At 35.1% G+C, this 56,792-nt stretch overlaps 4 protein-coding genes across 5 annotated transcripts; 1 reads left to right on the top strand and 3 right to left on the bottom strand.

The window, feature by feature from the left end:
- Positions 1–9,874: 9,874 nt before the first annotated feature.
- LOC112028173 (B3 domain-containing transcription factor ABI3) lies at positions 9,875–13,713 on the top strand. 2 transcript variants are annotated; one of them, XM_024060838.2, is made up of 7 exons: positions 9,875–10,140; positions 10,453–12,422; positions 12,567–12,659; positions 12,935–13,035; positions 13,172–13,224; positions 13,300–13,376; positions 13,501–13,713. In XM_024060838.2, exons 1-7 carry the CDS (start codon positions 10,107–10,109, stop codon positions 13,660–13,662), a joined length of 2,490 nt encoding a protein of 829 aa, XP_023916606.1. In that variant the 5' UTR covers positions 9,875–10,106; the 3' UTR covers positions 13,663–13,713. The 2 variants fall into 2 exon arrangements, with proteins under 2 accessions (XP_023916606.1, XP_023916608.1); XM_024060840.2 differs by having other exon boundaries at positions 9,877–10,140; positions 13,178–13,224.
- Positions 13,714–26,060: 12,347 nt separating this feature from the next.
- LOC112028161 (LRR receptor-like serine/threonine-protein kinase RGI2) lies at positions 26,061–30,244 on the bottom strand. The gene is made up of 2 exons (XM_024060817.2): positions 27,102–30,244; positions 26,061–26,723 (listed from the first exon to the last, which is right to left on the bottom strand). The coding sequence occupies exons 1-2, from the start codon at positions 30,049–30,051 to the stop codon at positions 26,209–26,211; spliced, it is 3,465 nt and encodes a 1,154-aa protein (XP_023916585.1). The 5' UTR covers positions 30,052–30,244; the 3' UTR covers positions 26,061–26,208.
- A 9,740-nt stretch (positions 30,245–39,984) lies between these two features.
- LOC112028166 (uncharacterized) lies at positions 39,985–42,102 on the bottom strand. Its single transcript, XM_024060826.1, has one exon. It carries the CDS (start codon positions 42,100–42,102, stop codon positions 39,985–39,987), a length of 2,118 nt encoding a protein of 705 aa, XP_023916594.1.
- A 5,809-nt stretch (positions 42,103–47,911) lies between these two features.
- Positions 47,912–52,662, bottom strand: LOC112028162 (26S proteasome regulatory subunit 4 homolog A). Its single transcript, XM_024060819.2, has 5 exons — positions 51,835–52,662; positions 50,893–51,062; positions 50,610–50,826; positions 50,348–50,488; positions 47,912–48,152 (listed from the first exon to the last, which is right to left on the bottom strand). Exons 1-5 carry the CDS (start codon positions 52,561–52,563, stop codon positions 48,069–48,071), a joined length of 1,341 nt encoding a protein of 446 aa, XP_023916587.2. The 5' UTR covers positions 52,564–52,662; the 3' UTR covers positions 47,912–48,068.
- Positions 52,663–56,792: the final 4,130 nt, after the last annotated feature.

The raw sequence follows: 56,792 nt of genomic DNA, 5'->3' as shown, positions 1-56,792 counted from the left end.
GTCATGAGAATCTCCTTTTGTATAAGACATCATTGATCAGTACAAACCACGAGGCTTGGACTTTTAGTTTCCTGGCTTTGTCTCTTCCGTCTGGTAACGTGTCCGTCTTCAGGTATGCTATTAATGGCGTAGTCCAATTGTTTTCGGAATTCACCTCCTGTACTTTTGTTCCGTGGTCAATAATTGAGGAATTTTGGACAAATGACAATACCTGATCGGGGACTATCATAAACTCTGCGAAGGCTGCTTTTGCCAGACGGTCAACACATTCGTTCTCTTCCCTTAGGATTTGGACGAATGTGACTTTGAGGCTGCTGATCCGATTCTTGACTTCTTATAGGTACTTCTTCATCCTTTCATTTCTGCACTCGTGGACGCCGCTAATCTGACTGGTTATTACCTGAGAATCACAATGTACGACCATGTTCTCGGCACCTGCTGCCTTTGCGAGGTCTAATCCTGCCACCAACGCTTCATACTCAGCCTCGTTGTTGGTCGTTAGGAAGTCCAGCCGAATCATGCATTCGATTTTATCTCCGTCAGGGGTTTGAATTACCACACCGACACCTCCAGCTTGCCTGTTTGAAGATCCGTCTGTGTGGATGCTCCATTGTCTGAGGGCGTCTACCCCCTTGCCTTCTGATTGAGTGTATTCGGCGATGAAGTCTGCCACTGCTTGTCCCTTTATTGCAGTTCCGGTTGGTACTGTATATCAGACTCACTCAGCTCTATTGCCCATAGAGCCATTCGTTCGGCAGCTTCAGGGATGCTCATTGCTCTTTTCAGGGCTGATCTGTCAAAACTATGATGGTATGGGCTGGAAATATGGTTTGAGTTTTTAGGCTACAGTTACCAGTGCGAAGGCCAACTTCTCCATCTGGGGGTACCTTTCTTCTGCCCCCTGGAAACCCTACTTATGAAATAGACGGGTCGCTGAGTTCCTTCCTCTTCTCTTACTAAGGTCGCGCTTACCGTTGTTTATGAAACTGCTAGGTACAGGTAGAGTTCTTCCCCTGGTTTGGGCGGGCTGAGCAATGGTGGAGAGGCGAGGTATTTTTTCAGGTCTTCAAATGCTTGCTGACATTCATCCATCCACTCGAATGATTTTCTCAAGGTGTGGAAGAATGGTAGACATTTGTCTGTTGCTTTAGAAACAAACCTGTTTAAGGTTGCAATTTTGCCTAAGACTCTGACGGGTTTGGAAAAAGTGACGGGGGCATAAAGTCTAAGAAAATATATATAACACCAAAAAGTAAATGAGAATTAAAAAGAGGACGGATAAAAGATTACTTACCAAAATTACGGAATGAGCAAATGGAATTGCAGACGACAGGCGCAGGAGTGAACGGAGTGGTCTCTGACAGGTGTGACGGACGTGCTCTAACAATATTTTTCAGTAAAAAGTAGAAAAATAAGAGGTAGAGGGGGTGTTATTTATGGAAGAGGTGCACGGAAGACGAAGCGACACCTCGTTCTAAAACAACAGCCATTGAAAGAGTGACATGTGGCACAGGTCATAAATGGGTTACTGCTAAACCTATCAGTGTACGGGGGTAAGCTCGCGGAGTTATGTATCATGGTCACTTAATTGAGACTTTGAACCGTCACCCCATGGGTCCGTTTGCTTATGTATGACGGATCCATCAGGTGAGGGGGCAACTAAAAGAGGAAAAAATGTACGGCTACGAAACCTAGTATAACAGACCGGGCTGTTTATTGTTTATGGGCTGAAAAATAGACGAGCCTATTGTGTGCAAGATCCGTTGAGGACGGATCCAGAGTGAATGGATGAACTATAGACGGACTGATTGGCCATGGGCCGGCTAGAAACTCTTGATAGGAATACTTGCGGCACATTATCATAGAATCTTAAACAGAATCCTAATGCAAGGAGGATTCCAGAGATTATGTATATTGATGAAGATCTTCTCTGTAAGGAAAAGACTTGTCCACCACGTTTTGGACTCTTAAAGATGATTTCTACAAGGAAAGGACTTCGACTCCAAGTAAAAGAGGTCAACTTTCGACTACTATAAAAACCCCAATACCCTCACAAGCCAAGGTATGCATAATCGACCCTCTCTAGCACTCTGGAGTTGTAAAAGATTCTAACTTGACATTCGGAGGGTATTTGGCCAGCACCACACCGGTGCTCTCTGTATGTTTTCTCTTTCTTGCTGTGCAGGTGACTTTTTGAACGTGTAAGCGACGTGTAATTCATTGGTGATTTTTCAGACTTCATCATTGGCAAACTGGGTTTCCTTATATATATGAATTGTATTCGGTTAAATGGTCTTTATATATAGTTCTTAAAATCTCATGATACCTATAAAATTCTGAGTTCAAAATTTTTTGTCAATATTTTGGGGTTATTCTTAAGGAGTTCTTCTTTATAATATAATCTAATATGTGTGGGATAAGAGAACTGCATACGCTTAATAAAATAGTTAAATATTTGAAGAGATCTAAATATTTTTGTTAAAAAAAGAAATACTTAATGAGTTTCTCTGAGATGTTCTCTCTCAACAAAGTGGTATCACAACAAAGATAAATCTAAGGCCTTTGTTTTATGTTTTTTTTTTTTTGTTTGTTTTGTTTTGGTTTTGGTTGCGATCGTAGGTAGTGACGTTTGTTTTGAATTTTTATTTATTTATCTTGGGCATTGTATCATCCATGGCCATGGGCACCCATGTCAGACTCTCACATGGGTGCCCATGTGAGAGCCCGCCAACGAGAAAGTTATATGAAAAGAAAACAAAGGTGACGGCAATGTACGGAAACATAAGCCCCAAGTTGATTCCTTTGTGTTTATTTATTTATTTATTTTTATATTTAAATTCTCTTCTCTTTATTTGTAAAAAGTCAAAACTGAGTGTTTTGTTCAAATACATGAAGACTGTCATAAATTATACTCTATCAAAAAAACTTTGTATTATGTTATTGGGTGTACGGGGTTATCAAGTAGAGAAGTACCAATAAAAGAAAGAAACGTGATTGAGGAGACAAGAAGGTGGCATGGCAGCGTACCAATAAAAGAAAGAAACGTGCTATCAAAAAAAAAAAAGAAAAAGAAATAAAATGATTGAGGAGACAAGGTGGCATGGCAGCGTTGGAGAAGTCTGTCAGACATATCTTAGATGATGTGCATGTGAATCTATCTATCCGCTGCTGAGGTAAGGTTTGAGGAAAAGACGGATTATTGAAACGGAAGAGCTTTGTTATTGGTGGATAGATTTATCCGTGGGAAAGAGAAAGGTTAAAGTTGGTTACGTCAGAAGAAGAAGTGCATGAGACACGTAGCACTGCACTATGAATTCTGCCGCTTCACCGACAAATCCAGACAAACCAACCTAGGCTATTTCTATTTCTATATTATTATTATTAAGGTATGTGAGAATGTGAATGCGAGTACTGTAGTCACCCACACCAATTTTTCTCTATCTAGATTAATTGCCTTGCATTATGGAGTATGGACTTTGAAGTGTTCGTTATTTACTAATTTTAGTCTACGGTGGACTGCGTACAGTTTGTTATATAGACTTTTTAATTAAGTCATTCAACAAAAATATTAACTCTTCTGACTTGCTCAATAATTATGATGGAGTTATGTTGAGATTTATTTGACATCTTAATAATAAAAAAACATATAAATTTACCATAGTAAATTAGTAGTATATTCGTGTGTGATGCACGGATTAATTGAAAATCATATATAAAAAGAAAAGAGATTAAATTTTGTTAGGATATGATGTAAAACTCAAGTTTTACACTCTCTAATACCATAATAAATTAGTAGTATATCTGTATGTGATACACAAGTTAGGTAAAAAAATTGATGTGACAATCTTTTATTGAATGATGTAAAACTTATACATTTTATCCTTACCCAATTTGGACTCAAAAAGAAAAATAGTAAGTTTTAATTAACTTAATTTATAAAGTTTCTTGGTGACGAATAAGATATTTAACTTCAAATCCAGTCTATATAAAAAATTAATTGATGTCTTAGTACACAGTTCCTTAGGTTCAGGTTCCCTAGGTAATATCAGTGCAAAAAATAACTGATCTAGACTTACCCAATTTGATGAAGTTATGTATAGATTCATTTGAAAATTTAATAAAAAAAAAAAATACAAAAGTTATTGTAAATTTTAGAAGAAACTACGTTTTAAACCATATAGTTTAAGAGATATTAGTTTCAAACAACTTAGATATCAAAGTTTCAAAATGTAACAGATTAAATTGTATAGTTTCAAAAATACTAAATTAAAACTTACAGTTTTAAAAAGTAACAAATTCTCTTTTTCAAAAAAAAAAAAAAAAAAGTAACAAATTCTCTATAGAAAAGTCAAAGGTAACAAATTAAAACTTATACAATTTAAGTGCAAGTAATTATGTTTGGTGTTTAATTTGTTATTATTGAAATTATGAGGTGTTACCTTTTGAAATTTGGGGTTTAATTTCTTACTTTTGAAGCTACAATATTTAATTTGTTACACCTCCTAAATTATACAGTTTAAAATATATTTCTTTAAATTTTATTATAAATTTTTTTTTTTTTGAGAATCAGTATAATAAAAAGTTTACAAGCAAATTTATCAATAATATTATTGGTTCGACTTCATAATTATTTTAAGAGTTTTGTAGTTTAATTGACATCTCTAGTTGTATGGACCAAAAAATCTAGCGGCCCAAGCCCACTTAGAATAGTGAGTTATATAGTTCAATCATGGCCCAAAATGATGAATTTTTAAGAGAGGAAAACAAACAACAAAAGGGGGGCTTTGCCCGAGGATTCAAATAAGGAAGAAAAGGAAGATGTTATTAAATGGATGGGCTAATTTCTCAATACAAACTGGCCCGAGGAGGCCACAGTTACATAAGAAATGTACTGTTCACTCTCCTCTCTCAGTGTTCTTGTTTTCTTTTCTGTTTCTTGATAGTTGTGTTTGGATCCCTATCTTTGTGAACCTCATTTTCTTATATACTCCCCCCTTCATTATATCTCAGCCATCCATCTTTACTTAACAAACTTCCTCTCATGACACTTGTTTCTTTTTATAATTGAAGAAGGTGGTGGAAGGACTTTGCTTAGCTGTGACTTACACTGTTAATTTCATTTCCTCATCAATGCAACTGATAAAGCTGTTACCCATCATTTAATGCAGAAGTAATAGACTACTCAAAACTAGAAACTTCCCCTATAATCATTAATTCTCTCTTCAGATCCTTGTTCTTACTTGGAACGCCTCAGAGTCCTTTGACTTATCCCTTCCTCTCCTCGGGTGACTTTCCTCCTCGAGCCCGTGGACCTCGGCATCCCCACCATTATACTATAACTCTTCAACTCCATCCTCAGTCTTCGGATACGCACACTAGTGTTTTTAATAAAAATGATTAAAATTTCTCTTATTGTTGTAGCTATTAAATTATTGTTTATATATATATATATAAAATTATCAAAATTTATATTTAGAAAAAATAAAAGAAAAAAATTATTAAACAATCCCGTGTGTGGGGCCAAGAATTTGGCAACCCCGGCCCATTTTATACTGAGCCCAAGGCCCACGCCGAGGAGGAAGGAACGTCTGAGGACGAACGAAGAAAGTCCAAATTGCCGAGAAACATCGCCAAGGACAATTTTGCTCTCGGTCAACCAAAATCATAGAAGAGAAAAGCAGCACACCATCAAAGGCAGCCCCCAGAGCATTCCAAAAAGAAGGACGAGTGCAATGGGCCTGTCATGGGAGCATGGTGGAGAAGCAATTCAAGGAGAAACTGTCACCTCCGCATTAAATACTCACAACTAAAGTTCTGGCCGCATTAATGAGAAAATGACTCCTGAACAGTCCTACCTCGGTTACCGTAACTCATAGAACACTAGAGAGGGCGTTTGATGGGATTGGCACTTAAGTGTAAGCTTGGATGATGAACAAGTGGAAGGTCAAGATTGTTTAAAGAGGGCTATATAATAGGAGAAACCCACCATAGAGGGGGGGTTGGAAAAGGGAGAGAAAGTGCTATGGAGATCTCAAGAACTCCTGTAACCATTGTCATCCAATATATACCAGAGCAGAGCTCCTCGGATTATGCCGAGGACAAACCTTCTTTAATAAACTTAGTTCATTTCTGTTTGATTAATATAAAAACTCATTTTAACTGTTATCCATGCACTAAAACCTAGCTCTTTGACCCACTCTCTACAAATTTACTGTACTGGGTTCACTGGGCCAAGATCTCATTTATTTTTGGGCTTAGTCCAAAAATTGAGACCCTACAATTGACGCCACCTGTGGGGAGAACTTGTGTGATAGTGAGTGCAACGGGTAATTAAGATAGGATCAGGCCCTCATCAGCCAGAGTCCCTAGGGAAAGCCATTATGGTGGCCAGTTTAATATGCGAGTAAGACACTACATGAGGCACACACAGTTGTTGTCCTAGCTCAGCTTCTGCTCAGGTCTATACTTCGAAGTGCGGATTATATGGGGAGGATTGCGAAATGGGGGACAGTTCTAGGGGCTTCTGACATCAAGTACATGCCCCGTACCTCTATCCAAGATTAGGTCCTCTTGAATCTGGTGGCCAAGTTCGCTGGACCTCCATTAGAGGAAGTAGCAGCAACATAGAGCGATTCAAGGAGGCTCTGTGGCAGGGCTAGTTCTGGAAAATATATATTAATATCTTCTAATCTATTGAAGTGGTTAAATGGAACTTTAGCTATGACGGGTCCTCAAACCTCCTGCTTTGGGGGAATTAACACACACTGGCAATTATCTAAGTGTTAGATAGAACCAAGGTCTTGCATGGCTTCTCGGACCACAAACCTATGGAGAAACTAATAACTTCAGACAATTATCTATGTGTTAGACAGAACCAAGGTTTTGCATGGCTCCTCTGACCATGAACATATGGGGAAACTAATAACTTCAAACAATTATCTAAGTGTTAGATAGAACCAAGGTCTTACATGGCTCTTCAGACCACAAATCTATGGGGGAAACTAATAACTTTCGGCAGCTACCTAAGGGTTAAACAGAATCAGGGTGTTGTACAGATCCTCGGACCACAGCCCTTAAGGAGATTAACTACTTCAAGCATCTATTTGAGTGATGGGCAGAGTCTAAAAGGAGTTCGGCTCCTCAGACCACAAACCTATGAGGAAATTTGCATTATGGGCTTAACATTTTTTGTTACCCATTCAATCAAAGAAGAACCTTAGCTATGTCGGGTCCCTCAGACCTCCTGCTAAGAAGAACCTTGGGTATGTTGGGTCCTTCGGACCTCCTGCTAAGCGTTAAGCAAAGCCTTAGCCATGCCTGAGTTCTCGAACAACATGCTTTGCGAAAATTAACGCTATGACATCTCTTTACAAGTGCTTAAGCAAAACCTAAGGCATGCTTGGACCCTCAGACCAGACGCTTGGGAAAAACCAACACTCTGACGTCATTATAAATGTCGAACAGAGCCTTAATGCATGATGGTCCCCTGGGATCACTTACTTTAAATCCATCATTCTTTAATGGTCGCATAGTTTGTGGTATAGAGCACATGACTATGTTCCTGATTATTCCTACATAGTTAACCTATTTAAAATTAGCAATCGGGTGCTACTGTCAGTTTTGCTAAAGTCAAGGTGACAACTCTTCGTTACTGTCAACAACACCAATTCTAAGCCCCATTGGAGGGAAAAATAACAACACACCCATTAATGAAATAATTACTACAGAGAAAGGAAGGATTCATAAAGTAAAAAATGCAGCCCTTTCTTTTTATTAAATAAAGGAAAGATACATCATATATCAAGTGGCCCAGGCAAGCTTGTTTTAAAGCTAACTATAAGAAGAGAAAGCCCATGGGAATGGTAGATTCACAATCTTGTTTTAGCAGCAATCAAGCCAGTATGGGTGGTACCGACGATGAGAAAGAAGAAGAGGTGAAAGCACTTGATGGACTCCTTTTCTCCTAATTGCAAGATGTTCTGCCATCAAGGTGAGACCCAAACTTTGTCGCACTGAAAGTCTGATGCGATCTACGCCTGCTTTGGTTCTTGGCTGAAGGAGGAAGGTCTTCTTTCTTGCTCGGTTGAAAGGTAGGAACATCTTTGGCCTCTGCTTCCTTTGCCTCAACTGCGTCGTCCAGAATCTGGGCAGCATTCTTGGTTCCTAAAAGGGGCTTAGTTTCCTTGCCCTTGCCTTTATCCAGGGCCATCTCATTCTCTAGGCCTTGATCATGATCTTGGTAAGGTCCTTGGAAATGCCTGAAGGGTTGAGAACTTGAAGTTTCTGCCGAACTCAAGGATTTGTAAATGTGAAAGAATGATTCCCCTAAAGTGCCTTATATAGAAGGCGAAATATAGCGGAAATTAATTCACACGGAATTCAAAGAAAGAATTACAAGCGAAATAACTCTTGCCCAATTTTCGAAGAAATCCTCAACCGTTGGATTTGCGTCATTTTATAAAGATATTAATGAGGGCGCGCTCCATATACCGAAGCGCCAAGAACGTGCTTTGGGTAGGTGAAGAGACTTTAGTGCTGACGGAAGATAAGACTTGACGAGCCATGACAAAAACCCGAAGACATCAAAATCCTCCTCTCCGTCCGAGGATCTGGACAGCAGGATTTTAAAGGGCTATTGTGGGGCCAAAGAATTTGGCAATTCTGGTCCATTTTATACTGAGCCCAAGACCCACGTTGAGAAGGAAGGAACGTCCGAGGATGAACGAAGAAAACCCAAATTGCCGAGGAATATCGCCGAGGACAATCCTGCCCTTAGTCAACCAAGATCCTAGAAGGGAAAAGCGGCACGCCATTAAAGGCAGCCCCCCAGAGCATTCCGAAAAGAAGGACGAGTGCAATGGGCCAGCCATGGGAGTATGGTGGAAGAGTAATTCAAGGATAAACTGTCACCTTCGCATTAAATGCCCACAACTAACGTTCTGGCCACATTAATGAGGAAATGACTCCTGAATAGTTTTACCTTGATTACCGCAACTCACAGAACGCCAGAGAGAGCGACTAATGGGACAAGCTCTCAAGTATAGGTTTGGATGATCAACAAGTGGAATGTCCATATCGTTTAAAGAGGACTATATAATAGGAGAAACCCGCCATAGAGGGGGGTGGAAAAAGGGAGAGAAAGTGCTATGGCGATCTCAAGAACTCTTGTAACCATTGTCATCCAATATATACCAGAGCAGAGCTCCTTGGATTGTGCCGAGGACAAACATTTTTTGATAAACTTAGTTCATTTATGTTTGATCAACATAAAAACCAATTTTAACTGTTGTCTATGCACTAAAGCCTAGCTCTTTAACTCACTCTCTACAAATTTGTTGAACTGGATTTGCTAGGCTAAGATTCCATTCATTTTTGGGCTTAGTCCGAAAATCAAGACCCTACATCGTGTATTGGAGGGTACCACTAATACTAATTTTTTTCTTGATGAATACCAACATTAATAAGGATATATTTGTTCCCTCATTATTTTTAAACTTATTTTGTTTATTGGATTAGGGCTATTTCTCCCCCCACAAGTGAGGGTATTTGGGTGGTGGTTTCATAATGGTTTAAGCTAGTGTGTCAAAAACCTAGAGGTCGATCTCTCAGTCCATTATACTATGGATTCTTAGAATTTTTGAGGTAATTCATGAATAAAAAATAATCTGATAAAAAATAGAGATACCACACTTTTTTTTCTTTAATTTATTCAATTAGACCTTCCATTGAAATAAGCTTTGGATATGTTCACAGAGAATTGGAAGAACCTAACCAATTGCATACATTTTTACCGTATGTAGGATGTGCCAGCTATCTCTCTCTCTCTGAATGCCCATAATTAAAGACTGATGCACCGTTGATTGCACCATTCAGGAAGGAACGCATGGTTGGTGTCACAAAATCCGGAGTGAGGTTGAGGAATTAGCGGCACGAAGTTTCATTTATTTTTTCTCTTTAATCTCTCTCTAAACCTCTCTCTGAAACTGTCTCTCTCTCTCTCTCACACACACACAGTTACTTAAGGCAGAGTGTTAAAAAAAGAAGTTTTGAACTTATCCACAAGAAGGGTGAGACACCGGAACTTCCCGGAACAAACCAGAACACACATGGGGGTTGAGTTTTACAAAGGTTCTAAAGCATGTATGTCCCAAAAATAGTCATGTTCATTGGTTAATTTGTCGGGTTTGACCTCAATCCCTGATATTTCTTGCTTTGTTATATTATTATTCTTTGTAAAAAAAAAATATAGTATCTTAATTTTTTTTATTTTTAGTGTTCTTGATTTTATGTTGGTATAGTAATAGTATAGAATTGTTAGATAGTTTATGTCTCTGATAACTATTATACGATTAAAATAATAATAAAGTTGTTGATTAGAGTAGAGAGGTCGCTTTCTTTTTTGGTAATTGGGTGTCATTATTGTTTATGTTATCTTTGTGTTGTTGTTGATAGATCCAGATGCTTTATGTTGCATCTCTCTTTCTTCTCTCTCTCGCTTCCTTAATCAGATACAACACAATCTCTCTCTCCTATCCATACACAGAAAACCCTATCCTTCGCTTTCTCTCTCTAAAATCTATCTGAGAACTTCAGAACCCAAAAGGGTTTTCAAGCTTCAACCTTTTTTTTGTTTGATCATTTTTGGGTATTTTAGAGAGATGAAGACTATGGAAGATCTGCATGCAGGGCTTAGAAATGAAGCAAACCCTATTAGTATTGTGTTTGATGATGGTGTGGAAGAAGAAGAGGCGTTAGATGTTGATGTTGATGATAGACAGATCTGGCTTTCAGACGAGCAAGATCATCATATTCTTGCAGATGTCCACGATGCTTCTTCAATGTTTTACACTGACTTCCCTCCACTCCCTGATTTCCCTTGCATGTCATCGTCTTCATCATCCTCATGCACTCCATTACCACTTAAGGCCATGTCGTCTTCGTCTTCGGCCTCTTCCTCGACCTCTTCGGCTGCTTCTTGGGCTGTTCTGAAGTCAGACGCAGAGGAAGACGTGGAGAAGAAAAATAATCACTGTCATCAACAATTTCAAGGCCAGCATGATCAAATAGTTGATGATATTGCACCACCTCAAGCAGAGTTAATTTCCACAGCCTCTATGGAGATCCCCATCCCCCAGCAGCCACTTGATAATCAAGGCCTTGAAGGTGTGGACTGTATGGATGTGATGGAGACTTTTGGGTACATGGATCTACTAGAAAGCAACGATTTCTTTGACCCATCATGTATTTACCAAAATGAAAACAACCCATTAGAGGATTTTTGTTCACAGGAGCAAATGTCACAAGAACAACATGCAATACAAGAGCATGACCGGTTGATGATGTTTCAGAGCAACCACAACAACAACAACGAAGAGATCCAGCAGGAAGAGAATCAGGATCCAGATGACATGGCCTCGGTGTTCTTGGATTGGCTTAGAACAAACAAAGAGACTGTCTCTGCTGAAGATTTGAGGAGTGTGAAGATCAAGAAGTCTACCATAGAGTGTGCGGCAAAGCGCTTAGGTGGTGGAAAAGAAGCCATGAAACAGTTGTTGAAACTTGTACTGGAATGGGTTCAGACTAACCATCTTCAGAAAAGGCGCTTCAAAGACTTAACACCAACACATTTTCCCAACCAATACCAAGACCCTTTCCAAAACCCTAATAATTCTGTCACACCTGAATCAAACCCAAACCCAAATCCTTGTTTCACCAACCAGTCCACATGGATCCCAGCTCAGCCGCCTTATGTTCCTGAGCCAACTGCTCCTCCGGCGGCTTTTCCTTCAATTGTTGGGTATATGGGTACTGATCCGTACACAAATGGAGCTAGTTCTAATATCAATGTCAATAATAGTCAAGTTTACACTGCTCCAGCTTCAGCTCCACCAGAGTATCACATGCTGGACTCCTCACAGTCCTGGCCATCCTCACAGTTCACTATGTCAGTGTCTCATTACAGCACATTTCCAGACAATAATAGTATTCACCAACCTCAGCAAACTTTTGCTGGGTATGGAAATCAATACCCATATCATCAATATTTTCAAGGGCACAGCGAGAGTACTCTGGTGAGGTTAGGTTCTTCAGCCACTAAAGAAGCGAGGAAGAAGAGGATGGCGAGGCAAAGGCGGTTCTTGTCACACCATAGACACCATCACAATCAACATAACCAGCAAAATCAATGCAACCAGAACACAGATCTGCATGCAAGTGCAAGGCTTGGGAATGACAATTGCACCACGGCCACTGCAGCTCAGACCAATCCGGCCAACTGGGTGTACTGGGCCTCTGCTGGTGGTGGTGGTGCAGCTTCAGCATCTCTGGTGATGCCGGCAGAGGCACCACCCGGACATCAAGCAGATCGGACTGCCATGCAAGTCCAGAATTTGCAAGGGAGAGTCGCATCAGATAGACGACCAGTGAGTGTTTTTTTAAGCTGGTGAAACATAAATTGTAACACTTAAAATGGGATAAAAGTTTTTTATTGAATATAGTTGAATGATTTTTTAGCTCTCTCAATAATGAATGGTGCATGTGTTGTGGGTTTATTTGATTGATTATAGGGATGGAAACCTGAGAAGAACTTGAGGTTTCTTCTGCAGAAAGTGTTGAAGCAGAGCGATGTTGGTAATCTTGGAAGAATTGTGTTGCCAAAGGTGCGAACGTAATATAAATCTTTCTATCTGATCTATCAATGTTGTGGAACTGTTCCATTAACTAGATAAAAATAGTCGTTTTATTTTCTTTTATCATGTTTGATGTATATGTGATTTAAATATGTGTTGTAATTTAATCTCTCTTTCTTTCTATCTTATCTATCAATGTTGTGAAGCTTTTCCATTAACTAGATAAAAATAATACTTTTATGTTCCTTTATCATGTTTGATGTATCATATATGTGATTTAAATATATGTGTTGGAATTTATTTAGAAGGAAGCGGAGACTCATCTCCCAGAATTGGAGGCAAGAGATGGTATTTCAATTGCCATGGAAGACATAGGGACTTCCCGTGTATGGAACATGCGCTATAGGTATCCAATTACTAGTATTTTTTAACTAATAACAATCTTTTATTATCCGCCTAAAGTTAATTTCATCTTCGTTTTTAGAACAAGCAAAATAATCACTGGTTTGTTTCTTCCCTTTTGTTTTTCCACTCTCATGGAGTCACAGGTATTGGCCAAACAATAAAAGCAGGATGTATCTGCTTGAAAACACAGGTACCCAAAATTGCAATACTTTTTCCTACTAAAGCTTTACTTCATTTTAGAATCCTAATCAACTTCTTTTGATAGGTGATTTTGTGAGGGCCAATGGGCTCCAAGAAGGAGACTTTATAGTCATATACTCAGATGTCAAGTGTGGCAAATATGTATGCACAATCCAATATTTTCTTTCCTATCACATTTGGTTTTTCAATTTGGGCTTAAATTTATAATTTCTTTGATCTATATTTTGGTAATTGAAATTGAAATAATTTGAATTAAACCTAACAGATGATACGAGGAGTGAAAGTAAGGCAAGCAGGGCCAAAATCTGAGAGCAAAAGGGCAGGAAAGTCGCAAAGAAACTTGCATGCAACTTTAACAACTCCAGCTGGTGGTGTTAACAATGCGTTATCGTCACCCATTGCGTACCCACAAAAAACTGTAAAGTAAGTCAGCAAAAATATGCCACTTCTCTTGCATGCAGAAGGGTGACGTAACAAATGGACGGCCAGGATTTTCTGGGGATTGTTTGGTTGCACAGCCCCTTGATTTTCTGCAGCTAGCTAGCTCCCACTTTCAGAAAAAAAAAAAAAAAAAAAAAAAAAAAAAAAAAAAAAAAAAAAAAAAAATTTTTCAGTCAAAAAAGCTTACTACGATCGAGCAGATTACAACTGCCGAGAGAGTAATAAGGAGTTTGGCTTGGAGACCACGCGTTAAGGACGCTTTTACTGTGGTTGGCTGGCTCAGTCTGGTTGTTTAGATCCTTAATTATAATTAGGTTGTAACATTCCAATACTAGTGTAGTGTATGCTTTTTAGCGTATGAGTATGTTATTTATGTTGGGGTGTCCTTTCACTTCAACCAATTCACATTGTACTACACTTTTTCATGGTTGCTATTATTATTATTCTTACTTTGTAAGGATGGACATTGTTGTAGTTTATGATGTTTATTTAATTATTCCACAACAATATGATTCAAATTTTCACTGTGTAAAGAAGTTAATTCTACCATGATATGTTTTAATTTTTTTTTAAAAGCTTCAACTTATGGCATCTGTCTGCTCTTAATGATAGTTCTTTTATTATCAGATCAAGATACCAGTCGATTGGTGTATGCGGAAATTAAACTCCAGATTTCTTATTTAATCATTAGAGACTTTATTAGTTGAGCTAACTAGAATTTACTGATGATATATTTTAATGAGTAATACAAGAGATATATTTTAATGAGTGATACAAGAGATGTTACTAAGGTTACTAAGGTGTCACAATTTACAAAAGAAAAAAAAATTATAATAATTATTTATTATGTTTTTGAAATTTACTAATCACATTTATTACCACACAAATAGTTTGTAAATTTTAATTAATTTATAAAATATGTAATAGCTATTTGATTTTGTTCCAGTCCCAGAGACGCAATTATACTTTTCCAAGGAGGAGTTTATGAAGCCAAATGTTTTACTTTGAATGGTCTAACCCATTAACAAAGTCAGGAATTTATTTTGGACTTAAATTAAAATGTCATTTTTATGTATTATATATTTTTATATTGAGAGTCTGTTTGGATACAATTTATTTTGCTAAAAATTAAAAATACTGTAACAAAATAATTTTTAAATGTGTAAATAGTGCTGTGAACAGTGTATGAGACCCATTGAATAGTGCTCTGTCTCTTCAAACGCATGCATCAAAAAAAAAAAAAAGAGGAAATGCCAAATGTGAAACGAGCAGACGTAATCAGTTGAATCCAAACATATACTGAATGTATTGTAAATAAAATATTTTACAAGTATTGTAAATAAAATATTTTACAAAACAGAGAGAGACTATATAAGTATACAAGGAAATAAATAAATAAATAAATAAAAAACAAAATTTTCCATTAAAACTCTAGTTAACTTTATTTTAGAGCTAAAGTTTTGAGCAATTTTCATACTTAGAGATTCTAAGAAGTTCGTTAGAATGGAAGTTTCCGTAGTATAATGATAGATAGCTCGCTAGCTCTACAGGTTTCGATAGATAGCTAGCTGTCAATCTAGCTGTCGAGTTTTAATGATAGACACTTTTCAGACTTGAATATTGGATAGACTTGCATGGTTTTAACACTTGAACTTGAAACAAAGTTTCTTGAAGTATTAAACAAATCCTAGATTTATCCAATTACAAATAAAGTGCGTTTTGTGAAAAGATTAGTCAATTACACAAAATAGTGACATATGTTTCTAATAAGTGAATCACATATGTCTGAACAATACCTAATAATATCCTTACAATTTTTTTTTAAAGAGTTAACAAAATATAAAAATGACTATCAATATTATTTAAATTATATATATAGGAATTATATTATGCATCTTATTGTATATCTTTAAGTGTATTCATCCATATGCATGAGGTTACAAGCTAGTAGAAAAATAATTGCTTAATGCCAATACACACAATCACGCAGAGCTTCATTAATATACCATATTAATTAAGTCCATACAATTAGAAAATTAAGCCTAAAGCATCATACAATACATTTAAAAACCCAAACTCGCCGTGCAAAAGAGGCGCCACCAGTGTGATATCGATGGTACCTGTGATCTTTTATTTGATGGACATTGCAGCCTAGAAAGTTATCTCTCTTTGGTTTTGCAATTTATTGTTATTATCATTATTACTTCCCTGTAGTTTGCAATTTTGTATTTGGAAGTTGTTTGGATTTACATATAATCAACTAAAGTTCCAAAATATCAATGTTTTGGATACAAGCAATGGAAGGGAATTACTGGATCTTTAAGGCCTTTTAATCCATGAACTGGCAATCCCAATGCAAAATAATTGTTAAGAATCATTGAGATAGTCCCAATTCCAAATTATATATATATATATATATATTCACTTTTTTATTAGCAATAATGAATTGGGACTATCTCACGACTCACCTATTCTTAAAATTTTGAATCGGGTCCAAAGCATAACCATATAAATTATGGGAATGAAAGTTGGTACTGGAATCTGAAGCTTACACATCCGGTTAATTAATTAGATGTAGAAACAAGAAGTGTTGAAATATAAAATAATTTGGAATTTAATTATTGATTCTATGAATCGGGATATCAAATAGATTTTCCAAGATTAGGAGTATAGATAATTTGAATCTATTGACACATTTTGGTGTTTTCAACTATTGATAGTAGTGTGAATCTTGGACATTTTTATTGAAGGACTTGGGTTAGATCTAGTGCATTTAGTTTATTGGATCTTTATTTATTTATTTATTTTTTTTTTAACAAGATAGAATTTCTATTATAGTCTAATCTAAGTGTATATATATGTGTGAAACTCCCTCTTAAAGACTTGAACACTAGCTCTTGCCTTCCACACTCCACAAGCATTTATATTTATGGAGTGATTACTACACTAAGGGTCCAATACAAAAGTAGACACGTTTCACCATTTCAACAAGTCTGATACAACTAAATACTAGACTCAAGTATTATCTTTTGTTGAATTATCAATAGATGTCAATTGAGCTATAAGTCTCCTCGTAAAAGGGAATTTCAAGAATACAAGTAGTGTTGGTGTTGTGTTGCCAAACGCTTTCACCTTATTTATTTATTTATTTTTAAGAAACAAACACACGCTTGAGTACTTGACACTCCACACAAAGGAGAGAGAATGAGGTTATTATATATAGGTTTGGTCTTCTTCTTCTTCTTCTTTTTTCCCTTTCTTTTCCTTTGTTAGTTTGGATGGAGCATGTTCCACTAGACTTACACTCTGTTGTTCTTGTTGAGTTTTCAGTTCCCTAATTCTATAAAAGATGATCTATTTTCTTAAAAAAAAAAAAAAAAAAAAAAAAAAAAAAAGGGCAAATCACATCACTAAAGTGTGGGGTCATTTTAATTTTTCCCTCTAACGTTTCAAATTTTGATTCATTCTCCTATTGTTAGAAGGTCGTTTTGATAATGTATCCATTATTTAATACCACGTATGATTGTCACATGTGAAAGATAGCCCAATGAACACGCTATGTCTCTCTCTTAAGTGTGCCACATCAAATTAAATAACCTAAAAAAACTAAAAAAATAAAAACAATTATTTTAATTCCAAAAATAAGGTAAACTAATAAAATAAAATAATGTAAAGTCTCTCTCTCTACAATTTTCTAGAAAATTAAGACCAAACAATATTGCCCAATCTCAAATCCTAATAATTGCCTAGTGTTTCCTCTTCGATTCATATAGTAAGCCCTCAATTCAATGCCAAAAACCCAAGGTTCGTAATGTTTGCTTCATCTCAGTTGGATCTAAGGTCTCCACTTTGTCTTGCTTAAGGTTCCAATTCCCATGGTTTTGCTTGACCTTAAGTCGCAGGTGAGTTTCAAAGCCTTTGATGATCACATTCGGTCAATCTCGTCTTCCTTCTATTTGGAGCAAATCATTTTGAGCTTTGATTTTGTGTTAAATTTGTCCCAAGGGCTAGAAAATGATTTAATCGATGCGTCATCCTCTGAAGATTTATCATTGAAGCCTAGAGCAAAGATTTATCATTGAAGCCTAGAGCTAGGTCTCAAACTAAGTGTTCAATTTGGGTCTCAATAAAAATTTGAAGCCTTAAGCGAAGTGGCGGACAATGAGGGGGAGAAGTTTAGGTTTTGGTGAGTGTGGAAGCACCGAATCCATGCAAAGTAATAGAGTTTTTATGTGATTTTTAAATTTTAGAGTATTTATTTTTAATTTAAAGTTTTAAAATTTATTTAGTTACACACAATAATAGAATTCATGTGTCACAATTTGATTGGGCCAAATTAATTCATGTGGCAAGCTTAGGTATTACTTAATGGACACATCAGCCGCCCCTAATAACCATGGATAAAAATTGACACCAACCAACTAATAAAACAAATAAAATAGCTATATAAAGATTCTTGAATCCCAAACACACTAAATAAAACCCCAAAATTATTCATAATTTGATTCATACAATTTCTCAATAACCAAACAAAAATCATTATTATTATATAAAAAAATTTTAAAAACCAAAGCAATGACACAAAAAGAGAGAGATGGGATTGAACAAAAATTTGAAATTTAAAATTTAAAATTTCCAAGATTCCTTGAATTTCATATGAAAAGTTGCTAGTTTCATATCAAGGAATTTAGGATTTTGAACATAATGTTGTAACAATGTACAAAAAGAGAAATCATGAAAATGAAGATAACCTCATCCTGCACAATTAGCTAACATTACAGCAACCCTATTTAGCTTGGCTGGAATGAAATTGAATTTCCACTAATGTAATCCTAGCAACAGAGCACAAAATATTAAAATAAGAGCAACTAAAAGTCCATAGCTTTAAAATTTGGAGTTAAAAAGGACATAAAATATTAAAATAGTAGCAACTAAAAGTCCATAGCTTATAAATTTGGAGTTAGAAGATTGAATAGCAAAGATCGCTTGTTGAACATTTGTTTCAAAAATAACAGGAAAATGCCAACATTAAGAGCAAATCAGGACACAATTAACACTTCTAATATTCTTAGAAGAACTTGCAATTATTTGCATAAAACTACCCTTTATAAATATTCTAAAACCAACAACATCAGTATTTTGTAGAAAATGAACAGCCCAATATACTTTAAACTATATAACAAGTGGTGTATTCCATCTACTCATACCCAGCATGGATAATAAATTCATTTAGCAATCTAATTGTGAACATCCTAAAAGAAATCAAGTAGAAAGAAAAGGTAACATAACAATCATTCACACCTCAGCACTACACGAAGAAATCAGAGTTAGTCATAGTTGTTGAAATCACACAAGATAAGGCCCACCCCAAATACTAAAAAACAAACAGGCCCATATATGACCCACAACACAAAAGAGTTATTAATAAAATTAAAAAAAAAAAAAAGCAATTAAAAGAAACAATACTATTAATCTAATCCTCACATTGAATTATTATGCGTGGTAGTCAGAATAATAGAGGTCAAGAGCAACTAGGATTTAAAGATACCTAAACTGAATTATCCAGCTTCTGTTAGTATTAATATACAGTGAGGAGAGGAAGAGATGAATGTGGGAAGAGAGAGAGGTTGGCGTTAGAAAGCCAAAGTCTAAAGATTTGAAGCTGTCTTCGGAAGAGAGAGAGCCTGGCAGTAGCAAGTTGAAGTGCTGATTTTTTTGAAAATGTGAAACTAGGGAGAGAAAGGGTCTACATTAAAAATTAAAGACATTTTTTTGAAACCATGAAATTGGGGAGAGACTAAGGGTTTTGCGTGAGAAAATAAACGTGGGGGAAGGGGGAAGGAATCTAAAATGTAGGGAAAGGAAGGGAAAGGAAAAATAGAAAGTTTAAAACCATGAAAATGAAGGTTTCACAAAAGGTTTAGGTTGAAAAGGCTTTGGGTTTGGGCTTTATGGAGGAATTAAATTTATAAGAAGTGGGCTTTATGGTGGAGATAGGGTTGAGATTTATTTTATATTTATTAGAATTTTATAATTGATAACAACTATTTTTAGATTTTTGGACAAATACAAAAAAGAAGATGGAAATGACATGGCTGCTGACGTAGCTCAATGTGAGCGTAACAATATTAAATCCTACGCTTTAGCTTTTAGTAATATATAGATGGGTAAAGTCTTATAACCATCCAAAAATTGTTCCCAATATTCACAATAGTTTTAATTTCAAGTTGCATAACTTTTGGCCCAAAAACTGTCAAATTCGTAAATTCTGCATAATCTCGTACAATTCCCTCCATCTCAATTTGTTTATCCTGTTTGAAAAGTTAAACTTTTTAAGGGAATATCATTTATTGTCTTGTCTATCTTATAAAAATGTATAAGTTTACAAAACTACCATTAAATAAATTTATCAACTTTTTGAAAAGGAGATATTCTTAATGAGGCAACTAAAAAGGTGCCCAATTAAATTGATTTTTTAAAATATTAGTTAGTTTTCTTTTCAAATAGTTTTGAAAATAAAGTAGGGGTATAATAGGAACATTAGTAAACTAATAATTTTTATTTTTAGAAACAGGACAATATTTTAAGACATTTCAAAATGGAATAGAGGACAAACAAACTGAGACCGAGGTAGTAATTTTGATGAAAAGAAACTTGATAATCTTATACATTTTTAATACAACTCTCGTACATCCGAGATTATATAAACTTTGTTTTTTCACTACAAAAAAAAAAAAATATATATATATATATAATAAAAATAAATAGTGATTTAATAATCAAACAAAACATTTGACACTTTGGAGCTACAATGAAACGCTATCCTTACACAATATGCGCACCCGCACAAGAGTTGTTAAAATGTTATTTCAAATTTATCCCTAGGATACAACCAAGTTTATTGCATTCTAAATACAACAATTTTGGAGAAGTCCCAAAGGAGTTTTAGTGTTTCTTAGAAAGTTTTGAAAGAAGTACTAAAAGTGAGAGTTAGAATCATTTACATATCACGGGTAAAGAGTTATGACCGTCCAAAAATTGTTTCCAATATTCACAAATTTTTTCATTTCAAGTGAAACAAATTTTGTCCCAAAAACTATCAACTTCTTAAATTTTGCATAATCTTCTGCAACAGTCGTACGTTTGGGTTTCGTACAAACTCTCAGGAAATTTTGATGCAAAAGAAACTTAAAAATCTTGTACGTCTAACATACATCTCTCATACGTATGATATTCTTTATACGTTTTTTATTTTTTTGCCACATTTTCATTCACATAGTTCTTCTAAAGAGGAAGTAACAATTCTCACATTATAAAAATAAAATAAAAGGAACTTCACACCAAATTTTCAGTGCCAAAAAATATAATGCATAAATATAGTGATTTAATAATCAAACAAAACAGTTGACAATTTGGAGCCACAACGAAACGATATCCTTAGACAATATATGCACTCACACAAGAGTTGCTAAAATCTTACTACATATTTATCTCACAGATACAACTAAGTTTATTACATTCTAAATACAACAATTTTAGAGATGTCCCAGAGGATTTTTAGTGTTTCTTAGATAGTTTTGAAAGAAGTACTGAAAGTGAGAGTTAGAGTCATTTATATATCTTGGGTAAAGAGTTTCACAAGCGTTTTCATTTCAAGTGGAACAAATTTTGTCCCAAAAACTATCGAATTCGTAAATTTTGCATAATCTTTTGCAACAGTCGTACGTTCGGGTTTCGTACAAACTCTCAAGACAAAAAGAAACTTGAATATCTCATAGGTCTTACATACAAGTCTAGTATGTAGGAGATTCTCTAAATTTATTTTTTTTCACTTCATTGCCATAGTTTTTGTCACTTTAGCTCTACTAAAGAGGATTTAACATTTCTCACATTAAAAAAAAATTGGGATTAGAAATCACTTTTTCACTACTGAAAAACATAATGAAAATAATATAGTGATCCAATAATCAAACAAAACGTTTTAGAAATTGGAGCCACAACAAAATGCTATCCTTAGACAATATATGCACCCACACTAGAGTTGATAAAAGGTACTACAAATTTATTCCAGGATACAACCAAGTTTATTTCGTCCTAAAAATATCAATTTTTTAGAAGGCCCTGAGGAGTTTTAGTTTTTCTTAGAATGTTTTGAATGAAAAAGATATTCAAAGTGAGAGTTACAATCATTTATATATCATGGGTATAGTCTTACAACCATCCAAAAACTGTTTTCAATATTCACAATAGTTTTCATTTCAAGTTGTACCACTTTTGGCCCAAAAACTGTTAAATTGGTAAATTTTGCATAATCTCATACAACACTACTACATTCGAGTTTCGTACAACTTTCTATTCATTTTGATAAAAAGAAACTTGATACTCTTGTACATCTAGATTCTCTAAACTTTGTTTTTTCATTTGTTTGCCACTTTTTTTGTCACTCTACCACTACTAAAGAGGAATTAATGCTTTTTACACTCAAAAAATATTGGGACAAAAATCTTGTTTTCTGTATTGAAAAATATAATTAAAAAAAAATATATAGTAACTCAATATTCAAACAAAATACTTGATAATTTGGAGTCACAATAAAATGCTTTCCTTAGACAATGTATGCACCCACACACGAGTTGCTTAAAGGTTACTATAAATTTATCCCCATAATACAACCAAGTTTATTAGATTCTAAAAATAGCAATTTTGGTTCATTCCTAAAGGATTTTTTTTTGTGTTTCTAGGAAAGTTTTGAAAGAAGAAGACATTGAAAGTGAGAGTTCGAATCATTTATAGATCATGGGTGAGGAGGTATAACTCCATAAACTGTTTTCAATATTCATAAATATTTTCATTTGAAGTGGAACAAATTTTGACCAAAAAACTGTCAAATTCGTAAATTCTGCAGAATCCCCTGCAACATTCGTACAATCGAGTTTCCTAGAAGCTCTCAAGAAATTTTGATGCAAATAGGGCTGTAAACGAGCCAAACTTTGCTAAGTAGTGTGTGTTTGAGCTTAGCTCATCGATAAAAATCAAATGCTCAAGCTTGGCTTGAGCTCGAGACAAGCCTAAATACTAAATATTTTAATGAAAAATTTGATACAATATTATATATTTTGTTACAATAAAAAATTTTCTGTTTTGAATATTTTGTGGTAATAGGTTATTACTTCACAAATTTTATTATAATAGATTGCAAATAATTGAAAAAAATAATTTAGATCAAATTATTGCAATGTTATATTCCTTATAATAGATAATTATTTTATGTTTGTCATTGCAATAGATTGTAAAATAATTGATATTAGGTTATTGCAATAATATTTTAATATTTGTCATTGCAATATATTGTAAAATAATTTATATTAGGCTATTGCAATGTTATCTTAATATTTGTCATTGCAATAGATTGTAAAATAATTCATATCAAGTTATTGCAATGAGTTGTAAGTGCCGGTAACCCTTTCTGTCTCATCTACCAAGGAATTCGGTATTATATTGTGAATGATGATGTACATACTAGACTTAAATATTTCAAAGAATCTGCTGAAAATGACTATCTGCCACCAACATATATAGGGTGTAGAGCCAATGTTATAATTTGTGTTACAACTTGTTTATGTGGCGAGCTGTGAGTGATAGATGTGTGATAGTAGATTCATGTGAGAACACATCTCTACTACTTAAAACTTATTACGTGAGCAAATTATGTCATTTTATGTGGTAGAAATATTATTTCAATATTTATCATAGGTAATAATAAAAATGCTTGCATCATGGGCTTACATGTCTCTTGAATGTGAATGCGTCAGTTCGGTGAAGAAAATGATGGCTTGGCATATGCCATGGTAGATATAAACAGAATTTATACCAATCATAATATTTAGAGTAACGTTAGATGCTGGTTAAGAAACTATTTTATGTCACACTATTGTAGTTTATGTCAAATTTTTGACCAATTTTATTGAGTGGTGTAACATTGTTTAAAGTTACACCCAGTGTAATTTTAAGCAATGTTACACTAACCAATAGTTTTTAATTGGATGCAAATTTTAATAAATCTACCGTTAGATTACATTATCTTTTTATTTTCTCCATGCTTGCAAAATTTCAATGTGATAAAAAATTAATAGCCATGTCATCAATTAATTGTTTAAATTCAAGTTTTTGTAATTTGAAATAATGCATAAAAGATTAATTTATGGATTGAATGGTAAATTACATCTGATTGGCATGAAATTTGGTATGTATTTTAAAAATATATAGAACATGTAATTCAACGGTTGAATTTTCAAAATATAAATTCAATAATAAGTTATTGAGTGATATAATATTACTTAGAGTTACACTAAGTATAACTTGAAACCAATCCATATATATATTTCATTATTGATATAACAAAGTAGAAAGAGCTACAAAAGGACATGGTATTCCGAAACAAATCTCTATTAATGTCTAAAGCGGTAGCACTTGTGCTAAAAATTTTTGAAGCTGGGCTCGCTCCACTGGCCTTTGCTCGTGTAGGGTGTAGTCAAAGAGGTGGCAAATGAGTAGGTTGGGTCATAAATGGGTTGGATGTATAATTACCTATTTATCCATATATGACCCGTTTATATATAAATTAATCATCCATTACCCGCCCAACCCATTTAATTAGTAACTCGCCCATTTAACCCAATATGACCAAAATACCTCTAAAACTAGTTAAATACCCTATTGACTTCTAAAATTACCAAAATATCTTTAAATACCCAAAATGACCCAAATACCCCCCCTACGCTTTCAAAATTACCAAAATACCCATTGAATGATAAATCTGAACTTTTAGAAAAACCAAGGGTATATTGGTAAATCCAGCTCTCTCTCTCTCTCTCTCTTTGTGCTGGGTTTGAGTGCTTGTGATTTTGAGAATTTTATCTCTGGTGATCTACGTGTCTCCAGAGAGAGAGGGAGAGAGAGAGAATGATGGAGGAAACTAAGTTGTTACAGAGGAAAGAAAATTTTTTCAAGGAGAAATGCAGCAGCTTTGTGATAAACTAGCAGTAGCTGAGCGCACCACAAAGCCAGAAGCACAGCTTAAAGAAAAATACCAAATGCGATTCAAGGTTTTGGGGTAAAGGTTTAAAACATCTAATGGTAACTCTTGCATTGCCTCAAAAGGGAGAACCATAAGCAATGGATCTTCAAGGCGTCAGTCTCTTGGTGAAGCAGAGAATTTCTCAAAGTCATCCTCCAATGGGTATCTATCAAAGAGAACTTCAAATTCATAGTATGGGCTTCTCAGATCAAACAGTGCTAGCACATTATTAAAAAAAAAAAAAAAAAAAGAAGATCGCTTCTCGCTATTCTTCAATGGTGGACTTTCAATGTCACCATTATCATCATGAACAAGTGGATCTTCTAGACCCTTCTTCATTTCTCTTGCTGCCAATTACCGTTTGTTAGACTCCGCTTTTTCTTTCAATTTCTATTGCAATTTTTTTTTTATGTGTTTGTTTGGTTATTGAGAAAATTTGAGGGAAAGTTTTTAAGGAGAGTGAGACTGAGAATGAGAGGGACGAATGTTTTGGCTTAGAAAATTGGAGGGAAAGTGTTTAAGGTTATACTATTTAGGTAAGTTTTAGAATTTAGAATGGTTTTTAGCGGGTGTTTGTGGGTTTATTTAATTTTAAATTTTAAATGGCTTTAGTGAGTATTAGTGAATTTATTTATTTAGACCCGTCTAATTAAATAACCAAATGGATATTTTCTCATTTAACCCAAATATTCAAATGGGTTGGGTTAAGATTTATCCAAATAAGATGGATAATTGGCGGATTCATGGATATGGATAAAAATTGTCACCTTAGGTGTAGATGAAGAAATGAAAGCTTGGTTAATGGGTCATTGGGGCTGGTTGACAAAAAGCTAAAGCTTGTCTTTCCTTCAAGTTCTACGCCGGTATAACATTACTATCACGGATGAAGTATGACCCCAATGCCGGTGGCAGTTCCTATTCTACTATGACTGTTTTCTTGTTAAGGCGTTAAGCCCCATATATATATATATATATATATATATGGAGTGCATAAGTTGAACATTTTATGCTGTTGATGAGCCTAAAATTGTTCAAGTTATATGTTTTCATACATACCACTACAAAATTAAAATTGCATTTGTCAAAGTTTTACAATAATATTTTTTGCTAATTCAGCAGTGTATTTATAAATTTGATGAAGCTTATTTGGTAATAAGAACGGGTTTAATAATTAATAATTTAATATATAGATTCCATACAAAACCTGCAGTCTACCTTAGTGTATGGTCTTCAAAAGAAAAGATCAACCAGAATTGACTAATAAATCACGTCTGTTGTGAATTTTAATCTAATTAAATGCAAGAATGTTATGACTAAAGTCAGAATTTTGCTGATTCTGATTATTAAAGCATTTCTCTTTTACATAAAGAAACCAGATTGGTGAAACTAGACTGATCTAGAAACAAACAATTTAAGGAACTCTTGACTGCATAGCGAACATGAAGATTTAACCAACTATTTGAAAGTAGTTTTAACATTGGAGGAAGAAGAATATAGCAATGAGGAAGCAGAAAAGCTTGTGTTGTTGCTTTGGAGGTATGAATGTGGCATCATTGCATTTGCAGATGGACCTCCACCGCCACCGGACCTATTGTTTTCTTGTTTCTCACTTGCAGAAGATCCATTAAGAATTGTATCAACTTTCATGAACTCCTCTCTCTCCTGCCTTATCTCTTTGAGCATTGCTGCTACATCTTTCATGGTTGGCCTATCATCTGGGGAAGGATTTACACACAGCAAAGCCACACCTAAGGTCTGCAACATTTCCTCAATTTCCGATTCTGGTTGAGCACATAAGCTAGGATCTAGCACTTGAACTCCCCCTCTCCTCTGCCTTACCCAATCGACAATGTGAAGACCATCTGGTATGGTTGGATCAATTGGTTGCTTCCCTGTTAACACTTCTAAAACAACAACACCATAGCTATAGACATCACTCTTCTCTGTTATCTTCATCATGTACCCATACTCTGAAAACCAAAGGCACAAAAAGCACATGAATGCGGCTTAAAAATTGCATAAAATTACCACATGAAAACTGCAACATGAAAAGTAATTCTTCATTATGAATGACTTTGAAATCCTTGAATTGGCAGAGAAAGCAAATTTTGTTAGGCATGTATTCTCATTCTTAAGTTATCTGTATATTTATGAAAAGATTTCCATAATTAGAGATGATAAAATAATCTATGACTAAAAGATTTATTCATCATACAATTAGTTTTATCAAGGATTATGAAGATAATGTTTTTGTTAAGAGTTCTTTCATTTTTTCCTAAAATTATTAATTGATTCCTAAGAATTTGTACTTTCAATGAAGGATGATAAGATTGGAATATTGTACTAACCAGGAGCAATGTAACCATAGGAACCAGCAACAGTGTTGGAAGACCGAGCAAAATCTCCATCATCAACAAGCTTGGCAAGCCCAAAATCACCAATATAAGGTTCGAATTCAGGACCAATGAGAATGTTGTTGGCCTTAATGTCCCTGTGAACAATGGGAGGAACACAGTCATGGTGTAAATAAGCCAAACCTTGAGCTGCCCCCAATACAATCTGATATCTCAGGTTCCATTCCAAGCAGTTACCGCTTCGTTCATGAAGAAGACTGCCCAAGCTCCCATTGGGCATATAATCATACATTAGCAATCTCATGTTTTGATTCCAACAGCAACCCAAGAATCTTACAATGTTCTTGTGCCGGATTGTGCCAAGCGTTTTTACTTCAGCTGAAAAAGAATCACGAACCGCCCCATTGATTCCTGTCCTCACATTTTGGCAGTTATATCCAGCAGCCATTGTCGTTGGCCACAGCTTCTTTACTGCAATGACTTCCCCATTTTCCATTTCTGCCCGATAGACAATTCCTGAACATCCCTTTCCAATTACATTAGATTCAACTAGACACTTCAAAACTTGCTCAACTGAGAAGTTTAATTTCTGGAATGGAGTGAACTTCCAAGGCCATGAATCCCCTCCCATCTCAGAATCGTGGTCGTCTCTAATAATTTTCCGTGCTCCAAAAATTGCAATAGCCCCAAATATTGCCAATGCAATTGTCAAGGTAATTAGCAACCCAAAGGCTAATCTTAGACTCTGCGACCTCCTAAAACCACTGTTGTTTGTCATACAAGTAGCATTGCTAAGGAAACATGCATCATGGCCCCTAGAACACAATCCTTGGTTCCCTGCCAACTCCGTTGCTGATAACTGTCTAAATAGCTTGCTGTCAGGAAGACAACCGGTGAAATTATTGTAAGAAATGTTCAGAGAAACAAGATTTATGAGCCCGGATAGTACCATCAAGTCACCTTCAAGCTTATTGTGCGAAAGGTCTAGTATGGAGAGCTTGTCGAGAGCAGAGATTTGTGATGGGATTACACCAGATAGTTCATTGGAACTCAAATTTAGAGCAATGTCAAGAGCTTCAATTTCAAATATTTCTGGAGGGATTGTGCCAGAAAGTGCATTGTTACTTAGATCAAGCAACTGAAGACCAGAACAGCGACCAAGCAAGGAAGGTATTGATCCGGAGAGTGAGTTTCTACTAAGGATGAGTTTGTTCAGTGAAGTAAGCTTCCCAAAACTCCCAGGAATCTGCCCCAGAAACTGATTAATAGAAACATCCAATACTTGAAGCCTGATCAGAGCAGACAATGAGCTAGGCAATGTGCCTCCAAGGGTGTTATTACTTAGGTTCAACATTTGCAGTTCAGCACAATTGCCAATCTCTTCTGGTACTGATCCAGCAAGATGATTTTCAGACAGGTCAAGGTAAGTAAGGTTGTTGAGAATCCCAATTTCTTTTGGGATATACCCACTGATTCTATTATTCTCTAGTCTAAGCCTAATAAGAGAAGTGCACTTACCAATCTCTGGAGGAATTGAGCCCGAAATGTCATTATAAATTAAGAGAAGCTTTGTTAAATTTTGAAGCTGAAATAGTCCAGGGGGTAAGCTACCGGTGAGTGCATTGTGGGACAAATCTAAGGCTTCAAGGCTCCGACAACCCGCCAATGCTGGTGGAATGCTTCCTTCAAGTTTGTTCTGCCACGCAAAGAAAACTGTTAGTGCTGTCAACATCCCAAGCTCTGCAGGAATCCGACCTGATATCTGATTAGTATCAAGCTGTAACTGCAAGAGTTTTGTAGCATTTGAAAGAACAGATGGGATTGAACCAGAGATGTTATTGTTACTAAGCATAAGCTCTTCAAGGTTTGAGAGGTTTCCAAAAGACCGAGGTATGCTCCCAGATAAAGAATTGAAGGCGAGGTCAATAATCTTCAAGCTTTTGCAGTTTCCAATTTCCTCAGGAATACTGCCAACAAAGTTGTTTTGCCATAGCAACATCTTCTCCAGCTTCTGAAGCTTACCTAACTCTGCTGGAAGTGAACCTGAGAGATCATTCTCATAAAGGAATAAGTTGACAAGCTCTGAACAGTTGCATATATTTGGTGGAATCTCACCAGAGAGCATTGTAGTATAGACTGACAGTGTCTGAAGCATGCTTAGTTTACCCAGCGAAGCAGGTATAGAGCCTGATATTTTAGTATCAGCAAGACCAAGAACCTGCAAATTCTGACAGTCTCCAAGCTCATCTGGGATATTTCCTGCAATGTCTTTGTTCCCTCCCACGCGTATAACTTCCAAACTTGACAGTTTTCCTAGTTCAACAGGAAGTTTCCCACTTAAATAATTATCAAATACAATGAGATTCTTAAGGTTGATGCAATTACCAAGCTCTGCTGGGATTTGACCAGTAAGCTGGTTAGAGTTCAAAATCAAGTCCTTGAGATTTTGGAGCTTGCCAACACTTGAAGGTATAGTTCCCACCAGACTATTTGAACTAACATCAATGACTGTAAGCTCAGTGCAATATCCTATATCAGGAGGGATTGTCCCAGTGAGATTAGCACCAGAAACAATCAGCTTTTGGAGGAAGTGAAGGGAGGAAAGGTTGGGAGGAAAGGGAAGAGCTAGCTCAATAGACTGGATATTGATCTCAGTAACAAAGTTTTCTGAAGAACAAGTTATGTAAGGCCAGTTACAAGGGTTGGGGTGTGAAGAATTCCAGTTAGAGAAAGCTGAAAAAGAAGGTGAGGGAGAGCTGTGAAGCCATGAATACAACGTAACAACCTCATTGTTTGCAGTAGAAGAAAAAGAAAAAAACGATATAAGTATCAGGACAAAAAGGAGGAGATGATAGTGGTGGTGGTGGTGGTAGGGGATGGTGAAGGATTGCCTCAGCATTGGATGGTGGTTGTGAGTGTTGAAGGACTGCCTCGGCATCGGCATTGTCAATTGCCTCAAAACCTTAACCACTCTTGGTTTTTCATTGGGTCTCTCTCTCTATCTCTTTCTTGTTGCTTGTTCTTTTCTTAAAGAGCAAACTCAACAGTCACACTCTACAAGTCTTGCTAGTGCAATAATAAGTCTATATTATACTTACTTTGCAGTCAAGCAAGAAAAGTACAGATAAAGAAAGAGGAAATTATTAAATAGATTCAAAGATTTGGAGCCACACCTCCACCATCACTTTCACCTCGGGGTTCTGTTCTTAATCTTAGCTTAGTATATTTTAGTCTCATTGAATTGAACAGGTATTGCAAAATTTACTCATTAGCAATGCTCCATGTGTTCTTGCATTGTTTTCCACAATATTTGTCAGTGATGTGGGCTGTCTTTATTTTTGATTTTTGAGCCACTCCTTTGAACTTTGAAGGTCATTCACATTAGCTTTGATTCTTTTTCTTTGTGAGCAAGTTCAAATTTTCATTCAAAGAGTGTTTCCCAACATTTGAATTGATCGAGATGCATCTATGGAACTTGGGGGAAATTGATTCTCCTATGCTTTTCTATAAATAATTTTTAGTATTTCTTCAGTTTGTATAAGATGAGCTATGAAAGTATAAAATGTGTGCTTTGCGGAATATGTCTGATTTGCTGGTAGCGAAAAATCAAACTATCCAGCCTCCTCAACTGTAAAATTATACATTGCTTTTGTTTCCTTTTTCGCATTAACATAATCTCTTGATAACACAAGGGACTTTAGGCGTCCTATTGTCTATACAGTTTACACTGCTTTCCATAATTACTACTATTTAATTGTTTTTTGGTCTATTCAGCCATGCTTCTCTCTAGGGATATGGCAAGAATTATTATAGTACAAGAGAGACTTACATAACACAGATAACAAGATAAGCATCATCGTCTCTTTGGGACAAATGCATCAGTATCACTGAATGCAAAGCATATTATTGCAATTAATAATCATGGTCTCACTGTCAATTTTTTTCTTATTTTAATTTGTTAATCAGCCCAAGTGTGATACATGGTAACCACTAACCACAGGGAGTCGGTCTAGTAAATTGAAAGCTCTTGTGGGATTCATTAATTCCATAGTTCAAAACTCTCATCTAGCATCCTAGAAATAGTCACCAAAATATTTCTCCCTATAATTATTTAGCCTGCGTGAGACAGGAGGATTCGAAAAGAATAGGCAATTGCTCAAAGCGTTACAGGAGGAGCGAAAAAAAAGAAAGGTACGAGCCTAAGAGGTGCTTTTGGCTGAAGGGTGAAGCACAAACATTTGCATTTCAGGGATTGTGCAATTCACCTTAAGTTGTGAGAGAGAAGTTAAAAAAACTAAGTGTAAAAGTAAAATGGTTAAGAATTAAAGGTTAAACGATTTTTTATTCAATGGCTAAGATTAAAAGTAAATTTTGAAACTTTCAATTAGAACCCTTGATTTGAAATTGCATGGCCTGATCTCAAAATTGTGTAGTCTAGCATCCTATGTCTATAATCCCTACATTCCAATTTGTTGGTTCTCTATTACATTTTGAGATATCCCAAAATGAAGTCATTTTTTTAAAAAGTTATTAAAATATTAGTTGTTTTTTTTTTTCCTTTTCCCATAAAAACTTTCTTTAAATTGATTATTAACTATTGTCCTAAGGGTATCAGTTAGCATTTCTCATTCTAAATGGATTGTTAACCATTGCCCTAAGAACATCTGTTAGCATTTCTCTTACTTTATTTAAAAAGTCAATGCGATTCTTTTTTATAGTTTAAAGTAACGAGGGTTCTAAAAACTTATATATTTTTATATAGCGGACAAAATAATAAATAATGTTTTCTTAAAATTTTTTTTTTTTTTTTACAAGATAGAAATTCTACTCTAGCCTAATCTAAGTGTATATATGTGTGACGCTCTTTCGTGGAGACTTAAAAAGTTGAGTTTTTGAAATAGGACAAATAAATTAAGATGGAGAGGGTATATATATATATATATATTTTTTTTTTTTGATAGAGTCCTGTATCATGTATACATGGGAAATATTCTATGCATTTATTTAACATTAAATTGACTTCTGACTTTTGTGTAAGGGAAAAGTATAATAACGCATTTAATCCATAAAATTTATTGAAAATGTTAAACTGCTATACATGTATTATGTATATGTTTCCTGCTTAAGCCATGTGCATGTGCGGGGCTAAACATGACTCATTCACTTGTAAAAGAGAAAGACAGTTCGAGGCAAGAGTAAACACTTAAGAATTTATACTGTTTCCGTGGGTCACTAATGGTAATATTGGTTAGAAAATGGCTATTTTGTGTGTGCTTGGCTTAGTTTATTTTAACTTATAATGTACAATTTTTCCAATTCTCACTTTTTGTAGGTATAAATCTACTTTTACTTTCTTCTAAAAAAAAAATGTACGTTTACTTTGAGCAAATAACCAAATCGAACCAACAAGTAAGTTAATTCAAATGCATATTAATTATTCATTAATTAAAAAAAAAAAAAAAACTGTAAAGGAGTATGAGATGCTATGACCTATTGAGAGTTGTTCACTTGTTTGTTTGGAAAGAGGTTAATTCTTATATTGTTTTTTTTTTAACCTATTTATTTTTGCAGTTTTAAAACATACCATTATATTTTAACCAATTTTTAAGAAACAAGTTAAAAAAATCCAAAAGCACATATGAGTGTCATTATTTAAAGATTATCCCAATTTTCAAGGCTTAAACCATGTGGTGGATGAACTTGTGGTTTCAGCCATTTGCATTGCGCCAGAACTGATTTTTATATTTCCTTTTTCTTGGTAATTATTGTGCGTCTTAAGAATAAATGTGATCGTGTATGCTTTCATCTGAGTCACTGAAAAAAAAACTTACTTAAAGAAACAATGCTGCCGAGGGCCCAAAGCTCTAGGGGCTCATCGGGAACCTTGCACTAAGGAATCTAAAGACTAAACATGTTTCGCTTTGTCAAAAACCCTAAGAAACATTCAATCAGCCCCATATATATATATATATATATACACTACTATATTTTTTGTTAATTGTTCTCTGCCACCTCTACAAGTATTTGAAAAAAAGGTATGGGTTTTATGGATAAAATGTAATGGTCCAAAAGGTCTATGTATATTGTGAGCCCATGTAGGGATTTTTTGTTACATAGGAGTACAATTCATTAAAATAAAGATGTAATGGCTAAAAGTTTCTCTTATGATGTAGGCCATTATGTCAAACTATATAACTTTTGTGTCATTTCTCTTGCTTCCATTTTTCTACTATCTTTTATATTCTCTTTATTTTACAATATTTAACATGGTATTAAAGCAAAAATTGATCTTGGATTAGAACAAAATTTCTATCTTTTTCTTCCATCAAATCTACATAATCTTAGCTATGGTCATCATTAAACCCTTGCTTCGCCATCCTTCCAACCCAAATCTGATGTCATAAATCTAGAATCCTTGTAAGCAATAACTCCCCATCTCAAAATCACTCACAACCACCACCATCCAAAAGATCTCAAGTAGGCCTACATAATGGTGACAAAATCAACCCAAATAGAGCCTCCACGCATTGCCACGCACCTGTAAACATAAATTTTTCTCAATTGTAGAAAATCAAACAATTGAAAAGAAAATATGGTTTGCAAATAATAATTTGTATTGATGAATAATGAGTACAATCTCTCTTTCAATTCTTTTACAAAAGAATACCCTCTGATTCTATCTTCATTAAACTTGACTCGGACAAGGAATCTTCTTGACTTTAGTTGAAAGATGGATTGAAGGGTCTCCACAACAAATCTCTAGCTTCGAGCTTCTTAGAGATTTATTGTTCTTCAAGTCTTTGAATATGAAGGCTTTTAGGTTGAAGTTCTTCGGGGCTTTAGAGACTTGATCCGTTGAGCTTCAAGGATTTGAGGTTTGTTGAAGTTTATGGAGGCTTTTTTAGCTTAATTCCAATAGAACTTCAAAGAACTTATTTGAATGTTCTTCGTGTGTTCTTGAGGTAGAATTTCTCCAGAGCTTTGACCTCTTAGAAAAATTGTTTCCAAATGAGAGGAGGTATGCCCTCTATTTATAGTGGTTTCAAAGGATAAGTCCCACTTGGGATTGACTTCCTTATTAATAATTATCTCTATTATTATTTATTTATTTAATAGAGATAATGATTAACTATTATCATTCTAATTTAATTGAGATATTTATCTCTTATTTAATTAGAATAATTATCATCAAGATATTTATCTCTATTTAATTAGGATAAATATCATCTTAAATGACACATGTCAACATTTGATTTATCTAATTTAATGACATATTAATTTAAATTTTGTCACTAAATTTTGATGTGGCATTTTTTGATTGGCTCAAAATTTTGCCTCCTACAAATGCCCCCTTGAGACTTGATTTTGTCCACAATTTTAAGTGTGGAAAGTGATCAAGTCTCGACAAATTTCATGCTTTGATGCAATTGATTTCAGCGCCTTTCATAAATCACTACCCAAGTAGAGATTGTCTAATGCAATAGTGGCCACGTCCAAATCCAGGGTATATCTAGACTTAAAAGAGTTCTAATGCATGCAAGAATCCAAGTATATAATACATGCAAGACTCCACCATGCAAGAAGCCATGTTTCTTTTTTCTAGTCCAAGCTGAAGAAGAATTCCCTTCCCATGAGAAGATAAACTCAAGAAGGAATCGATTTCCTAGCCAAAGTGGTCTTGACTGGATGAGTTTTAGTTGCAGTTAAACTCTCTGTGATAAGCACTATAAAAGGGCAGCTCCAGCCGCACATAACTCACAATTTTCCTCACATAGCGCATAAGTTCGGGAATATCATGAAAACTCCTTGGAGAAGACGTAAGATTTTTGTTCTCTCTCTCAGTCAGGTAGCAAGGCATGACCTCTTTTTTTTTTTTTTTTTTTTTTTAACCTCGTGTATATTTTTGTAAACCGTGCTCATGACTTTTTTTTTTTCTCCTGTAGTACTCGGCCTCAGAATTTTCATTGTTTCTAAAGACCATCACAACTGTGTCAAATTTTGCACAAGCTCGATTATGGAACTTCCTCTTCGAGAGGTACATTCTCGTACTCAGTTTTTTTTTTTTTTTTCTTTTACATGCAATATTTTCTTCTGCATGTTGTGAGTTTCTCTTAACATACATACTTGAGATGCGAGACTTGGTTTATCCATCTCTCTCAAGTGTGTAATAATTTTTTTTTTTTTTAATTACTTGAGATGTGGGACTTGGTTTATCCATCTCTCTCAAGTGTGTAATTTGTTTGTTTTTTTTTTTTTTTTTTGAAAGAAAGTACTTGAGATGCAATCCATCTCTCTCAAGTGTGTAATTTGTTTGTTTTTTTTTTTTTTTTTTGAAAGAAAGTACTTGAGATGCAGGACTTGGTTTATCCATCTCTCTCAAGTATTAAGATTTGAAGGTACTCACTTGAGATGCGGGACTTGGTTTATCCATCTCTCTCAAGTGTGTAATTTTTTTTTTTTTAGAAATCATTGTGAGAACTGACTTTTGTTTCTTTTTCCTCCCTTTTTAGTGTGTCCAAGCATTTTCCTTCGAAGATTCGTATATTGGCAATGAACTAACCCTATTTGTTTATTCAGAGAAAGATAACAAGGAAGCGAAGCCTTCGACTCTAATCACTCGTCTTCCCATTATTGGAGAGTTTTCACCAAAATGGGATTGGGGTATATGTCCACCTAACTTGCCTCAGTGGTCACAAGCTACTCTCCAAAACGTTGATGCAAGTGCCACACTTTTACTTGCTTTCCACCACACAAATATTGCGAGTACGAATCCATACCCATCTTTGGGACGAGAAATAATTGCGGGTCGAACAAACTGGGAGTACTCCTTCAACATAAATGGAGGAATTTCCTATATTCCATTATATTGGGAATGGTTGGAGGACATATTCAGTCGGTGCAAGGAACTTCTTAAGGCTGCCAACCTTTATGAAGCTGTTTTTGCTTCCTTGTTCACATATGATTTCAATGAACATCTTGTGAAAGCATTTTGTGAATGTTGAAGTCCAATGACAAATACTTTGCATACTTTGGTTGGAGAAATTTTTATTACAATGTGGGATTTGCATAAGCTTGGTGGGCTTCCTATTAGAGGACTTTTTTATGATGAAGTGGTTCCCACTGCAAAGGAGCTTGAAGGAGTTGATGATCAAGGGAAAAATTACTTGCCTCGAAGTTGTCACTATTTGTTTATAGTCTACCATCATCTCCAACACCGAATGAAGAAGCAGAGTTAACGTCAACAATTGGATTGCTTTTTGGTTTAAAGGAGATGAAAGACATCCTACTCCAAAGAAACAAGCAAAGAAAGGACTCCATCCAAAACGCAGCCTAAATCCATCAGGCCTTATCCTTGACCGTGGGCCTTGGAAAGACAAAGAACATGCAGCTCTTTTTGATCTTCAAGTTCCTAAACACCTTAAGAAAGAAACTTATTTGGCAGCTTTTACTGCTTGCTGGCTTTGTGTATTTGTTTTTCCTATTAAGGACTTGGGTAGCATTCGTCCTAGTACTTTTAAGATTACTAGTCTCATGGCTAGTGGTGAAGTTGGCCTTGCTGTTCCTGTTTTAGCAAGCATATATCGAGGGGCTCAATACAATTTTTAACAATCCTGTCCCAAGCAAGTTTAGCAATGGCTTTGCTATCCATTATGTTTATACATGGATAGCAGACTTCTTCAAAAGCCATCGTGTTGCAAATGATGAACTGGGAAAGCCTATGATGACAAGATATTTTGGGGTAAGCTATGAGGCACTGTTGGACGAAGTATCTGCACGTGACCGCATATGGTCTGGTAAGGATTTCTTTTGGCATGGGACTTCATTCAAGTCGGACCTTGACCTAACTTTTGAGGACAATGGAGGACTATCTGTTCTAAGACTAGGTTATTTTATGTCTCTCCGCTCTGGATATTTATCTCTCCGATGTGAAGATCATTGTGTTGTAAAGTCATATAGCCCACACAGATTTAGTAGACGCTTTGGGTTCTACCAAAACATTCCAGGTGACCTAAAAAAAAGGATTCAAACTAGTACTTTAAAGGAGTTGTACCAATATTATCAGTCATTCACCCATTCCAACACATCTTCCATAGTGCTTATACCATCTTCATCCACAAACTTTGAGAAGAGAGTTACTCGTAGCTACATGGATTGTTGGAAAAACCTTTGCAAGGATGACTTTACTAAAGGTACTGATACATTAGCCAAGACTGCACTTCTTCTTGCTAAGCCACCATCTAGTAAATCTTGGAAAGGAAAGAAGGAACAAGCAACTATGAGTCCTAGCCATCAACTTTAGTCTACTAAAAATCCTTCTAGCACTACTATTGCTGTTCAAAAGAGAGGTACTAAACGTTCAAGTGATATGCAATATGAGGATACACTTGTAGTTTCTGATGATGATGCAAGCAAAGATTCTGATGCTAATTGGAAACATATAAAAAAATCATCAAAATGTAGTAGTACGATGACCTCAGCTGACCATGTTCCTACTTCAACCCACAACGAACCTTCTGTTGTGAACTTGGAGACCCAAAAGCATAGGATTAACAATCCTATAACATCTTCTAAACCCGTGAATGACACAAACAAGGTTTCTTCACAACTAGAACAAGGGATGTCTATGAGTAAACAAGGGGCTTTGATGCTTGGGGACCTCCTTTTATTGTAGCTTTCAGACTTCCCTTTGAATAAGATCTTTTCCAAGGACGAGGTAAGCAAGATTTATCATGGGATATAGAATTTTGGGATTGACCCTCAGCCATTGCAGGTGCATGTTGACAAATACTTAAAAGATGTTTCATATTACATAGAGAAGGAGGCATCTATGAGTAAGCATGTGAGTCTAGAGATTCAAACACGTCGTGTGAATGATACTGAATTTCTTATTACAAAAGCATCGAGTAGGAAAGAATCTCTAGACGCTAAACTTCAAATTATCAATTCAGAGATTGATGACCTGAAGGCAAAGCTAGCTGAGTTAGAACAAATAGTGCCACAAATAAAGTCCAAGCAGGTTGAAGAGGATGGCATCATAGAAGCTCTACAAGATCAACTTGAAAGCATTAAGTCCAATACTGTGCTTAAAGACCAAGATGTGGAGGCCTTGAAGAAGATACAAAGCACCTTAGAGTAAGCGTTCCGATTTGAAGAACTTGAAGTGGATGCCTTGATTGAACCCTTTTTTTTTTTTAGAAGAATTTTGGATTTTGTCATGATGTAGTTTGGAATTTTCCTTCAATATGATTGAACTTCTTAGTTACCACTCTCTCCCCCTTTTTTTTTTTTGGACATGTGATTGAACTAATTTTGCTCAATTTGTAGCATGTAATTGAACTTCTTAGTTAAAAACTAATAGCTCAATTTGTAACATGTAATTGAACTGCTTAGTTAAAAACTAATTGATCAATTCTGAAACATGTAATTAAACTTATTAGTTGGAAACTAATTGCTCAATTTATTTTGACAGAACTTAGTATAGAATACCAAGCTCCCTACATACCCCTTGAAAGGGTTCAAAGCCATGACATAATTCAAAGGGCTTTTGTTTCAACATGTGACTGAACTTATTATGAAATACCAAGTTGCCTACGTACCCCTTGAGAGGGATCAAGTTACCACGTAGTTCACATGGTTTTGGTTTGAGACATGACTGAACTCAGTATAAAATACTAAGCTGCCTATGTACCCCTTGAGAGGGATTAAGTCACCACGTAGTTCAAAAGGGTTTTTTTTTTTTTTTTGTTGGTGCCCTAACTTTTGCCTAGGTCGCCTTGTATAAAGGTTTTCAACCTAGCAGGCCTTTTTTTTTATTTTTTTTTAATTTTTAAGAACACTTTCAAGAGTAATGGGGAAACATCATGTACCATTTCAGTGTTGAGGTAGGTAGTTTAGGCTCTTACCAAGGAGTGTTTCAAACTTCAAGCATAGTAATGTTTCAAGAACTTGCCGTTGATAAGGCCAATTCTCAAAACGTCTTCAATTGTATTAGTGTTGATTTCCTTCAATTTATCAATTGTAGCTTGTATGCCTTCTTCAAATATGGGTGGCGCATCCTTAATATCATCTTCGACTTCTTGGTTTGTGGTCACCATTGTGCGCCTTTTTACAATCAAGGCTTCTCCAGTATTCACTTCCTAAATGGTTCTACGTTTCATACGAGATGGAATGAAGCTTCGAACCTCGTTTGAATCTTGATCCAGGAGGAGTGTGTCATCAACATCTTTGTGAAAGAAATTTGACATCTTATTTTGCTTTTGTCTTAACTTCTCATCCTTTCAGAGTTGAGAAGAAGTTGCATAACTAAGTCTTGTAAGAGCAGAAATTCTAGTGCCATTAACAAAGTTATCATCTTCTTATGTCCCTAACCTGTCAAAGATTGAGATATGGGGAGTGGGTTTGCCAATGTGATCAAAATCAGATAGTTTCTTTGATGGTTTTGAAGGTGTTTCTTCTTCTTTATCATCTGTTGAAATAATCAAAACACTAGCTTTCCGAATAGGGATACGAATGGGAGTTGGTGGAGTGTACCCAACTCCAGCCTTAGAACTTGTTGCCCCAACACCCTTGTCTTTCAATGTCTTTTGTCCTTCTTTTTCAGAGGCTTTAGGGATGAGCTTACCCAAACCACTTGGCTTCTCATGGCTATAACCAGCTTTAGCCATGAGTCTATATGCATTAGGGTCAAAACCCTCTTCGGTTCTTTTGGTGGGCAAAATCCCGTGTTCAACAATTGGTCCTTGGGATCGTCTTGTAAACCCTTTCAACGGTTGACTTGAGGGTTTGATTTTGTTATTTTAGCAATTGGGAGAGTTAGTCCCTGCAGATTTTCCAATACTGACTCTCCATCTCCTAAAAAGGGTGATTGGCCCTCTTTTCATTTGGTGACTGGGACATAGTGTAACACAGGAGCTGCCTTGGTTGCTGTAGAAGATTCATGCTTCTTCTCTTTTTTGGAAGTCTTTATTTGCTTGTTATCCTTCTCCTCAGTTGGCTTGGCTTCCTTCTTTTCAATTAGAAAGTCAATCCTTAAAGTTTTGGAGTGGAGGTTTACTTCTTTGCTAGATGGTGAAACAATGACTTGTGCTTCTTCTAGTGTGTCATCTTCCAAGTAAAACTTTGCATCGGCAAAATGTGATTCAACTATAGTAAAGGGCTTGTGATCAGCTACTATCTTCTTAACTTGTCCATCTTGGAAATATTTAAAGCATTGGTGATACATAGATGGCACAATGTCATACTCATGCAACCATGGTCTTCCAATAAGCACTTTGTAAGTAGTCTTGGCATCAATGACATGAAAGAGTGCACTTGATTCCATTTCACCAATGAGCATATGAAGTATAATCTTCCCAATAGCTCTTTGTCCACCCTGATTAAAGCCTTGAATCATTAACCTACTAGGAAGTAGTTCATCTAAGGAGATTCCAAGTTCTTTCAATATTTTGAGTGGGAGGATATTGACTGCAGATCCCTCATCAATAAGGATACGATTGACTTGATGTTCTCGAATGTACCCAGTTACAAACAAGGGGTGATTGTGAATCTTGAAGCCCAACAAATGATCATCATCAGTAAAAATGATTGAAGACCAGTATGCCCTATACACGATAGCTCGTTCTGTCTCTTCCTCACTATCTGAATATTCTTCTTCACCACTTACTTGATAACACGTAAAAGATGAAAAGATATAATTCTCAAAAATTGGCACTGGGGAGAGAGGTACTTTCACCTCAATAGGCTCAAATAAACCAAATTGAATGGTGAAATAAGTAGAAGTGGTTGTTGAGGCTACCATGGCTAGATTGGCAGTTGCAACTTCATCATCAAACATGATCTTTCCTTGATGAGCTAGTTCCATGATTTTATCTTTCAGCACAAAGCATTGTTCAATGGGGTGGCCTATGAGGCGATGATACTTGCAATACTTGGGATCATTTGCTTGGTTAGCCTCTTTAGGACGTTTCATCTCCAGTAGCTCAATCAACTTCAACTCAAGTAGATGTTCCAACATGTTGGAGGTATTGGAATTAGGGAATGGATATTGCTTTTCTTGCATTTCTTGTAATGTTGGTCTTCTTCTTCTTTCTTGTGTGAGAGCATATGTCTGTTCTTTTATCTTGGGTTTAACTGGAACTTTGAGAGGAGCAGTAGTTACAATCAAAGACTGCTTGTTTTCCAATTTATGAGGGAATTTGCCCCCTTTGCGAGTATCTTGTCTTTCTCTCCTATTGTGGGGTTCTTGAACAGGCGGGCCTTGGTGACCATTGAAAGCAATACTAAGCTCCATGTCATGAGCCCGTGTTGCTAATTCTTCAAATGTTTTAGGCTCTATTCCTTGAAGGATACAGCTTGAAGCCCAATTCATTCCTTGAATGCACATCTCAATTGTAGACGCTTCAGATAATTGATCCTTGTAGTTGAGACTAAGATTTCTCCACCGTTGAATGTAATCAATGACAAGCTCTTCTTTCCACTGCTTTGAATTGGTGAGTTCTATCATGCTAATAGTACGTCGAGTACTGTAGAAACGGTTTAGGAATTCTCGCTCCATTTGATTCCAACTATCAATGAAGCTAGGCGCTAGATCGGTATACCAATCAAACGCATTTCCCTTCAAAGAGCGAACAAATTGTTTAACCATGAGATCCCCATAAGTTCCAGCATTGTTACAAGCTTCTACAAAGTAAGCTACATGCTGCCTTGGATTGCCTTTACCTTCAAACTGTTGAAACTTTGGTGGTCGATAGTTTTGAGGCATCCTTAAGAGATCTATCCTTTGAGTGTATGGTTTGGCATAAGCAATAGACGATTGACTTCCACCCTCAACTTGATCTTTGATAGCTTCCTTGATTAACTCCTTAAGTTGGTCAGAAGAGATAGACCCATCTGTAGAGAGTTTGAGATCCTTTGTTGAACCCTCGGGTTTGTCATTATGAGTTTGTTTTGATTGAAAGCTTTCATCTTCACGATTCTTTCTAGCTGTATTCCCCATCTTATTCATCAAGAAAATTATTTGAGTGTCTCTCAATGCTTCCCTCTCTTTCATGGACTTCATTAGCTCTTCTAAAGTTTGGGCTATGGTCGAGACTTATTCCTTCAAAGATGTTGTGTTAGTCATCATGACTGGCATGGCAGATGAATTAACAGAGTGAGGGGATTCCCTAAGCTTGGAAGTAGAAATATTTTTTGAAAAAGAGAATTCAGAGCCATCAAGTGATTCATCCTCTTCTTCAACAATTGGAGCTTTTTGTGTTGGTTCTGGTGACAAAGCTGGTTGAGGCAACATTTCATTGACAAGGCTAGCTACATCTTTGCTTGCCCCCTGAGTAAATGAGGCTGTTTGTGACTTCTCGATTTCAGAAGTGTTGAAAACAGACGAGGATTGGGGTATGGGTGTTGTTTGAGCATAGACTTCTGCAAGGGCTTTTATCCTTCTCCTTGTCATGGGTCCAGTATAGGGAATATTAAATTTTGAATCAAGTGGAGGATCAACTTCACTTGTTCCAAAAAGTGGATTGTCAATTTGAGTCTTCTTTGAAGCCATATGGCTTCAAAGGATGTGACAAGTTAATGAAGAAGAGATGAGAGGTAGAGATGGTCCCACTGGGCATGCCAAAAATTTGTAAACACAAATTTTTCTCAATTGTAGAAAATCAAAAAATTGAAAAGAAAATATGGTTTGCAAATAATAATTTGTATTGATGAATAATGAGTATAATCTCTATTTCAATTCTTTTACAAAAGAATACCCTCTGATTCTATCTTCATTAAACTTGACTCGGACAAGGAATCTTCTTGACTTTAGTTGAAAGATGGATTGAAGGGTCTCCACAACAAATCTCTAGCTTCGAGCTTCTTAGAGATTTATTGTTCTTCAAGTCTTTGAATATGAAGGCTTTTAGGTTGAAGTTCTTCGGGGCTTTAGAGGCTTGATCCGTTGAGCTTCAAGGATTTGAGGTTCGTTAAAGTTTATGGAGGCTTTTTCAGGTTAATTCCAATAGAACTTCAAAGAACTTATTTGAATGTTCTTCGTGTGTTCTTGAGGCAGAATTTCTTCAGAGCTTTGACATCTTAGAAAAATTGTTTCCAAATGAGAGGAGGTATGCCCTCTATTTATAGTGGTTTCAAAGGATAAGTCCCACTTGGGATTGACTTCCTGATTAATAATTATCTCTATTATTATTTATTTATTTAATAGAGATAGTGATTAACTATTATCATTCTAATTTAATTGAGATATTTATCTCTTATTTAATTAAAATAATTATCATCAAGATATTTATCTCTATTTAATTAGGATAAATATCATCTTAAATGACACATGTCAACATTTGATTTATCTAATTTAATGACATATTAATTTAAATTTTGTCACTAAATTTTGATGTGGCATTTTGTGATTGGCTCAAAATTTTGCCTCCTACAGCACCACTTAAAGATTCAGTGTGTCAAACCACACACGTCACATGCTTCCACATGCTAGCAATTTTTACGCGCTTTCATGTTCAACAACATGCACCTTATACACTAGATCATATATGTGACGTTATGTTACCATGTGTCACGTTTTGATGTCAACCAAGTCAAGCTAACCATTTTGGCAACAAACTTTAGCATATGAAATAGGGTATGTAGGGAAAAATATATTTCAAGTCAAGCTGACCATTTCAAGTCAATGAACATGTCTAACAATTTAATTTTCCACTCGAAATAGGTCTGTAAGGAAATATATATTTCAAGAGTGTTATCATTTCTTCAAGATAGCGAATCTAAGTTATCAAAAAAAAAAAAAGTTATGGAATTTATTAAGCAATATTCTTGTTTATATTACAAGGTGATTAAGTGAAATTAATTTATATTGACTAGCAATTGCATCAATTTTCCCTCAGTTTTTTCATCGGTTTCCTTTCTATCTATAACTATTTCTATATAAAACAAAAATAGAGAGACCTCTAAGGATTTTCATTGATCTAGAGAAAGCATATGATAGGGTCCTTAGAGAGGTTATGTGGTGGATTTTGGAAAAGAGAGGTATTCCTTTGAAGTACATTAAGTTGATTAATGATATATGTACTATCAATGTAGCTGTAACTTGTGTGAGAATAAGTGGAGGAATTTCAAGTGAGTTTTCCATCACTTAAGTTTGCATCAAGGATTGACATTAAGTCCATATCTCTTTGCCCTAGTGGTGGATGAACTCAATAAATGGATTCAAGAGAAAGTCCCTTAATGCATGCTTTTTCAGATGATATAATTTTAGTGAATGAAATTAGAATTGGAGTTAATGCCAAATTGAAGTTTGGCTAGACACTCGAGAATTGAAAGGCTTTCAAATAAGTAAGCCTAAAACAGAGTATATGGAATATAAGTTTAGTACTAAAAGTAGAAACAGAAATGAAAGGCTTGTAAACCTTGATGGTCAAGAAATTCCAAAGGGTGACAACTTTTGATATCTTGGAACATAATCCATAAAGATCGAGAGATTGAAAATGATGTGAATCATAGAATAAGAGTAGGGTGGATGAAGTGGAGAAGCGCATTAACAGTATTGTGCAATCGTCGATTACTTATTAAGTTAAAGGGAATGTTAAAATGGATATTTGAAAATACACATAAAGATAGGATTCGAAATGAAGAAATTCGCTTAAAGATAGTAATGGCTCCTATTGATGAAAAAGATGAGTGGGAGTCACTTAAGATGGTTCAACCATGTTCAAATGAGAGCAACTAATTCACCAGTAAGAACCAAGTTAGGAAAAAAAAAAAAAGGAAGAAGAAGAAGAAGAAGATAGAGAAAAACCATAAATCACATTAGTAGAAGTAATAGGAAAATATGACAATTAAGGGAGTAACAAAAAGTATGGCCAACCCTAACTAATTTGTTGAGAATCCATAGTCGTTCCCGAAATTTTGGGACTTAGGCTTTGTTAGTGTTGTTGTTGTTGTCGTCATTAGTAGAAGTAATAGGAAAATATATGACAATTATGGGAGTAACAAAAAGTATGGCCAACCCTAACTAATTTGTCGAGAATCCATAGTTATCTCTAAAATTTTGGGACTTAGGCTTAAGAATAGGAATACTATAATGTAGTTGCTAATGGATGCATCAGAATTCAAAACGTCAGGTCAGAAAGGCTAAAACATGATATACTGATGAATGAATAGAATAGGAGCAAAAATGAAGATATTCATGAATTCCAGCAAGTGAAAGAGATTTGCCACCAATTGCTTCCACTCCTTGAACAACCTCAACAAGTCTCTACCCCCCTTTGGCCAGCCACACCACCTCGTGCGGCTCCACCTCTACACTCTCTCCCAAAAACTGCTTCGGCAGCTTCAATGCCCCATACAATGATTGTTCATTAAATTTTCCAAACTAAAATAATTTTCAAGATATATGGTCTCCACCTCCACTAGAAGGAAAATGAGAATAGAACAAGAAATGTGGGGCCCACTGAATGCACTAAGGATGTTTGGATTGATGAAAACTGAGTTATATAACTCAGTTTTGAGTTTTCATCACCCAAAACTCAAAAAAGTGAGGTCCACCAAAACTTATCTTGTTTGGATTGATTTTGGAGTTGAGTTTCCATAACTCAAAACTCGAAAATTTGAGTTTGAGTCATGAAAACTGAAAATATAATTCGAATGCTTTTAAGTTTTGAGTTATGGGCTTCAATGGACCCCACAACTCAATGCAAAAATTTGAGTTATAGAGAAGAGATACACACCAAAATATGAAACCAAACATTTCTAAAGTGAGTAAAAAAATAGAGTTAAAAAAAATGAAATATGAGAATTGAGTTTGAGTTATAGGCGATACTCAATCCAATTCTTAATCCTGATAAGCATGAATAAAACTAGGTTTCCAAGATCTCACTACTTCGGTTTTTTGAGCTACCTATATAAGAGGCAACTAAAGCGTTCTTGTCCATTACCATGGTAAAAAGATCTGAGTAGACTCAGTAGAGGAACAAACCTTTGTACCATCTTTCGTCCTTGTTTTTTTGTGATTTAGGCCGTTTATTTATTTATTTATTTTTATATCTACATTCTACAGTTAAGGTTGTATAAGCATGGCTATTACTTGTGGGTAATGGGTATTGAATAATATTGATTGACCGTTTTGTTTTTAATTAGAGACCGTATAAGTTCTCTCACACCACTCTTCATTCACATAATCTAACCAATTGAAAAGGAAGGAAGTAAGAAAATAATAAAATAGATCGAATATAAAGGTTAGCATGTGGTTAACCTTTTGTCAAAATGAACTAACTATTCATGCTCTAGTTGTTATGTGCTATGCATGTTTGCTGGCTTTAACTGAAAATTTTGTCAAAATTTTTTGCATGTTTTTTTTGTTGTTGTTTGCTTGCTTAAACCGATATTCTAGTTGAAGTACGTATTCATATTGTGCTGTTTGCTGTTAATCTCGTCAAATTTTTTTTTGTTATTTTTAAATCACTTTTGTGTACCACTTTATATTCCACCAATTACAATTTGTCATGAATTCTTTTGACTTTACTTATAAAATAGCCAAAGTTTAAAATGGAAAAAAAATTAAACACAAAAATTTATGATTAGTGTAATACAAAAAATAGTACAAAAGATTTGTACTCTTTATTTGAACGGAGCCGTGCATGGTCATATATATCGAAGTTCATTTTAGCAACCTGCTAGTGCTTCCCATTGATATCGAAACTCATCCTGCTCATTCTGAAAATCTCTTATATATATTCCATCATATTTGGCAATCCAAATGCAATTCTTCCACTTGCAGCGCTCAAATAGAACTGGATCTTGCCAAAACACTTTAAAGGTGGCTTGAGCATCGTCCTTGCGTATGTAGCACGAAAAAACCGTAGAATGGAAGAAGTTTGTTCTGAAACTCCAAGAGAAATTAGCTGCAGGAGACAAATTGTGGTTGCCCATATCATTGTCTGAAGATTGGCAATGGATGAACAATGTCATGTTGTTGCTCAATCCATTTACAATGTATACATGCCATTTGATGAATAAAGGAAGCACATTTCCATTGGCAGAAATAATAAGCCATGAAGGGCTCATGGCTGATGCCAAAACAAGTAAAACTAAGCTGTTCCTGATAGCACTCATTGTGTAAAAGCTGTGTCAGGCTTTTGAAATTGATACCAACAAAGTACAAACTTGTGGTCTAATTTTCTCCTTTTATACCCAAATAAATTTATGCAAAATTTCTTATGTGTTTTATGGATTGATGGTGCGCATGGCATTCCTGACCGGAAACTGTGAGAATCAAAAGGCACCTTGAAAATTGCATTAAACTGAATGCATGCACATTTAGAGTGATGACATTAAATTAGACTTTTGATTTACTTCAACTTTTGGCTTCGATTTAAGTCAGGTACCATACCTTATAAACTTTTTAAAACTTTTTCTAGCATGCTAGTCAGAAAACTCAATTTGAGATACTCAGATCAACTTTTGGGTAGCATTTAATTTTAGGCATGAAAATTGATATTCGATTTGAATGTTTATTTCTTGCACTAAATCAACTTTCTCTAATGAGAGGCTTATAGAAATAAATGATAATGATAAATTAGCGAGTGCTGACCAAGAATCTTTTGCCAAAAAATCTATGATTATATTTATATGTAACCCTTCAATTTTACTTTCATTTTTTGCTGAATTATAAATTACCCTTCGTATTAAAAATTCTTTAGGGAAACATTTGATGAACATTTGGATTACCTATTTGACATTGATAGCCGGCTATCTTTAAATTCAGTTGTATTGGACAAACGCAGTCTGCAATTTGTAGATGATAAAATGAGTGTCTTTGATCTTTCCAGAACGGATAATCATCTGAATAAAAAAAAATATCTAAAACTCAAAGCGTAGATTATAAATAAAAATAGATTTTAAATCCAAAATACAAACATAATACAGTGCAGTTTTCACATGCAGGATTATCATTTTTCACATGTAGAGTCCTTCTGGCACCCCTTCTTTCTTCTTGAACATTACTTTCTCCTTTGCCTTCTTGAAATCAGGATGTGTTACCTGAAGCGCAAAATTAAAAAAAAAGTGTGTATTAAGTCACAGTCCATTGATTTAAATCAACTGCAGATATCACACATATACGCATAACCTGTTTTAGAAACCGAAATGAAAAAACAACCTAAAATGGTATCACAAATAATTATTTAATAATATAAATAAAGGTCATGCTAACGAGTGTCCTTAGGGCACTCATTAATAATCAATTTTAAGAAAGTTTTGATATCACTTTTATGGAAAATGAAAAAAGCTATCAAAATATTAATTATTTTTTTTCCATTTCCCATAAAAACTTTCTTTAAATGGATTATTAATAAGTGCCCTAAGGGCACTTGTTAGCAATTCCCTATAAATAAATAGAATAAGGTTTAATGTTATAACAAAAATATGTATTAAAAAAAATTCTCAAAAGAACTAAACGATTCTCAAGTGAGTTTTCACAACTGAAAATAAACAAATATACAAGCAATTAACATTGAAAGAATAATGACTAAATTACGAAACATAATAAATAATCAAATAAATTCCAACTTCCAAATTGCACTGTAACCAAATAATTTCTAAATTCCAAATTTCATAACATCACATCACAGAATAATAATGCTTCAACCACGAAGCATGTAAGTTCAAGTTCTAACAAACATAGAATGTAATCAACTATGATTAGAGAAATGAAGGCATTATTTTAAATATTTGTTTCATTTCAAAACAAACCGAAACAGAACTCAACGTAATTCATCATACGGTGTGGAAGAAAGAGTAGATGTCCAATTAATACTCTCAATTAGCGCTTACAAATTCATTAGGGCTCCAACCATGATAATAATTTGGTTGAATTCAAGTGTACTTGTTGCAACGTTTATCAATGTTTTACCACTCAATAACTTTCTAATGGATATCTTCTGACAAACCCATAAAAGATAAACCTGAACATGTAACCATCAATCTCAGTTGAAACAAGCACATTTCATTACTTTCCATACCCATTCACCTTTTGCCCTCAAAACTCCCACCTCGCCAGGAAACCACCTTTAACAAATCAGAGCTCACCAAACCCCTTCACCTCTCACAAATGCAAAGCACCATAAAAAAAATAAAAAATAAAAAATAAAAAATAAAAAAAAATAACTAAGGAGCACCTCTTTTTCAGCAGCATGGCAACAATGTGTCACATGAAGATCGTCACAACAGGAGGAACTGAGATATTGATTTTGTTAACAGTTTTGTCTATTGAACCACCAGTCAAGTGGTTTTGACTGGTCTTTTTTAACTCCACCAGCTTTTAGGATAATCAGACCAGACTAGCTACAGGGGGTAGTTGAACAGATTGACTGGGCTGTTCCGGTTTTTAAAACACTTTAAATATCTTCTAGGAGACCTTAAAATAACATGAATACAAATTTTTTATTTTTTTTTTATTTTTTATGGATGGCAAGCTTAGCACTTGCCTTACTCAAAATAGTGTAACAACAGAAGTAGTAATTTGAAGGAAAGAATGTAAACTATCAATGCATTTTTCATTACTCATTTGGTATCTCTCTTCTTTCCTTCCACAGAAATATAGCAAATTGACAACTTCCATTTACTATGTTACTAAACTGACAAAGTGAAAGTTAAAAAGCATAAAAACAGGCCAATAACTAGTCATGGAGAGAGAGAGAGAGAGAGAGAGAGCATAAAAGATCTGTGAAGGATACACTAAACTCTCCTGAAAGTGAGCAAGAGCATCTAATATGGTCAGCTAATAACCTAACAACACATTGTAGGTGAGACACTCTTGAAGCATCTTGTCCAAGGTAAAGGTGGACAACAATCACACAGTAAAAAGAGAGTATGATATTAAGTTGCCTATGGGAGATGTCCCATCTCTCTGCTTCTACACTTCCCATTCTTCCTTCTACCAATATGTAATTTTCATGTAATATACGCTCTAATTGGGGAGCTTCATGCATCACGACTCAAGAAACATACAGTAAAACCATATAAATTTATAATAAAGTACTTCCAATTCTAAGGGGCTAATGATCATATAAATTAGTGCAATTAAACTTCTAAGCAAGTAATAGCACTCCTCTCTGAAAAATGTACCTCTAGAGAAATTTAATAAATAAATAAACAAACAAAATAAAAATATATAAAAAATAAAATAAAAAAAAAACCTCAGCCATTGGTCCTATAAAGAATTGAAGCATGCTCACCTTCATTCGGCGTTCTCTTAAAGCAAGCAAGCCAGCTTCAGTACATATTGCCTTAATATCAGCTCCAGAAAATTCATCCTTAGTCATGACAAATTCTTCTAAGTTGACCTCATCAGCCAATGTCATCCTTGATGTGTGTATCTGCAAATAAGAAATATGAGATTTGCTTAATCATGTAGTGAAGCAAACATAACGAAATCACTTATCAGAAGGAATAAGAGAAAAAATATGCAATGTGTTGATTTTATAAGATCAAATGTACCTGAAAAATACGCCTCCTTGTCTTGATATCAGGAAGAGGAAACTCAATCTTTCTATCTATTCGGCCAGGCCGAAGCAAAGCTGGGTCAAGACTTTCAATCCTGTTGGTTGCAAGAATCACTTTGACATCTCCTCTCGAATCAAAACCATCCAACTGATTCAGCAATTCCAACATAGTCCTTTGAATTTCACGTTCACCACCTGAGTGGGCGTCATACCTGTTAGGCATATTGATCAGAAACACTCCATGAAAACTGATATACCATTAATGTTTATTAACTCACCTCTTTGTACCAATTGCATCAATTTCATCAATGAAGACAATTGAAGGTGACAGATCATCAGCTACTCTGAAGAGTTCCCTCACTAATTTTGGACCATCACCCAAGTATTTTTGAATCAATTCACTACCAACGACACGTAAGAAAGTTGCTGATGTTGAGTTTGCTACTGCCTGATAGAGCACAAATAAGATTACAAGCTTAAACTACTTCGACAAAACATCTAATCTAACTACACCAACAGTACTCCATGGCAAGAAACACCATAACAAGAAACTATGCAGGGCATAAATCAAATAGATTCTCTTAAGCCTACATAGTGCAACCATTTTAGGCACAAATAAATATCGTACATATATTTGGAATGGCAAACACATTTTAAGTATTTACTTCTTGCTTGCCTATATAGACACCATTCCAACCAACTTCAGTGTCATTTAAAGTCTCTATATTAACTTCCACAAACACACACACGCACACAGAGTCCATGTGATATGGAGCTCTGGCACCTAAGAACATGTGAAAGTTCACATAGGAGTCAAGAAGTGCAGCTTCCAAAGTGAATTATAGAGGAAAACATACACTTCAATGTATATAAACTTGGTTGATACTAAGTTCACTTATCATATGTTTCACATCTAAACATGTAATCTGGTGTTTAAATGAATTTGGTTCCTAAGTAATGTGAAAGGGTTTAGGGTACAATACATTAACTAATTTTGAGCTTAAGCTTCATAAATTTGAGAGGGGGAAAAATAAATAAAAATGTGTTCATTTGGGTCTTCAATTCAATCAACTACTCAGAACAACATATAGCAAAGATTCTTATACATTTAGCTTTCGTTAACAAACATCATGACCAAAATCCCATAAACAACACTATATTATTGTCAATCATAAATAAATAAACAAACTTGGGAATAACAAAAAAACCAAAACACAAACCTTAGCAAGCAAAGTCTTCCCAGTTCCAGGCTCACCATACAAAATAACACCCTTAGGAGGCTTAATCCCAATATCTTCATACAACTCAGGATGTGTTAATGGCAATTCCACAGCCTCCTTAATCTCCTGAATCTGTGCATCCAAGCCACCAATATCCGCATACGATTCCAACGGAGCTTTCTCAACTTTCATCACAGACACCATAGGATCAACCTCATCTTGCAACAACCCCACCACAGAAAGCACCTTGTTATGCATCAATATCGCACAACCAGGCTCCAGCTGATCCTTATCCACAAAAGACAAAATACCCACATAGTATTCCGGCCCCACCGACGAGGAAACGATCGCGTGATTCTCATCGATGAGTTCTTCCAGATTTCCAACACTCATGGGCGAGCCTCTGAGATCGTCGACTTTGGATCTGTCCTCCTCGGCTTTTTCCTCTTGGGGTTTGAGTCTTTCTTGGTTGCTGACGAACTCTTCCTCCATCAACAGATAATCTTTGACACGCTCGAGCTTTAGGAGTCGGAGACGGCACTTTGTGTGTGGCGTAACGCCTGGGAGTCGAGAGGCGGCATCTGGGCCTTTCTGTTTGCGCTGCTTGCGACCCACTCGAGCTGGTGGCGCCGCCGGCTCGAATTTCTTCTCCTTCTTGTCGGATCCGTCGGGTTTTCGATCACCAGGCAAACCTTGCCGGTTAAGACCGCCCGGAGTTCCTTGACCCATGTTTTAGGTTGATCTGATTGTCTCAGAGACAGAGAAGCTTAGATAGATAGTGTTGGCTTTGAGAACAAGTTAAGTTCAGATCCTTTCTTTAAAATCTACAACAAAAAAACAAAAGTAATAAAGGCACTTTGTGTGTGGCGTAACGCCTGGGAGTCGAGAGGCGGCATCTGGGCCTTTCTGTTTGCGCTGCTTGCGACCCACTCGAGCTGGTGGCGCCGCCGGCTCGAATTTCTTCTCCTTCTTGTCGGATCCGTCGGGTTTTCGATCACCAGGCAAACCTTGCCGGTTAAGACCGCCCGGAGTTCCTTGACCCATGTTTTAGGTTGATCTGATTGTCTCAGAGACAGAGAAGCTTAGATAGATAGTGTTGGCTTTGAGAACAAGTTAAGTTCAGATCCTTTCTTTAAAATCTACAACAAAAAAACAAAAGTAATAAAAAAGTGTTTCTTTTTAGATATTTTTGATGAAATAATAATAATAATAATAATAATAATAATATATAGCCTCATTGCACGCGTGAAGCTTCGCATATGCGACGGTGCTTTTTTTTTGTTTGTTAGTAATTCTATTTTGTAGAAAAAAATTATTTTTTTTATTTATATATATATATAAAATTTTTATTTTAAAAATCTGATTTACAAGTGAATAAATCAATTTCTTTTGAAAATGTAAATAAATTAATTTAAAAATGAATAGGAGAGTGATCTTATTTTTTAGACAATGTTTTAGGAGAAGTTAGAGTTGTATTTTTACTGAATTGTTCTTTAGTTTTGTCTCTACTTAAACATAAAGGCGTAAGGACATTTTAAACTAAAAAATGAGGAATCCAAACAGGAGAAGCTCTTTAAATAATGGTATATATAATAAAGTTTTTTTTTTTTTAGTTATAGTTTTAATCATGTCCGCTTCTAATGATATTTCTTTATTATTAGAACAAAATATCAATTAGTTTTTGCTGTAAACAAAGATTGATCTCTTATTCGACTATAAAAAATCTTATAAGTTAAACTAACTGGAACCCACATAATAATAAAAAAGTTAAGTTGTATATGAAACTAAGTTGTATATAACATCTCCGATGGTCAGTGTTTTTTTTTTTTGATAAAGAGCAGTATTATTTAATTATATATAATGTCAAACAACAACATGCATTACAACCTTTATATTACACATTCTAGTAGTTAACCCAAGAACAAGAAGAAAATCCTCTAGTCTAAACAAAGTCAGTTGTCCCAAAAATAAGGTCATTTAGAGGCTGTTTGGATTGACAATTTTCATGACTCAATTTTCAGTTTTCATAACTCAATTTTCAAAAATGGTGGGACCCATAGTAAAATACTCGTTTGCCTGCACCAATACTCTATTTTCATAACTCTGTTTCCAATACTCAATTCTCTACTTTTTGAATTATGAGTTATGGAAACTGAAAACAATTTTTGGCTGTTTTCAGTTTCCAATTCTCATAACTCAATGACATTTTTGTAATTAAACATACAAGAGGGACCCACTGTCATAACTTCAGCCACCTTTTCAACTTTTTTTTTTCCTTTCCTTCTAGGTTTGGTCTTCTCTACTCCTCTGGGTTTCCTTTTTTTTTTTTTTTTTCTCCTTTCTTCTTCAGTGGGTTCGGTCTTCTATCTGAACTTTTTTTTTTCCTTTCTTCTTTCACTGGGTTCGATCTTCTCCTTTTTTTTTTTTTTTCCTTTCGTCCTGGGTTTGGTCTTCTCCACTCCTCTGGGTTTCCTTTTTTTTTCTTTTTCTTTTTTCCTTTCTTCTTCAGTTGGTTCGATCTTCTATCTGAACTTTTTTTTTCTTTCTTCTTTCACTGGGTTTGGTTCGGTCTTCTCTTGAGTTTTTTTTTTTTTCCTTCTTCAGTGAGTTCAGGTTTCTGGGTACTTAAAAAAAAAAAAAAAAAAAAAAAAAGCTACACCAGTGATAGTTATGGGACTCACAAATAGTGTGAAAAATATTGAGTGATGGTGCTAAACGGGTATAAAAATTAAGTAATGAGTGATGAGTAATGAAAATTGAGTGACGGAAATTGAGTGGCCAAAAAAGGTGGCCAAACAGCCTCTTAACCTCTAGACAAACCAACATTAACTATAAATGTCTAAAAAAATTACACACAAAACAATTACAAATCAAAAATCCCAAAATTTCTTACCCATACCGTTTCTCTCTCTGTCTTGCTCTCTTAGCTCTGCCTTAGCCATTTGCATAATCTCATTCTTCTCCTCCACTAATCACTACTAATCTAATTTGAATCCCTTCCTTTTGGTGGCTTGGCATCGCACTTCAACTTCTTCTCTGTCTGATCTATTTTCACACTAACACACTAGTAGAATCGGCTGAGGTATGGTCTTCTCCTCTCTAATATGAGTTTATTTTCCTCTCTCTTCTATGATCTAAGATTTGATATCTCTTTCTTTGACACACTCTCTCTGCTGCCGCTAGTCTTGACTCGTGTTTTGGGTTCATTGCTTTTGTCTTTAATGCAGTATTTTAAATATGGGTTGTGGTTGACATTGCTGTTAACAAGACTTGTGGGCTGGCATTTTGGTTTTATTTTTACTGTATATATTTTTTAAACTTGGGTTTTATTTTAATTTTTTATGAGATGTGTTTTATTTCTATTCCAAATCCTACGTTTTGGACATTTTAGTTGTGTATTACTACAACAAAAGACTTTAATCCAGAAAAAAGAAAAAAATGAAACACGTGTAACTAAAAGAAAAAAAAAAACAAACAGACGGAAATAATAATACTAAAGGATTATAAAATTAGATTAAATTAAAAAAAAAAACAAAAAGAAAAATTATCCCTTTTGCATCTCAAAAAAGAGATGTTAGAAAAAAATTAAATACAAAAATTTAATTAGATATTTTGTGTCTTTTAAGAAAAACAAATTTTAAATAAATATATTATGATATAAAAATATTAATTTTTTTAATACCTAAATATAAAAAAGGCCATTTTTTGTTGTTCGCCTAAGGCCCCAAAATGTCTACAGCTGGCCCTGGTATCATCGTCATTGTTTCTTGCTTATCCTTCTCATGTATTGTTTCATGCATGAATGCATCCAAGATAGCTTCAACATATGTTTTTTTTTTCTTGAATTGTCTCTCAAAAAGGTATTCTCTGGATTCTATGGAATGAGGATAGTAGGCTCATTGTGGAGATTCTCACCACCAGTGAATACAATATTATCCATGCACTTGTCAAGGTACCCACAAACTCTTATAATTTTCTTCTTATGGCTATATATGCTTCGCCAAGTTTTGATAAACATAAAATTTTATGGAATTATTTAAAAGAATTATCTCCATCTGTTAATATGCCTTGGGTCCTTTTAGGCGATCTTTATGATATGCTTGATGAAGACGAAAAAATGGGGGGCTTCCTCTTAACAGAAATAGGTTAAATGCATTTAGAGACTGTAATTAATTCTTATGGTCTTATGAACTTAGGTTTTCATAGACCTAAATTTACTTGGACCAACAAGAACCCAATTTGGCATCGAAATATTAAGGAAAGATTAAATAGAGGCTTAAGTAATACTGAATGGAATATTTTATTCCCTAGGTCAGAAATTCATCACCTTCCTCATACCAAATTTGACCATTGTCCCATTTTATTAGAATTTGAACCTCCCACATATAAATTGATCAAACCTTTTAAATTTGAACAAATGTGGCTCACTGACCCTTCTTTCTCAACTTTGGTTGAGAATAGTTGGAATTCCTCAGCATGTATACCATCTTCTTCCTCCCCCATCTCTAGGTTACAACATCGTCTAAAATTTTTAACTACCAACATTATTGACTGGAATAAAAATCATTTTGGCAACCTATTTTGGAAAAAGAATTGCTTATTAGCTAGACTAAGAGGCATTCAGATAGCTTTAGCATGTAAACCCTTAGCATATCTTTATTCTCTGGAACACCAACTCATCCTAGATTACAATCATACTCTCCATCAAGAATTCCTTTTTTGGCAATTTAAATCTCGTATCACGTAGTTAACTATGGAGACGCTAACACCAAATTTTTCCACTTAAAAACTTTGCAAAATCATAGTCAGTCTTGTATTACGACTCTTAAAGACTCCACTGGATTATGGGTATTGGGAGATATGTTAATTACCCACATCAGAGATGCGTTTACCAAACTTTTTATGTCCACATTTCCTCAAACTGGAACTCATTTCCCTTTGGTTAGATATTACCTTCA

Source organism: Quercus suber, unplaced genomic scaffold (genome assembly GCF_002906115.3).
Source record: "Quercus suber isolate HL8 unplaced genomic scaffold, Cork oak 2.0 scaffold_9, whole genome shotgun sequence".
Taxonomy (NCBI): Eukaryota; Viridiplantae; Streptophyta; class Magnoliopsida; order Fagales; family Fagaceae; genus Quercus; species Quercus suber.
The sequence above is the reverse complement of the archived record's forward strand: the minus strand, read 5'-3'. Positions and strand labels throughout refer to the sequence as shown.

Bases quoted from the DNA above. Each gene is read 5' to 3' on its own strand.
- LOC112028173 (XM_024060838.2), top strand. From the start codon at position 10,107: ATGGGGGTTGAGTTTTACAAAGGTTCTAAAGCAT. The intron at 12,423-12,566 runs GTGAGTGTTTTT...GATTGATTATAG, and splicing joins TCGCATCAGATAGACGACCA to GGATGGAAACCTGAGAAGAA. The intron at 13,036-13,171 runs GTATCCAATTAC...ACTCTCATGGAG, and splicing joins GTATGGAACATGCGCTATAG to TCACAGGTATTGGCCAAACA.
- LOC112028161 (XM_024060817.2), bottom strand. From the start codon at position 30,051: ATGCCGATGCCGAGGCAGTCCTTCAACACTCACAACCACCATCCAATG. The intron at 26,724-27,101 runs GTTAGTACAATA...TTTGGTTTTCAG, and splicing joins CTATGGTTACATTGCTCCTG to AGTATGGGTACATGATGAAG.
- LOC112028166 (XM_024060826.1), bottom strand. From the start codon at position 42,102: ATGGGGAATACAGCTAGAAAGAATCGTGAAGATGAAAGCTTTCAATCA.
- LOC112028162 (XM_024060819.2), bottom strand. From the start codon at position 52,563: ATGGGTCAAGGAACTCCGGGCGGTCTTAACCGGCAAGGTTTGCCTGGT. The intron at 51,063-51,834 runs GTTTGTGTTTTG...GTGCTCTATCAG, and splicing joins GGAAGACTTTGCTTGCTAAG to GCAGTAGCAAACTCAACATC. The intron at 50,489-50,609 runs GTACATTTGATC...TCTTATTTGCAG, and splicing joins CAAGGAGGCGTATTTTTCAG to ATACACACATCAAGGATGAC.